The 72,089-nt window shown below is 42.9% G+C and overlaps 2 protein-coding genes across 3 annotated transcripts in view; one reads left to right on the top strand and one right to left on the bottom strand.

Moving 5' to 3' along the window:
• The first annotated feature begins 2,167 nt into the window (after positions 1-2,167).
• LOC129811581 (interferon alpha-inducible protein 27-like protein 2A) lies at positions 2,168-35,965 on the top strand. Of its 2 annotated transcripts, none has more exons than XM_055863008.1 (4): positions 2,168-2,431; positions 2,582-2,623; positions 14,022-14,168; positions 35,382-35,965. In XM_055863008.1, the coding sequence occupies exons 1-4, from the start codon at positions 2,422-2,424 to the stop codon at positions 35,474-35,476; spliced, it is 294 nt and encodes a 97-aa protein (XP_055718983.1). In that variant the 5' UTR covers positions 2,168-2,421; the 3' UTR covers positions 35,477-35,965. The 2 variants fall into 2 exon arrangements, with proteins under 2 accessions (XP_055718983.1, XP_055718982.1); XM_055863007.1 differs by lacking the exon at positions 35,382-35,965 and adding an exon at positions 14,510-15,361 and having other exon boundaries at positions 2,170-2,431.
• A 34,950-nt stretch (positions 35,966-70,915) lies between these two features.
• LOC129812092 (cytosolic 5'-nucleotidase 1A-like) overlaps positions 70,916-72,089 on the bottom strand; it is a 6,836-nt gene continuing 5,662 nt past the window's right edge. Inside the window, exon 6 of the mRNA XM_055864041.1 lies at positions 70,916-72,089. This exon is cut by the window's right edge and continues 809 nt beyond it. The gene's annotated coding sequence lies outside the window, so the exon portion shown is untranslated.

Below are 72,089 nucleotides of genomic sequence, written 5' to 3' on the forward strand. Positions count from 1 at the left end.
ATACTACTGCTGCTGCAGTCAGCCAACAATGATTTGCAATTTGCTGAAATTGCTGCTGGCCTGCAGTGTTGCCAACTAACTCCTCAGTAAGGAAAGTAGCTATTGGCTGTCCTAAAAGTCGCTAGAAGTCGCTAAATGATGCCATCACCTAATTTGCATAATTGGCCATGTGCATATAATTGTGATGGACACTGTAGGAGAGGAATAACGTTGTGGGAGAGACAGAAAGTGAGTAAAAAACACCCTAAATATGTTTAGAACTCCAACTGAGCAAGCTGCAGAGAGTGGCACACACAGCGAGTAAGAACCAGATATTTGAGGCCATACTCCTCCTTCAGCACTTTATGGACCCCATTGTTAATCCATCATAACAGAGACATTGTCAGTCCCTATCCCCAGAAGTTTCTCTTTTTTAAGACAACACTTCTCGAGGAAAGCCACAACAGCACAGGCTATAGATTTGGCATCTCCTCCCTCCAACTCAACAAGCCCCAGAAATGTTGATACAATTGTCTGCTTGGTGTCACTAAAGTACCTTATCACAACCCCCAGGTACTTAGAAACACTTACATCCGTGGACTCATCGAGGAGGCTGAAACGCTAGTCACCCACATCTGCGACCAACTTTTTCAGAAAGTATGGTGCTAGAACACCATTAATAATTTTTGTGCACTCTGTCCTGTGCATTTTGAAGTGGGTAGCAGCAGTGGAGTCTGAGAAAGCAGCTCTACATGCTTCTCCAATGTGATCACATGCCAGCATGGAACATTGTTCAGCGATAGCTAATGCCATGGTGGCCTCAGCCTTTTTTGCAGTCATTTTTTTTCCCTTAAATGGCAGCTTGTTTTAGGTGGAACTGTTATAAGGTTTTGCCTTTTGAGTGTGTTTTTGAGTTGTCATGTGTTTTTTTACATCACTAAGTTTGGCGTAGAAATCAGCCTTACAATACAGGCAGTATGCCCTTTGAATTCAGGGTTTGATTCCCACTCCTTTCTGTATTTTTGAGTGTACAGTTTAGACTGAGACATGATGAGCTAGCCAGCTAGATGTTTAGCTTATGTCACAGAGAGGCACACACACAGTGGACATTGTGAGTAAGTGACTGAGGCTGTGTGAGTCAAATGCAGTGATTTATTTTTGTGCAGTGATTTATTTTAGACAAAGAACATTTTACATTTACATCCTTGTTCGGGTGGTGTTCGGCAGTCGACGTCACCGGTCTTCTAGCCATCATCAATCTATTTTTCATGTTCCATTTGTTTTGTATGGTTGTCGCACTCACCTGGTTTCAATTCCATAATTACATGTTGTATATGTTCCCTCTGTTTCCCTCATGTCCTTGTCGGGAATTGTTTATTGTCAGTATGTGTGCTTTATGTTACTGGTGCGATACAGGTTTTTGTCCCCATGTGTTCTGTTACGTTTGTATGCTGGTAGTTATGTACATTAAATGACTCTGGCTATTTGCCCAGTTCTGCTCTCCTGCGTTTGACTTCCATGCCACCAATTACGCACCCCTTGACAGATTAATTTGCAGTCTGGATCTCCTGCTCTGACTGCAGCGCGAGGGCTGGGCCGCCTGTGAGTGCTTTGGGATGGGGGTGGCCCATGGCAGCACCCGCTGCTCGTTGAGAAGAGTAAGAACGATACGTGCTTTCACGTCAGAGTCTCCAATAACACCAGAAAAAGTCGCTACATTTGTCGCTAGTCGATTTCTTAAAAATGTGTCGCTAGAGGGGTCTGAATACTCGCTAAATATAGCGACTAAGTCGCTAAATTGGCAACACTGGCTGCAAAAGTGCGTTGTGAGTGACGTCAGCAGCAGGCGCGCAGCTCATGCACAGTCAGCCAGTGTTGCCAATTTAGCGACTTTTTCCAAGTGTGTTATGACTAAGTGTGTGACAGAGAAAATATTTTGGGGGGGTCATTTAGAGGGAAATGCGTGCATTTTACCGTTTGAGTCAATTTTCAAAAGTTGCTAAAAGTTCCAAATACATTTTTAAAAGTAGATAGATTTGTTGCTAGGTGCTGTTTGAAAAAGAAGTTGCCAGGGTAGTCTGAAAAGTAGCTAAATCTAGCAACAAAATTGCTGAGTTGGCATCACGTGTCGTGATGGCCTAGTTATCGAAGATCCTTATCTAATTTCCTTTTCACAGGAACAAGAAACGGTTGACTTTCGTTTCTGTTTGCCTGCTCGACGACAATGGACAATGTTCCGGCAGGTCGTGACAACCAACACCCTGTCAATCAAGTTTCCAATACGGAATGCTTGAAATGTCCAATATGCGCACCGAGATGGGTACAGACACACCCTAAATTGGCGCACTTAAGTTTCGTTTCCCAAAAAATTCTAGGCACTGCATTATATAACCCTGACCCAGTCTTTTCCCCTGCAGTCACTGATACAGTCCCTGAGGAACCATGGATCCTTGTGAGTAACCTAAACCCCTAATGTATCTGACTTAATCTAAATTGTGTGAAGTAGGCTAGGCTACAGTAACAATAACCAATGCATAAATGTGGCATACAATTTTCATGTAATTATATTTGCTCATTGTACATCCTTGCTTCTTTTTAACAGTTACCATTATTGCGGTCACAACAGGAGCAGCAGCAGCAGCAGGTGAGACATTTGCCATGCTTTTTAAAAATCGACTCCGTGACAATTAAAACGGTAATATATTATCAATTACCCTGTGTCAATTTCATTTCAAACTAAAAACTGATGATAAGACAATATGGAATTTCATAGAAATACCAATATTGTGGATAGTGTCGTGGAAAATCATCTCAGAAATATAACGCTTTATCAGAACTTGTAAATTCAATCATGCTCTTTATTACAATTGTACAGCCATCTGGAATGTCCGCGGAACCCCCACCGCGGAACCCCCCCCTCAGAAGTCCAGTCCTTTATATTTATACCCACATAGTATTGTCCGTCCCCTATGACGTCATTCCCCACCATCTGCCTTCAATCAGTTTATAATGGTGGCCGGACCCTCCCTTTACCACTAAATCAATGCACTCTTTGTGCCCCCCCCCCCTCTCTAGGGCATCCAATTGCTTATAGGCGTCTATGTGTCTGGTCAGTTTCACTCAAATGGAATCAGCAGACTATGTGTTTCTTGTTCATTAGTGTCCAGCCATCTCAGGCATATTTCTCTGGTATGTATGCTTTTCTAGTGGAATGAGTAGACTATATTTCTAGTGGGTCTAAGTGCCCTAAACACATATTTCTCTGACATGTGTATCTCTTTAAAGAATCAGCAGACTGTGTGTCTAGTGTCCAATTTCTTTAAGCGCCTATCTGTCTGACAGCATAATGGAGAATCTACAAGGGTCAGAGGGTCAGAACGTCCCTTAGTAGATTTCCATTACCACGGTCTCATGATCTATGTTACCATGTGGTTTGTTACTTTAATGTTCAGCTATCTTTAATATTTATATGTTATCCATGTATTTTATGTTACTACTACATCATCTGCTAATCTTTGGTTTCCTGTATTTACCAGAATGGCAAACACACTCACATCTGCCTTCTTATACTATTTACCTATCTATTGTTTAATAGTGTGATATCTACCTACATATGTCACTTACTCCTACATAATCCCTCCTCTTGAGGGTAAATAACCTCAAAAACCATATTAAAAATGACATATAGAGAGTAGATATCAATACCAACAATTGACTAAAACATTATCAAAATAAAGCTTACAAATCACTTGTACCAAACATCTCCAATACATAAACACAGACAGGAAGAAAAGATCCAATTGAAACATAATATTCTTACAAAACCCAACTAGACCAAACATCTCCAATTAATAACATAAAATAGGAATGAAAGATCTAGTTAAAATAAAAAATACTAATAATCAACCATTATATTTTGATGAAGCAATGAGCATGTAGTATGAATCCCTGCCTGAGGTTACAAAGAACACAAAGCATTAGGCAAAATAGATATGCTAAAACCCCTTTACATAAGACCACAGTCCTCATCCTTACATATAAGACAATCTCTTCTTTGACACTTTGACAGAAAAAAGGTTCTAGGTGATGATAATGACCATCCTCATGAATTTTTGTACACCACTTGAAATTGTGACGCAAATTACACTTTTTGTGGACATGTATGAGTAAACATTAATCTGAACTGGGTAATTTAACATATACATGGAAACCATGACACGCATGACCACCCCTCTCTCCTTACAGACATCTGTTTAACTGTTGTCTAAACCACAATTGACTTTAGCAGGGGTATAACACAACAAAATACAATACCCAGAGCCAATAACCCTCCTCCCAAAATGATGGCCATCCTAGCAAACATGGCTCCCCACTTTCCTAACACTAGGTCCAACCAATCCCAAACATGAGAGTCCAAACCAGAATTAGCCTTTACTTCTGCTCATAATCCTTTGAGTTTGGCCATAGCATTATTGGGAATAAAGGTGCAACAGTCATCCCCAAACATGACACAAACTCCACCCTTCTCCACTAAGAGCCAATTAAGTATAGTTAATGAATCCCTGTTGGTTATAGCATATATAATTAATCCACTCTAAGTTCTTATTTGGTGTTATCCACAAAAATATAGATTCAAATCCTGATTTAACCTCATCTCTGGCCTTGAAATCCCTAGGTAGACCTCTAAGCAGTCCAATTGCATTAAGGTATACCTCAGGATCCTTATCATAAACCACTTTAACTCTAGGTTTAACATAGTCATCATGGAGTGATTCAATAATAGTAACCTATTTAATTGCTCTAACTAAGGCACAAGGACCAATCCATCCATCAGACAATACATTCAACAGTTAGTGTTTTCCACACATCCATAAACTATCAGCAATAACTCTGTCTTGATTTTTCAACATAGTAAGAGATGGCGTAACCTGAGTTATGTAACTACACAACCCTTTTCTATTCATAATCAACCCTTTATCATTACTTTTACAAACTCCCACATTCTCCAACACCCAAATAGTATCACTTCTACAGTGGTGTTTCCTACATCAATTCCTTCGGTGTGATGTCTGTAAAAACATTCATATTTTAATTTAACCACGGTACCTCTATCTAATTAAGGTACATTTAATTCAGTTCTAATGTTATAGGCAGCACAATCATTGTCTCCCAGCATGGTCTCATTCAACATAATTTTTCCCCTAGTCCTTACCCAGAGCAATCCTACATTTTATGTCACACAAGGGAATAGAATACTTTCTATTGGTACAATAGTCATTTTTCCCAACTTACACAGTTTTTACATGATGCTGGTTCAGAGACTATTAAAAGATCAGACAAAGGTGATTTTCTTCACAAAATACAATTATCCATTCTGTGTCTGTTTGCCATATACTTAGCCCATTCGTATCACTCCTTCTTCACTACTTCTTCTCATGTGGTGTCCTTGAGTGGTTCTGATTCTGATATATCTAATTCTGTTGCTTTTTCAATGTTCTTATCTTGAAGTAGATCATTAGAGTTTATCAGAAAGTTCCAATTGTCAGTAAAAAACTCTCCTGACTCAGATGTCTCAGGTTGCTTTGTGGCACGGTGGTCTGCTTGGTAAGGGCAGTCGATGTCATCTAGTGATAGCTACTGTGGTCGTCACAGCAGCCGCCACCCTTGTTGTTGTCACAGGTTCTTCCTGTTCATGTGCAGGGGTAGAATCAACCTTAATGACAGTGGTGCTACTCCCTTCGGTCACTGTTGTTCTTGTTATTTCAACTATTAATTCTTCACCTTCAACTGGTTCAATCTGATTCATGATGAGCACCCTCTCGTCTTTTTCTTTGATTAATGTCAGGTCACATCCTTTCGGATCCCAAATGACTTGTCCCTTTGTTTGGTGATATGTCCATCCACAGAGTACAATCTCCGATAAGGGTTTGATCCTTATGATTGAGATAAACTTCAGTTCTCCTACTTCTGTTATAAATTGAGGTGGAACATAGATTCTAACCTTGTCAGTCTTTTTGGATTGTTTGGCTGATTCCATTCTTCTCTTCCTGCTCCCACAATACATCTTGATTGTGCATTAGTCTGTTGTTTCTATACTAGCATTCACTGTTACTTCTGTTATGTCAATGTCATTATTCTTTTGTTGTTCTAACATCAATTGTCTGTAAAGGAGGCCATTCAAAAGTTTAAAAGTCAATTGTGGGTAATCCCCATTTTCTTCAGCTTGCCGGACTTTTCCTCCTCTTTCTTCACCTGAGGCTCCCTCCTCAGGCCGGACTTAGCTTCCATCTGGAAGGCTTTCAATTTTAGGAAAGAAACGTTCTTATTCTGTTCCTTGTGAGGCCTCTTCTCCTCTTCTGGGTGCATTAGTCGGTGCACGTGTCATATTTTGGCTTTCACTTGATTTACTGTTTTCTTGGCTCCTCCCTGGCGTCTCAATCGTTTCCGCTGCTCCTGCTCCCTCCAGGCTCCCTCCTGGTGAATCAGCATCCTTTGTGTCCTCATCTCTATGTGGTTGTATCCTTCTCTCTGTTGGGACTCAGCTGCAGCGGTTCAGATGGTACCACATCTGGCTTCTTTTCACTTGGACGGCCGTTCTTGTTGCTTTGGCCACCTCATAGGGTCCATCTCTCCTCGGTTGATCCCACTTCCTCCGGATCCCTCCAACGTGGACTAGATCTCCTGGTATCACTGGGAGAGGTCCTTCTGGTCCCCTTGGATCATCAGACGCAGAACCTCTCATCCTGGTTCAGGTTTCTGCCTACTTTCTGTGAAGCATTCATACTTAGAGACTTATGGCCTCTGTTCTATGATTGCACCATACATCCTCTTACTTCCATCACTCATCACACAACAAACAGACATTCCAGCTGAAGCTGGCGAACCCCTCTCCTTCTGGTTTCCTAAACATAAGACTTGGAAAACAACAGACAAAACATAACAGCATTGACAATGTTATGTGTTATGCATAAATATATTCATGCAAACTGAAATCTGAGACCATGAAAATTCCCACTCTCTCTTTACCTGACTCTATGCCTCCAGGATACTTTTCTGCTGGACTCCACAAAAATAAAAGCCCTAAAAAGCTTCCTCATGCTTCCACCCAGTCTTCCCCTTTCGGCCCCAGGTTCTGAGAGGTGTTCCCAAATCATGTCATTTTTACTTAGTTTCCCATCTACTCCATTTCAACTGATAATCATGTGCATAACCTACAATTAACATTCTCTCTTCTTGAATTAATTCAACACTGTATATGCTTTCATATCAATCCCTTTAACATGTTTGTTTAGAGTATAATATCCTATCATCCATTCTCTTTCCCATGATGTATTATAAATAAAACAAGTAGCCTCCAAACTCAACCCAGTATGTCTATAGTGGAATCTAGTCTCTCTCTCTCTGATTCCACATCCTCTGTCATGGTGTTTTCAAGCTCACCCATTATTCAGCTGGACCTTACTTCTCGTGAGACTTATGCACCCACCAAAGAGAGACATGAAGATCTTTACCACTGTAGTGTTGTAAGAAGTATACCACCAGCCTGGTGTATCTTGATGTACACTCAGTCTCCAGAATGCAGCCCAAGCCCTTCCATTTCTGGCTGTTTTTTCCTGAGGACATACACACTTACACATGGGTTATTTCCTGACAACATTAGCAAGATCACTAAATCTTAATTTTTAATAACAGCCCTATGTAACCATTCTGCCTCAAATACCTGGCCTCCTGCCACAGAAATATTCATAATGATAGTTAAATGATGGTCCCTACGGCAACTGCTGTAAAATAACATGTACTCAGTCAAGTGTCTTCCAGTTGGAAGAATATCCAATCCTCACAAAACTAAGTCATAAGTTTCTTAAACTTTTGCTCTAGTGTTCAAAATGCCACCACTTATTCTTTTTACCATATCTTTAGATATGTGAATTGTTCTATTTACTTTAGAATTTTCCCTATATTTTACACAGTCAGCTGTCTTTCCTTTTCTGTGAATTATCTCTATTATTATACATAGTTTCTACAAATAACACCCCTTCACTACCATTACCTTCATTTATGAGTCCCCTAACCCATAGCAGCCATTGTTTAATACATCCTTAAGTCAATTTATATATCATTTATATCAATCAGTCCCTCCTCAGGAACATATACACAACCTTATGTTCCTCAAAACAAAAATAAATTGACCAAACGAGAAAAAGAGAACAAAAAAAAAAAAAAAAAATTTTTTTTTAATAATAATTACACATTTGCAATAAATTTCCACTATTCGTAATGTAATTAAACCTGGAGAAAAACGTCCATCTGTTTCATTCTATGCCCATGTTATTATTGGTCTCTTTCTTCTTCATTCTTGGGTATCATCGCACAACATACTATCTTTTTATTCAATTAAACATTAGATTTTATCATTCCAATTCCAATGACATTATAAAACAAAAAATAAAAAACCTTTAATCTAATATTCTGTAAGTTTTGTCAACCACCTTGTCTCAGGATTAGTTTCCAGAGCTTCCCTAGGCCTATTAAATTTAAACAGTTCTATATCTAAATAACTAAACAGTTATTTCTTAAATACATTTTCCAACCCAATATTCAGGATAACAGTCCTTAGTGTTTACTTTAACTCAAATTTGACCTTATCTATTCAATACACAACATCCCTTTAATAATGAACATTTATACTAAACACTTTAAATACCAGTATTATCTATTTTCCAATAGCCCTTTTGTCTCAGTTTCTCTCATGAATGGCCTGATAATAAAAAATCAGTACCCCAATAACTTTAAGTCATTATTCTCCCAACAAATATAATGTCATTTCAGCATGTCTTTTTTAGATACAGTTCACAGGTCATCAGACACAGTTGTCCCTCACTGTTCAGTCGGTTAGGGTGGGTTTGATCTCCACACCCACTTGTGGTGATATTCTCTCCCATGCCTTAAAGCATTCTGACGTCACCTTCTTATGATAACTCCCTTATTCCACCAGTGTTCTCTCAGATGAATTACAGATGATGTATTTATCAACAAAAACCCTCACAAACCCACACTCCAATAAACCCGTTGGAATAACTTTCAACACTTTTTATATGCATAATGAACAAAACACATTTGTGTATTTCCCCAAAGACCATAACCCCAAGGAACTGATAGTTTTACCCATGAACCCATGTTATATCAAAAATTAAAATTAAAATAAACCTATTCGAATAACTTATTCAATTTAAGGGTACAACTCTTCATAATTTTCCCAGAGACATAATAGATTTTTCAAAGTAATTATACAGTTTGAATAGAGTCTGGTGTCTTAAACATTTTATAAGTAAATCCCACCTGTTCCAACAATTTCTAGTAAAAGGTGATCAGTCTTTCACAGGAAATTCCTAGGATTCAGGGCATTTTGACACCATTAATATGTTTCCACTCCCCCTTTCTTTAGGAGCAACTTAAATACATTTTTCAAAAACATGTTCATCCTTTTGCATACCCAATTTGAAACTGAATTGGAAAAAACCCTTCCAATATATCTACTAATGCATATTCATTCCCAGTACATGGTGTACTCACTAGTGAACCATAAGCTAATAATAGCAAACGAACTGGACTCACTCATCCAGAACTCCATGTTTTAGCCTTATCCAGATATTTTTATTTTTAAAGCGGCTGACTTTAATTACTGTGGAAAGCAGTTAATTAGTCTCCAATGACATTGTTGACCAGAGAAGATTGAAAACCCTTTTTTTCCCTTATTCTTTCTGGAAAAGAAAGTGTACATATCGTTAATATTCACAATGTTACCTTTTAGTCAGCAAACCAATAATTTTACTTATCCATAGATTTTATTCTAAAGCGTCTTTAACAGTTCCAGAGAATTGTGGTATAGAATGTCTAACAATTAAAATTCCGTCGTTACTCTACTAGATGTCAAGTCAAACGTGATCTAATACTTCTTCTTGACCACATATAAACTGCAATCTCTATGAAACACTCATTGTTCCCTCAGAGACTACACACCGCCAAGTAAAAATTCCATTCTCACTAACCTCAAACCAATTAGTTGTCTGTTATTTTGACAAGGATATAAACTCTTGTATAACGGCATTTCCTGCTACCGCACTAAGTTCTAATGTCACATTACACTAATTTTCCCATAACCGATATACCTATATCCAGAACAGAGAGCTATTTTCTTATTGGTTCTTAGATCTTGTCAATAGTTCTGCCAATCACCCGCACGTCTGCGAGGACTAGAGGAACCACACACACAACCCCATCGCAATGTATTTTCTGATGATAGAATGTTGACATCAGAACGCCTGCAAATCGAGCTTCACATTTTGGTCCCATGTGACTGTTTAATTCCCTTGTCCTATTTATCCTGTTCATCAGGTAATAGTGTCCTTCTCTCCCTATTCTATGGAAACAGTAATTTTGTTGTCATGCCACTAATTATTGTATTTTTCCTAAATACTCCCATGTATTATACACCTTTTATTTACTATTTTTCCAAGGTAGAGCGAATCCCCTTTCCAATTAAAAATGCATTTGTCACATCACTTAATTTCTCTTCTCAAACCAAGCTCTATATAGTACAGACATTATTTCTGAATACTACAGATGACTTAATGTCTTATTCTAATACAATACTTCAAATATCACTGTGTTTTTCCCATTACAGATATTATTATTTATTCATTTTATAATTCTAATCAATTTTATGATTACATTTACATTACATTTAAGTCATTTAGCAAATGCTCTTATCCAGAGCGACTTACAAATTGGAAAGTTCATACATATTCATCCTGGTCCCCCATGGGAATTTAACCCTCAACCCTGGCGTTGCAAGCACCATGCTCTACCAACTGAGTCACACCAGTCCACTGCCCGCTCCGTTAAGATCTCTATCTAACGTCTTACTTTTACCTTTATTAAATTTATTTTGTCTATACTTTCTTACCTCTTATCTATATTCTTATTGTTTCATTGTCTTTTATCCCATTTTACTGTTTAATTCCCGATTCACGGTTTTAGTGAAACAAACCTCTCATATTCTGGTCTCTGTCCTTCAGGCTATTTTTAGACCGCAGTCTCTGTGGGTACAGAGTGATCGACGGCCTCTTTTTTCCTCTTCCTTTGTTACACCGTTCGTGAATCCTTAATCTGTCCTGAATTTCACTATTTATCACTATTTATCTTAACTAACCTAAATTCGTTTTTAACTTTATAGTACAATTTCAATTTATCGACGATTCTACTTTCTGTCTTGTTACACACTATTTGGTTTAATCCTCTTTTATTATCTTTATGGTTATTTATTTTAACACCTTTTTTAGTATTCTACTATGGTCGCTTATTACTTTATCACATCAGTGTTTTTATCCTTGATTATAACTTATTTTACTTCGATGTTCCTTAATTTCATTCCATCTGCCTAATAGCAGTTAACTGCACTCTCCTTCTCAAATTACACTCAGTTAACTATCAGAGAGGCTTGCGCATGCCTCTTCCTACCAGCAGTTGGTCACAGACACACACACACACACACAACCCAACCTGTCCTTTCTTTCTTCCTAATGTTCTATCTCTACACAGATCTACTCATTTCTTACAACATTATCATTCATCCTTTGTTTTTACCTCAAAACAACTCAGTTCTTTCTTTATTGACTTAATCCCTTTGTTCAACATAAGCCTAGGCTAATAGGATTTCTACGATATGACGAGAGACTACTGTCTAATCGGATCAGCTTGTCTTCATATCCTACCCACCCCCCAATACTGATATTTTCTTCTTTTATTAGAGTAGTATTATGGCGTGACCTACTGAATTACAAAACCCTGTTAGCTAGACAGAGCGGTTTTTTATTCGCAGGATTTCTTTTGCATTTGAGCGCCGCACAATCGGGCAAACGTCCTAAATATTCATCCGTACAGTCCTCCTTTCAGAGCGTTAACCATGAAATATTTATTTAACTACTGATTTATGTTTCGACCGTATTAACTACTTTTGCAGTTGAACGCCGCACAATCGGGCAAACGTTTTTTCTACAACCTAATATTTATAAGCTACTTTTGCAGTTGAACGCCGCACAATCGGGCTAACGTTTTCCTACAACCTAATATTTATAAGCTACTTTTGCAGTTGAACGCCGCACAATCGGGCTAACGTTTTCCTACAACCTAATATTTATAAGCTACTTTTGCAGTTGAACGCCGCACAATCGGGCTAACGTTTTTCCTGCCTTCTAAATATTCATCCGTACAGTCCCCCGTTCTGAGGCGGTATCCATGAAGTATTTATTTACTAAATATCCACCCAATCAGACCTCTTTAAAAATGTTCCTTTTTTAACGAGCGGTATCGTGGCTTTCTAACTACTTATTCATGCAGTTCTCTGTTATCTTTAGAGCCGTTATTCATAAGTAACCTGTCCAAGCATTCCTTCTACTAATTTTATTGAAGAGGTATCACAGGATTTTATACCTACATTATCTGTTTTTACCGTATGGGCTGTCCCACATTATAGCCAGCCATCTCAGCCAGATGGCACAAACAAGCACATCATTTAAGCTACACATTCGAACGGTCTAATCAGAACGAGCGCATGCTCCACTAAACACCTAACACAAGCAAAGTTCACATCGCCTATTCACTCATTCTCTATACATGCACATGCATTTATATTTAATATAATTCCCCAAATTACACATACATGCAAATTTATTTGAATTCAAAAGTTCTTTCGTTTTTACTGGTTTCTTTTTAGGAAATTTGAAAGAGAGACTTACATGGCGCTCCTCTCGCTGAGACAGTATCTCTGAAGCAATCTTACACAAACATTTCAACCATTGTAAGAACTTGCTTACCGTCTAGTTGGGCGGCCACCCTTGTTTGTTAGATTGTCCAAAGAACCCATCATCAGCCAAGAACGTCCCAGTCCCTATCAGCTCCTGGCTAGCTCGCCAAAATATGTCGTGGAAAATCATCTCAGAAATATAACGCTTTATCAGAACTTGTAAATTCAATCATGCTCTTTATTACAATTGTACAGCCATCTGGAATGTCCGCGGAACCCCCACCGCGGAACCCCCCCCTCAGAAGTCCAGTCCTTTATATTTATACCCACATAGTATTGTCCGTCCCCTATGACGTCATTCCCCACCATCTGCCTTCAATCAGTTTATAATGGTGGCCGGACCCTCCCTTTACCACTAAATCAATGCACTCTTTGTGCCCCCCCCCCCTCTCTAGGGCATCCAATTGCTTATAGGCGTCTATGTGTCTGGTCAGTTTCACTCAAATGGAATCAGCAGACTATGTGTTTCTTGTTCATTAGTGTCCAGCCATCTCAGGCATATTTCTCTGGTATGTATGCTTTTCTAGTGGAATGAGTAGACTATATTTCTAGTGGGTCTAAGTGCCCTAAACACATATTTCTCTGACATGTGTATCTCTTTAAAGAATCAGCAGACTGTGTGTCTAGTGTCCAATTTCTTTAAGCGCCTATCTGTCTGACAGCATAATGGAGAATCTACAAGGGTCAGAGGGTCAGAACGTCCCTTAGTAGATTTCCATTACCACGGTCTCATGATCTATGTTACCATGTGGTTTGTTACTTTAATGTTCAGCTATCTTTAATATTTATATGTTATCCATGTATTTTATGTTACTACTACATCATCTGCTAATCTTTGGTTTCCTGTATTTACCAGAATGGCAAACACACTCACATCTGCCTTCTTATACTATTTACCTATCTATTGTTTAATAGTGTGATATCTACCTACATATGTCACTTACTCCTACAATAGCCTAGTTTAAGTAGGCTAAGCTACCAGCAAAATGCCAATTTAACCCATGGTTACAGGTGCATAATAAAAAGCATAGCTAGCTACACATGTTAAATCATTTGCCGTTTTCACATCTAATTTTGAGAGATTCCATTTTTTGTTAACATTTTACCCAATAACTTCAATATGCTACTTAGCCAACTGTAGTAAGCTACAATTTAAATGTTTATTTTTACTTTTAAGTGGGAGCGGTGGTCTTGGCTCCAGTTGCCCTAGGAGCTGTAGGGTTTACCGCCGCTGGCATCGCCGCAAACTCTATTGCAGCCGGCATGGCTGCAAGCGGCGGTGGTGTGTTGGCTGGAAGCACCATTGCCGCTCTGCAGACGGCAGGTATTGACAGTCACATTTTCATGTGTTTAAATAACATATTTAAAAATCAGTTTACATAATTGTGTTGTGTCCAATACAGTGGCAACCTTACAGAGAACCATATTGTCAATGAATTGCTATTAGAGTCACAGAATCAATAGGAATATGATCTTGTGATAATCCCCAACTATACTTAGATCATCTCTCTTTATGATCTATTTCTTCCACCTTTATTTTGCACATTAGATCATTGAAGACCTCTTATTTTTAGACAAGACTATGATACCCTGGTGCCTGAGGTACATTCTGTTTTGAATGCCACAGTGACCGATGTATGTTGTGTTGTTTCCCACTTGGTGCAGCAGGGTTAGCTGGGTCTACAACCGCAGTGCTGGCTGGTGTTGGAGGAGCAGTGGGATGGCTCACCGCTACAGCAGCTGCACTCAACGCTACAGCAGCTGCACTCATCTGATGATCCAAATATTGATGATTGATAGCGGTCTTGGGACAGCTCTCTTGTCAAAGACAATTTTAATCACAAAGATCACCTCTTTAAATATATATATTTTTTAATCCTTTATTTAGGGATACATATAAACACTAGATAAGACGGTGAAGGAATGCTTTGTGTTTAAGAAATTGTTATATTGAAGTTCATATCTGCAATATTGTGTGCAATGAAGGCAAATTATGACTGACTTGTTCTGTTTGGACATCATGCTCAGCTGCACTTTCAAGCCCAGGGCTTTTTTTTTACCTTACTTTCTACTTTTTTATATTTCAGTTTAATACCTTCTTTATCTCAATCAAAGGTCAGGTGTTGCCAGATATAATGTAAACATTTGTCTGGTGTCTTTGTCTCCACATACACTATGTGTCAGCTAGGGATGGAATGAGGGTGTTAGTACTGTAACGACCCGGTATTGTGTTCTGTGTTTGTGGGTGTGTTATGGTTCTCATGGCTACTAGCAGGGGTTAAATATGTCAGGACAGATGGAAAGGTTGGGGGGGTATGATGGGTAATCCCGCGGGATTTGGAAATGCATAAAGAGGGATGAGTGTCTCATATCTCTCTCTTCTGTTCGGGCCTTGATCTGTTCCTATTAGAGTGACCTTAACTCGACATGTATAATTGTGTACGTTCGGCATTAGCGGCGTGGGCTGTGGCCTGAACAATAGCCCAGTTTAGGAATAAACCTGTGTTCTGACCTGTACACCTGGAGTCCGTCTCTTTTCTCTTTAATGACCCAGCCGGGTCATTACAGTACATATGTAGCAGAGTTGAAGAAACTGTCTGAACATTGCCAGTTTGGAGAGAACCTAAATGACACTGTGGACTGAAACATGAACACATTCAAAAACGTTTGCTCACAGAATCAGATATCACGTTTGCAAAGGCTGTTGAAATTGCTGGGACTATGGAAATCGCGACGAAAGATGCATTTGAGTTGCAAAGTAAAAGAAATACTGACCTATCACAAACTTCCCTGCACAAGTTTTCACGCAGCCGACAGCGCCCCCGCGTGGCCGAAAAATGCAACAGGTGTGACAGATGGTCACAGAGCAGAGGACTGCCGTTTCATTTACAGAACTCCAGGAGGATGCTTGAGGTAAACAACTGACAAATCAATGACTGCCAAGGTACTGTGCTTATGAGCTGAGTCACAGCATGTCGGTATATCACATCACACTTGGCTGAACGTTCTCTTCTCACTTTAAATTCTTTTGACTTAAACACTCATAACTAGAGCAGACTACACTTTCAATCATTACAGCAGTATGACTTTACAGCTTTATAACAAAAGCTGTATGTGAAGGAAAGCTTGGCAAAAATGTTGTGATGTTTCACTAATTGCCACCAATCATTTTCATATTTGACTTTTTGTTCAAGTACGTGTCACAGTACTTAACAAGGACTGAGCCTAAACCTCCAAAGAGCAACCGTGGCAACCGGTGAGGTAGAAACCTATGCTGAAGATTGGTGTTTTTTCTATACGAAGTAGCCGTGGTTGGAAATTAGGAGAGAATCTCAATTGGTTTTGCTCGCCTATTTTTAAGGTCAAAGGTAATAGAAGCAGCGAAGAGAGAACATATGCTTCTATGAAATGACTCCTCCAGTCAGCGTCATCAGACAAATTGTGTTTGCAGGGGTGGAATCACGAAATGTGACAATCAAATGTAGCTAGTTGTGCAATACATTTTCTAGATAAAAGTTGAAGTAGCATATTTGTAAATGTGTGCATGCTTTTCCCCTTTGATAAAACACCTGATTGAAGAGGTGTGGTGGATTTTAAAACATGAGGATACTCTTGTGCCTCCTGCCAAAGTAGGCAAGTGAGGGGCGCATACTCTGTTTGCCTACTAACAAATTGACTCCTTGACCACTTATTGTTTTCTGGGTAACGGAGGCAAGGTGGACGGGCTTTTGTTCAATTGACAATCTCCCTAGGTTGTGAGAATTGTGTGGAAGACTGGGTGATCTGGGGTGTATTCATTACTGCACACCAACGAAAACAAGACTTTCTATTGTACAAATTCAGGTAGGTCCCTCAGTGAATGGATGGGTATAACAATATGATAGAAGCTCAAACTTGCCCTCTCATAGGTGTCAATTTTACCAAACTGCTTAGAAATATCCAAGTATAATCTTCAAAAAGAGGAAAAGCACATGCATGAATAAAGAAACAGCATTTATATTTTGTGGAAGAATTCAGCACAAAAACCCAATGATTCCATGTTCTTCCTATTTGTGACAGGTGGTGACCCCTATAAACTCTCAGTTGATTAAAGGAGGACTGAAGGTCTTTCAGAGACACAGTTCTACCACAAGGTGCAAGTTTTAAGAAAGATGGCAGTACGTGTAAACCCAATATCTCAGCGATGATATGGCAGAAAATTCGGGTGATAACCCGACTGGAATCTGGGTCCCTGCATCTGACAGTCTTAAGACCTTAGCAATTACACTCAAAAGAGATCCAAACCTCGACGGAGTTGCACTACTAGATGCTACATATTCAAATATACGGTGCATTCGAAAAGTATTTTGTTACGTAGCAGCCTTATTCTAAAATTGATTCAATTCTTTCCCCACCCTCGTCAATCTACACAATATCCCACAATGAAAAAGTAAAAACAGGTTTTTAGAAATGTTGGCAAATGTATTAAAAACAAAAAGCTTTTTCAATACATTACATAAGTATTCAGACCCTTTACTCAGTACTTTGTTGAAGCACCTTTGGCAGCAATTACAGCCTCAAGTCAACTTGGGTATGACACACAGCTTGGCACACCTGTATTTGGGGAGTTTTTCCTTTTTTTCTCTGCAGATCCTCTCAAGCTGCGTCAGGTTGGATAGGAGCGTCGCTGCACAGCTATTTTTAGGTCTCCAGAAATGTTCGATTGGGTTCAAGTCCAGGCTCTGGCTGGGCCACTCAAGGACATTCAGAGACTTGTCCCGAAGTCACTCCTGCGTTGTCTTGGCTCTGTGCTTAGGGTCGTTGTCCTGCTGAAAGATGAACCTTCAACCCACTGAAGTCCTGAGCGCTCTGGAGCAGGTTTTCATCAAGGTTTTCTCTGTACTTTGCTGTGTTTTGCTTTCCCTCAATCCTGACTAGTCTTCCAGTCGCTGAAATACATCCCCACAGCATGATGCTGCCACGACCACGCTTCACTGTAGGGATGGTGCCAGGTTTCCTCCAGATGTGATGCTTGGCATTCAGGCCAAAGAGTTCAATTTTGGTTTCATCAGACCAGAGAATCTTGTTTCTCATGGTCAGAGTCCTTTATGTGCCTTTTGGCAAACTCCAAGCGGGCTGTCATGGGCTTTTTCCTGAGGGGTGGCTGCTGTCTCGCCACTCTACCATAAAGGCCTGATTGGTGGAGTGCTGCGGAGATGGTTGTCCTTCTGGAAGGTTCTCCCATCTCCACAGAGGAACTCTGGAGCTCTGTCAGAGTGGCCATCGGGTTCTTGGTCACCTCCCTGACCAAGGCCCTTCTCCCCCGATTGCTCAGTTGGCCGGGCGGTTCCAAACTTCTTCCATTTAAGAATGGAGGCCACTGTGTTCTTGGGGACCTTCAATGCTGCAGAAATGTTTTGGTACCTTTCCCCCAGATCTGTGCCTCGACACAATCCTGTCTCGGCGCTCTACGGACAATTCTGTCGACCTCATGGCTTGGTTTTTGCTCTGACATGCACTGTCAACTGTGGGACCTTATATAGACAGGTGTGTGCCTTTCCAAATCATTTCCAATCAATTGAATTTAACACAGGTGGACTCCATTCAAGTTGTATAAAATCTTAAGGATGATCAATGGAAACAGGATGCACCTGAGCTCATTTTGAGTCTCAAAGCAAAGGGTCTGAATACTTATGTAGATAAGGTATTTCTGTTTTTATTTTTAATACATTTTCAAAAATCTCTAAAAAACTGTTTTCGCTATGTTATTATGGGGTATTGTGTGTAGATTGAAGGGAAAAAAATATTGTATACATTTTAGAATGAGACTGTAATGTAACAAAATGTGGGAAAAGGGGTGTGAATACTTTTTAATGCACTGTATACAGTGAGCTACAAAAGTATTGGGACAGTGACACATTTCTTTGTTGTTTTGGCTCTGTACTCCAGCACTTCAGATTTGAAATTATACAATGGCTGATGTTAAAGGTATTTTCCTCCATATCGGGTGATCCGCTTGCCAATCCAGCAGCATACCACCCTGCATACCACTGCTGGCTTGCTTCTGAAGCTAGGCAGGGTTGGTCCTGGTCAGTCCCTGGATGGGAGACCAGATGCTGCTGGAAGTGGTGTTGGAGGGCCAGTAGGAGGCACTCTTTCCTCTGGTCTAAAAAATATCCCAATGCCCCAGGGCAGTGATTGGGGACACTGCCCTGTGTAGGGTGGCGTCTTTCGGATGGGACGTTAAACGGGTGTCCTTTTATTTATTTATTTATTTATTTATTTAACCTTTATTTAACCAGGTAGGCAAATTGAGAACACGTTCTCATTTACAATTGCGACCTGGCCAATATAAAGCAAAGCAGTTCAACACATACAACAACACATAGTTACACATGGAGTAAAACAAACATATAGTCAATGATACAGTGAAAAAAAAAAATAAGTCTATATACAATGTGAGCAAGTGAGGTGAGATAAGGGAGGTGAAGGCAAACAAATATATGTATAAATAAATAAAAATATAATAAGGCCATGGTGGCGAAGTAAATACAACACAGCAAGTAAAATAAAAACTAAAAACACTGGAATGGTTGGTTTGCAGTGGAAGAAAGCGCAAAGTAGAGACAGAAATAATGGGGTGCAAAGGAGCAAAATAAATAAATAAATACAGTAGGTAAAGAGGTAGTTGTTTGGGCTAAATTATAGATGGGCTATGTACAGGTGCAGTAATCTATGAGCTGCTCTGACAGCTGGTGCTTAAAGCTAGTGAGGGAGATAAGTGTTTCCAGTTTCAGAGATTTTTGTAGTTCGTTCCAGTCATTGGCAGCAGAGAACTGGAAGGAGAGGCGGCCAAAGGAAGAATTGGTTTTGGGGGTGACCAGAGAGATAAACCTGCTGGAGCGCGTGCTACAGGTAGGTGTTGCTATGGTGACCAGCGAGCTGAGATAAGGGGGGACTTTACCTAGCAGGGTCTTGTAGATGACCTGGAACCAGTGGGTTTGGCGACGAGTATGAAGCGAGGGCCAGCCAACGAGAGTGTACAGGTCGCAGTGGTGGGTAGTATATGGGGCTTTGGTGACAAAACGGATGGCACTGTGATAGACTGCATCCAATTTATTGAGTAGGGTTTTGGAGGCTATTTTGTAAATGACATCACCGAAGTCGAGGATTGGTAGGATGGTCAGTTTTACAAGGGTATGTTTGGCAGCATGAGTGAAGGATGCTTTGTTGCGGAATAGGAAGCCAATTCTAGATTTAACTTTGGATTGGAGGTGTTTGATGTGAGTCTGGAAGGAGAGTTTACAGTCTAACCAGACACCTAGGTATTTGTAGTTGTCCACATATTCTAAGTCAGAGCCGTCCAGAGTAGTGATGTTGGACAGGCGGGCAGGTGCAGGCAGCGATCGGTTGAAGAGCATGCATTTAGTTTTACTTGTATTTAAGAGCAATTGGAGGCCACGGAAGGAGAGTTGTATGGCATTGAAGCTCGCCTGGAGGGTTGTTAACACAGTGTCAAAAGAAGGGCCAGAAGTATACAGAATAGTGTCGTCTGCGTAGAGGTGGATCAGAGAATCACCAGCAGCAAGAGCGACATCATTGATGTATACCGTCCTGACTCTCTGAGGTCATTAAAGATCCCATGGCACTTATCGTAAGAGTAGGGGTGTTAACCCCGGTGTCCTGGCTAAATTCCCAATCTGGCCCTCAAACCATCATGGTCACCTAATAATCCCCAGTTTACAATTGGCTCATTCATCCCCCTCCTCTCCCCTGTAACTATTCCCCAGGTCGTTGCTGCAAATGAGAACGTGTTCTCAGTCAACTTACCTGGTAAAATAACGATAAAATAAATAAATAAATAAAGCACTTTTTGTACATAGTGCTACCTTGATTTAAGATAGTCCTGAATGAATCGTGAATAATGAGTGAGAAAGTTAGACACACAAATATCATACCCCCAAGACATACTAACCTCTCACCATTAAAATAACAGGGGAGGTTAGCAATTTTGGGGGGAGGGGGGGTGATATTTGTGCATCTGTAACCCACTAATTGTTATTCACAATTCATTCAGGACTATCCGTAATCATGGTAGCATCCACATATATGCAGAAGGATTCATATTCTACTCTTATTTACAATAAAAGTGATTCCAAAATGATTCAATACATGATTTACCATTCATTTCTAAAGGGCCGAAAATGATCTGAAACATAAAATGTGAAGCACAACAAAACAAACAGCAAACGCATCCAACAAGCTTGTAGAGTCCCAAGATTGATGGAATCAAAGCATGCTAGGAATATGGGACCAAATACTATCTCAAATGAGTGCAGGAAATGCAGAAATTGATGGAAATGCAGGAAATTAGGTTTAAGTTGAATTGAACAGTATAAAACAATTAGAATGGGGAAAGACCCATTGAAATAATTTAGAATATATACAGTGGGGAGAACAAGTATTTGATACACTGACGATTTTGCAGGTTTTCCTATTTACAAAGCATGTAGAGGTCTGTAATTTTTATCAAAGGTACACTTCAACTGACGGAGACGGAATCTAAGAGACGGAGAGACGGAATCTAAAACAAAAATTCAGAAAATCACATTGTATGATTTTTAAGTAATTCATTTGCATTTTATTGCATGACATAAGTATTTGATCACCTACCAACCAGTAAGAATTCCGGCTCTCACAGGCCTGTTCGTTTTTCTTTAAGAAGCCCTCCTGTTCTCCACTCATTAACTGTATTAACTGCACCTGTTTGAACAACCTGTATAAAAGACACCTGTCCACACACTCAATCAAACAGACTCCAACCTCTCCACAATGGCCAAGACCAGAGAGCTGTGTAAGGACATCAGGGTTAAAATTGTAGACCTGCACAAGGCTGGGATGGGCTACAGGACAATAGGCAAGCAGCTTGGTGAGAAGGCAACAACTGTTGGCGCAACTATTAGAAAATGGAACAAGTTCAAGATGACGGTCAATCACCCACGGTCTGGGGCTCCATGCAAGATCTCACCTCGTGGGGCATCAATGATCATGAGAAAGGTGAGGGATCAGCCCAGAACTACACGGCAGGACCTGGTCAATGACCTGAAGAGAGCTGGGACCACAGTCTCAAAGAAACCCATTAGGAACACACTACGCCGTCATCGATTAAAATCATGCAGCGCACGCAAGGTCCCCCTGCTCAAGCCAGCGCATGTCCAGGCCCGTCTGAAGTTTGCCAATGACCATCTGGATGATCCAGAGGAGGAATGGGAGAAGGTCATGTGGTCTGATGAGACAAAAATAGAGCTTTTTGGTCTAAACTCCACTTGCCGTGTTTGGAGGAAGAAGGATGAGTACAACCGCAAGAACACCATCCCAACCGTGAAGCATGGAGGTGGAAACATCATTCTTTGGGGATGCTTTTCTGCAAAGGGGACAGGACGACTGCACCGTATTGAGGGGAGGATGGATGGGGCCATGTATCGCGAGATCTTGGCCAACAACCTCCTTCCCTCAGTAAGAGCATTGAAGATGGGTTGTGGCTGGGTCTTCCAGCATCACAATGACCCGAAACACACAGCCAGGACAACTAAGGAGTGGCTCCGTAAGAAGCATCTCAAGGTCCTGGAGTGGCCTAGCCAGTCTCCAGACCTGAACCCAATAGATAATCTTTGGAGGGAGCTTAAAGTCCATATTGCCCAGCGACAGCCCCGAAACCTGAAGGATCTGGAGAAGGTCTGTATGGAGGAGTGGGCCAAAATCCCTGCTGCAGTGTGTGCAAACCTGGTCAAGAACTACAGGAAACGTATGATCTCTGTAATTGCAAACAAAGGTTTCTGTACCAAATATTATGTTCTGCTTTTCTGATGTATCAAATACTTATGTCATGCAATAAAATGCTAATTAATTACTTAAAAATCATACAATGTGATTTTCTGGATTTTTGTTATAGATTCCGTCTCCGTCAGTTGAAGTGTACCTATGATACAAATTACAGACCTCTACATGCTTTGTAAGTAGCAAAACCTGCAAAATCGGCAGTGTATCAAATACTTGTTCTCCCCACTGTATGTGTTGCCACCCTAGGGTCACGCACTACTCATAAAGCAAATGTAGAACTTTTATTAATCAAAAACAAAATACCGTTATACTGTCAAAAATTGTAAAAATACCATGATATGATATTTTGGCCATATCGCCTAGCCAGATATAATGTAAATATTTGTCTTGGGTCTTTGTCTCCACATACAGTATGTGTTAGCTAGGGATGGAAATTAGTTTAGTCTTTGCAACATGATGTTTTCCAATTGAGTTGATTAGGCCGTTGTCTTCAAATCTGTACCTCACTGGTCTGTTGTGCAGTAATGTAAAGTACTTAAGTAAAAATACTTAAAAGTACTACTTAAGGCCTCCCGGGTGGCGCAGTGGTCTAGGGCACTGCATCGCAGTGCTAACTGCGCCACCAGAGTCTCTGGGTTCGCGCCCAGGCTCTGTCGCAGCCGGCCGCGACCGGGAGGTCCGTGGGGCGACGCACAATTGGCATAGCGTCGTCCGGGGTAGGGAGGGTTTGGCCGGTAGGGATATCCTTGTCTCATCACGCTCCAGCGACTCCTGTGGCGGGCTGGGCGCAGTGCGGGCCAACCAAGGGGGCCAGGTACACGGTGTTTCCTCCGACACATTGGTGCGGCTGGCTTCCGGTTTGGAGGCGCGCTGTGTTAAGAAGCAGTACGGCTGGTTGGGTTCTGCTTCGGAGGACGCATGGCTTTCGACCTTCGTCTCTCCCGAGCCCGTACGGGAGTTGTAGCGATGAGACAAGGTAGTAATTACTAGCGATTGGATACCACGAAAAATTGGGGTGAAAATGGGATAAAAAAAAGTGCTACTTAATACATTTTTGGGGGTATCTGTACTTTACTATTTACATTTTTGCCAACTTCAACTTTTACTTCACTACATTCCTAAAGAAAATAATGTACTTTTTACTCCTTACATTTTCCCTGACACCCAAAAGTACTCGTTACATTTTGACAGGAAAATGGTCCAATTCACACACTTATCAAGAGAACCTCCCTGGTCATCCCTACTGCCTCTGATCTGGCAGACTCACTAAACACAAATGCTTAGTCAGTAAATTATGTCTGAGTGTTGGAGTGTGCATCTGGCTATCAGTCAATGAAAAACAAAATAATAAATTGTACTGTCTGGTTTGCTTAATATAAAGAATTTGAAATGGTTTGTACTTTTACCTTTGATACTTAATTAAGTATATTTTAGCAATTCAATTTACTTTTGATACTTAATTATATTTAAAACCAAATACTTTTATACTTTTAATCAAGTAGTATTTTACTTGTTGAATTTCACTTGAGTCATTTTCTATTAAGGTATCTTTACTTTTACTCAAGTATGACAATTGAGTACTTTTCCCAGCACTGGTACAGTGTCTATGGTTGCATTGGTTTGTCCTTCTTTAGGTTTTAATGACAGACTACACCAATTGCCATATTGCAGTCACCTACTGTACAATCCATTGTACTTTGTGATACAATAATACAAAATTGAGGAAAAGGAAATTTACCCTGCCAACTATTAGCCCTCACTAAAAAAAACACCACACCTTTCCACCATTTAACCCCATCTAAACCTACCCCAGGCCAGCTGTCTGGGGGGACAGAACACTTACACTCAACACCCCCTGGTATTTGTGCATCTGTAACTTTGTCACTAATCATTATTCACAATTCATTCAGGACTATCCGTAATCATGGTAGCATCCACATTAATGTAGAAGTGTTTAGAAACATATTATATTCTTATTTACAATAAAAGTGACTCCAAAATGACACAATACATGATTTACCATTCATTTCTAAAGGGCACAAAATAATGTGAAACACAACCAAATTCAAACAGCAAATACATCCAACAAGTTTGTAGAGTCACAAGATTGATGTAATCATTGCGATCTAGGAATATGAGACCAAATACCAAACTTTTGACTACTTTATTACACATATCAGGGAATTTTCCTCAATTCTTTTGGTCCCCTAGAATGGGACTATGTACAAAAGTACTGTGATTTCTAAACGGTTCCCCTGATATGTATGAAAATACATTCAAATTAAAGCTGACAGTCTGCACGTTAACCTCATAGTCATTGAATCAAGTGCTGGAGTACAGCAACAAAAAATGTATCACTGTCCCAATACTTTTGTAGCTAACTGTATACTTTCAAAGAGTCACTCAAATGGGTTCCTGTAAATGTTTTTCTGGTCAATTTGTTCCTTTGCTCTGCAAAATCCCATGTCCTGGTTACAGTTAGTTTACCAAAACAAACATTTGTTGCAGTGCTCTCATTTGAAAGTGGTGCTTTGTATTATAATGCCCTTACTGAAGAGAAGATCGTTTTTGTTTTACAGTAATAAAGGTTAAAGAAACCACAATGCCACCTGCACAAGAACTGTTCACTCACAGTTGTATTTGCAGTATTGTCAAATGCAAGCCTTTGGGCGCCACCTAGTGTCAAGGGATGGGCCAAAACAATCATAATACTGTCATGTCACTTACAGTATTTACTGTAAAGCCACATAGAAGAATATTACTTGAAGTGTCATATAAGCTTAGTACAACTGTCCAAGGCCAAAATATATGTTTGTTTTACTCACTGTTTGTAAACAATGTCTTCGTGGACAAACATTACTTCAAAACTATCATTTTAATATCACGGCAGTCATTGCATTGCAACGCACTACAGCTGCGTTTTGCATCTGTAGATCCATCTATGAATTCGGAAGTGGTTACATTTCTCTAACCCCATCCCTCAGTTTTATAAAAAGCCAAGCGGCGGGGATTCCGTTCAGCTGGAAAACGAATAAAGGATTGTGCCTTTCTTTACTACCTTTGAACATAACCAAAAGCCTATTCGCCTACACCATTGGATCTATTGTCCTGTTTCATGTTCCTTTCCTTAGTTTAGATTTGTTTTTTTATTATCACATATTTTTATTTGCAAAAGTAATATAAACACAACACATTTTTTATGATCAGATATTTTAATTTTTAAACACAACACATTGAATTATTGAACATTTACACATTACACATTATTGAACAATTACATTTTATTTATTTTCTTTTTAACTAATAAACCTACACATTCTGAACAATTATAGTTTGAAGCAGTGTATTGGTAGTTAATTAACATGCTACCTAACTGATCAACAATTATAGGTACAAGCTAATAACAAGGTATATATGCTATCTTATTGAACAAGCAACTTAACTGAAATAATGAGGCATCTCTCTCCAGCTCTCTCAAGGTTGTTGTGCTGCTTGGCTGGCTAGCTGCTCAATAGTTTCCTCTAGATATTGCCACTGTTCTCACTGACACTGCAGTGCACACTGTCACCATCAGCTGTGTGTCTACGCAAGTTCCAGAAAGTCCACTCCTTGCATGCGTACGGTAAATATGATGAATCACAGATTGGCAAGGAAATCCTCTTCATCTTCACTGTCCAACTGCATTGTCACGGAGCTGGAACCAGCAGAAGAGGATGGAGCGACCTTAAAGCTGTATGCTGCTGTGGTGCCAAACTGCTGCAGAACTTCACTTGGTAGATTATGCTGGTGACAGGCATCACCAGCGAGCTTCAGTCCATACCACACCAGGAGAATGGAGTTGAGATTGTGCAGTGACATTCTATTTCTTAACTTTGACTTGACCACACTCATTTGGCTGAACAGCCGTTCAACCTCCGCATTTGAGTGTGGCAAGGAGAGGGCAGCGAGCGCAGCTTTGCACAGTTCTTCAAATGGATTTGACCCGGAAGAGTCCGTGTTGTCATTCACTTCACTCCAAAACTCGACTGTATTTTCAGTGGAGTCCCACCTTATTAACAGATGGATGTTTCTCCATTGGGAAACAATGTTATCAATTGTTTGGGGCTTATACCCCAGTAGCTCAGCTATTTTAATAATTTCAGTGGTGCCTTTATTGTGCTTTAGCGTTTCCTTAACACCTGAACAGGGCCATGTTTCGCAAGGCTTCTAGGTTGTCTGGTAGCCTTGCTTGCAGCTCCTTGCTTAAAGCAACAATGTAGTTACACTGTCTATGAATGACCTTTTCGTACTCTGGAGCAAGACTGAGTTGGTACACCATGCTCTCGAAAAGGTACACAAGGTATGGTGATGGACTGAGATGTCCATCAATTTCATCCTTCAGGACATCAATTTTTGCCATAGGGTTGACTACTCTGCTGCAAATCAATGTTAAGAGGTGTACAAGATTGTCCAAAAGCTTGATAGGATCTGTTTGCTCTCCCTCAAATGACTTCACTGCAACTTGTAAGTCGGACAGGGTTGATTTCAAGAATGTCAGGTAGACATAGTTGGTCTTGTCCATGTACATGGCGTGGAGCACATCCGCCATGTATCAATGCTCACTGGCCTTTGTCAACTCAAAGTGGAGCTTCAGTTCTTCCCACTGGCTCAATATACGAGTTACCGCAGGCTCAATCGATAGCCAACGTGTGGCACACACTTTGGTGATCTGCAGGAGTTTCTGGCCACAATTAATGGTGGCATACATTGCTTGGTACACCTCGTACCGTTTTGGAGAAATCCAAAACCAGTTGTAGGTTTCCCTGATTAAGTACTCAACACTCCTAGGGATGGTTTCTTTGGATGCTGCACTGACAGCCAATTGTAAAGAATGGCACACACAGCGGATGAGCACCAAATTGGGCAATGCACATTCTTCCTTTAAAATCGTGTGCACCCGTTGTGCACCCCAGTCATCACGGACGCATTATCAGTGCCAATACCCTGAAGATTCTCTTTTTTAAGGTTACACTTCTCAAGAAACTCAACTACCGCCTTTGCTATTGATCTGGCATTGCCCCCCTCCAATTCAACCAGCCCAAGAAATGTGGACACAATGGTAATTGTTTTAGCACTGAAATACCGAATCACCACACCCGGGTATTTCGAGACACTGACATCAATGAACTCATCCAAAAGGAGACTGAACTTCTCATCCCCCACATCTGATGTTACCATTTTGATAAATTAAGGAGCCAGTATTCCCATAATCATTTCTGTGCACTTGGTGCATTTGGAAGTTTGTTGCTGCCACAGAATCTGAAAAGGCAGCTTTGCAAGCCATACTTTAAATGGTTGCATGCTAGCAGCAAACAATGATCTGCAATGGCCATTGCCATAGTAGCTTCTGCGCTTTTGCAGTTATCCACTTTCTTAACCAACTGTGGTAATGTAGACTGTGTTGCAGGGTTGTATGGTTTTGATTTATTTATATGCTTTGCTGTAGCACAATGTTTTTTGATGTCATACATTTTTGCAAGCATATCTGATTTGCAATACACACAGTATGCCCGACAATCATCCCCAATTACTGTGTCACACCCTGGCCTTAGTTATCTTTGTTTTCATTATTATTTTAGGTAGTTCAGGGTGTGACATGGGGAAGTTTGTGTGTTTTTGTATGGTTTAGGGGGTTAAGTAGAGTAGATGGGTTAGTGTTTAGTATAGATGTCTAGGAAAGTCTATGGTTGCCTGAATTGGTTCTCAATCAGAGACAGCTGGTTATTGTTGTCTCTGATTGGGAGCCATATTTAAGGCAGCCATGGGCTTTAGCTGTTTTGTGGGTAATTGTCTATGTGTAGTGTTTGTGTCAGCACTATCTGTCTTTATAGCTTCACGGTCGTCAGTTTTGTTGTTTTGTTAGTTCGTGTATAGTTGTTTGTTTTCTCTCTTCTTAAATAAAATATGTATTTTGCACACGCTGCGCCTTGGTCCAATCTCTCACAGCAAGACGATCGTGACAGAATTACCCACCAATCTAGGACCAAGCGGCGTGTCAAGCGGCAACAGGACCCACCTACACAGGATTCATGGACATGGGAGGAGATACTGGATGGTAAGGGACCTTGGGCACAACCGGGAGAATATCGCCTCCCTCGTGAAGAGCTGGAGGCAGCTAAAGCCGAGAGGAGGCGATATGAGGAGGCAGCACGGAAGCAAGGCTGGAAGCCCGTGAGTACAATCCAAAAATTTCTTGGGGGGGGGCTTAAAGGGAGTGTGGCGAAGTCAGGTAAGAGACCTGCGCCTACTCCCTGTACTTACCGTGGAGAGCGAGAGTACGGGCAGACACCGTGTTACGCAGTAGAGCGCATGGTGTCTCCTGTACGCGTGCATAGCCCGGTTCGGTACATTCCAGCTCCACATATCGGCCGGGCTAGATTGAGCGTTGAGCCGGATGTCATGAAGCCGGCCCAACGCATCTGGTCACCAGTGCGTCTCCTCGGGCCGGCTTACATGGCACCAGCCTTACGCATGGTGTCCCCGGTTCGCCTACATAGCCCGGGGCGGGTTATTCCACCTCCCCGTACTGGTTGGGCGACGGGGAGCATACAACCAGGTAAGGTTGGGCAGGCTCAGTGCTCAAGGGAGCCAGTACGCCTGCACGGTCCGGTATTTCCGGCGCCACCTCCCCGCCCCAACCCAGTACCACCAGTGCCTCCTCCACGCACTAGCCCTATGGTGCGTGTCTCCAGCCCTTTACCACCGGTGCCTACACCACGCACCAAGCCTCCTGTGTGTCCCCAGAGTCCTGTGCGTCCTGTTGCTGCTCCCCGCACTAGCCCTGAGATGCGTGTCCCCAGTCCGGTACCACCAGTCCCGGCACCACGCACTAGGCCTAATGTGCGCTCCCAGGGTCCAGCATGCCCTGTGCCTTCTCCCCGCACTAGCCTGAAGGTGCGTGTCTTTAGCCCGGTACCTCCAGTTTCGGCACCACGCACCAGGCCTACAGTGCGTCTCAGCCGGCCAGAGTCTGCCGTCTGCCCAACGGCGCCTGAACTGCCCGTCTGCCCAACGGCGCCTGAACTTCCCGTCTGCCCAACGCTGTCTGAACTGTCCGTCTGCCAAGTGCCGAATGAACTGCCCGTCTGTACTGAGTCTTCAAAGCCGCCCGTCTGTATTGAGCCTGCAAAGCCGCCCGTCTGCCATGAGCCTTCAGAGCCGCCCGCCAGACAGGAGCCGCCAGAGCCTTCCGCCAGACAGGAGCCGCCAGAGCCTTCCGCCAGACAGGAGCCGCCAGAGCCTTCCGCCAGACAGGAGCCGCCAGAGCCTTCCGCCAGACAGGAGCCGCCAGAGCCTTCCGCCAGACAGGAGCCGCCAGAGCCTTCCGCCAGACAGGATCAGCCAGAGCCTTCCGCCAGACAGGATCAGCCAGAGCCTTCCGCCAGACAGGATCAGCCAGAGCCTTCCGCCAGACAGGATCAGCCAGAGCCTTCCGCCAGACAGGATCAGCCAGAGCCTTCTGCCAGACAGGATCAGCCAGAGCCTTCCGCCAGACAGGATCAGCCAGAGCCTTCCGCCAGACAGGATCAGCCAGAGCCTTCCGCCAGACAGGATCAGCCAGAGCCTTCCGCCAGACAGGATCAGCCAGAGCCTTCCGCCAGACAGGATCAGCCAGAGCCTTCCGCCAGACAGGATCAGCCAGAGCCTTCCGCCAGACAGGATCAGCCAGAGCCTTCCGCCAGCCATGAGCAGCCAGAGCCTTCCGCCAGCCATGAGCAGCCAGATCCGTCAGCCAGCCATGAGCAGCCAGATCCGTCAGCCAGCCATGAGCAGCCAGATCCGTCAGCCAGCCATGAGCAGCCAGATCCTTCAGCCAGCCATGAGCAGCCAGATCCGTCAGCCAGCCATGAGCAGCCAGATCCGTCAGCCAGCCATGAGCAGCCAGATCCGTCAGCCAGCCATGAGCAGCCCAGCCAGGATCCGCCAGAGCCGTCATCCAGCCAGGATCCGCCAGAGCCGTCATCCAGCCAGGATCCGCCAGAGCCGTCATCCAGCAAGGATCCGCCAGAGCCGTCATCCAGCCAGGATCCGCCAGAGCCGTCATCCAGCCAGGATCCGCCAGAGCCGTCATCCAGCCAGGATCCGCCAGAGCCAGCCAGCCAGGATCCGCCAGCCAGGATCCACCAGAGCCAGCCAGCCAGGATCCGCCATCCAGCCAGGATCCGTCCCTCAGTCCGGAGCTGCCGTCCCTCAGTCCGGAGCTGCCGTCCCTCAGTCCGGAGCTGCCGTCCCTCAGTCCAGAGCTGCCCCTTATCCTGGTGCTGCCCCTTATCCTGGTGCTGCCCCTTAGTCTGGTGCTGCCCCTTAGTCCGGTGCTGCCCCTTAGTCCGGTGCTGCCCCTTAGTCCGGTGCTGCCCCTTAGTCCGGTGCTGCCCCTTAGTCCGGTGCTGCCCCTTAGTCCGGTGCTGCCCCTTAATCCAGTGGGGTTCATGTGGAGGGTGGCCATTGGAGGAGGCTACGAAAGCGGGTAGTGACTATGGTGGGGTGGGGACCACGACCAGTGCCAGAGCCGCCACCGTGGACAGACGCCCACCCAGACCCTCCCCTAGACTTTATGCTGGTGCGCCCGGAGTTCGCACCTTAAGGGGGGGGTTATGTCACACCCTGGCCTTAGTTATCTTTGTTTTCATTATTATTTTAGGTAGGTCAGGGTGTGACATGGGGAAGTTTGTGTGTTTTTGTATTGTCTAGGGTGCTGTGTGGTTTAGGGGGTTAAGTAGAGTAGATGGGTTAGTGTTTAGTATAGATGTCTAGGAAAGTCTATGGTTGCCTGAATTGGTTCTCAATCAGAGACAGCTGGTTATTGTTGTCTCTGATTGGGAGCCATATTTAAGGCAGCCATGGGCTTTAGCTGTTTTGTGGGTAATTGTCTATGTGTAGTGTTTGGGTCAGCACTATCTGTCTTTATAGCTTCACGGTCGTCAGTTTTGTTATTTTGTTAGTCCGTGTATAGTTGTTTGTTTCTTGTTTGTTTTCTCTCCTTAAATAAAAGATGTATTTTGCACACGCTGCGCCTTGGTCCAATCTCTCACAGCAAGACGATCGTGACATACTGGCTTCAGCCACAATTTAAATTCAGGTACAGACTCCCACTCTTTTCTGTACTTCTGACTGTACAATTTTGATTGAGACATGTTAATTGATGTTGTAAGTTCTGTTCAAGATAAAACATTTGTGACCAACTATATTAATTGAGTTTGTCTCGTCGAACGCATACTACTGCTGCTGCAGTCAGCCAACAATGATTTGCAATTTGCTGAAATTGCTGCTGGCCTGCAGTGTTGCCAACTAACTCCTCAGTAAGGAAAGTAGCTATTGGCTGTCCTAAAAGTCGCTAGAAGTCGCTAAATGACGCCATCACCTAATTTGCATAATTGGCCATGTGCATGTAATTGTGATGGACACTGTAGGAGAGGAATAATGTTGTGGGAGAGACAGAAAGTGAGTAAAAAACACCCTAAATATGTTTAGAACTACAACTGAGCAAGCTGCAGAGAGTGGCACACACAGCGAGTAAGAACCAGATATCAGCACTTTATGGACCCCATTGTTAATCCATCATAACAGAGACATTGTCAGTCCCTATCCCCAGAAGTTTCTCTTTTTTAAGACAACACTTCTCGAGGAAAGCCACAACAGCACAGGCTATAGATTTGGCATCTCCTCCCTCCAACTCAACAAGCCCCAGAAATGTTGATACAATTGTCTGCTTGGTGTCACTAAAGTACCTTATCACAACCCCCAGGTACTTAGAAACACTTACATCCGTGGACTCATCGAGGAGGAGGCTGAAACGCTGGTCACCCACATCTGCGACCAACTTTTTCAGAAAGTATGGTGCTAGAACACCATTAATAATTTTTGTGCACTCTGTCCTGTGCATTTTGAAGTGGGTAGCAGCAGTGGAGTCTGAGAAAGCAGCTCTACATGCTTCTCCAATGTGATCATGTAACATAACTTTAAACCGTCCCCTCGCCCCGACACGGGCGCGAACCAGGGACCTTCTGCACACATCAACAATTGTCGCCCACGAAGCATCGTTACCCATCGCGCCACAAAAGCCGTGGCCCTTGCAGAGCAAAGTGCAACACTACTTCTAGGTTTCAGAGCAAGTGACGTAACTGATTGAAACGCTAGTAGCGCGTACCCGCTAACTAGCTAGCCATTTCACATCCGTTACAATCACATGCCAGCATGGAACATTGTTCAGCGATCGCTAATGCCATGGTGGCCTCAGCCTTTTTTGCAGTCAATTTTTTTTTCCTTAAATGGCAGCTTGTTTTAGGTGGAACTGTTATAAGGTTTTGCCTTTTGAGTGTTTTTGAGTTGTCATGTGTTTTTTTACAACACTAAGTTTGGCGTAGAAATCAGCCTTACAATACAGGCAGTATGACCGTGTATCATCACCAATAAACGGCTTCAACCAGCCTTTGAATTCAGGGTTTGATTCCCACTCCTTTCTGTATTTTTGAGTGTACAGTTTAGACAGACATGATGAGCTAGCCAGCTAGATGTTTAGCTTATGTCACAGAGGCACACACACAGTGGACAAGGTGAATAAGTGACTGAGGCTGTGTGAGTCAAATGCAGTGATTTATTTTTGTGCAGTGATTTATTTTAGACAAAGAACATTTTACATTTACATCCCGTCCTGAATGTAAGCCAGGGCGGAATAAGCAAGTGGCGGCTTCCCGCATGCGCGATTCTGTCACAACTTCTGCCGAAGTCGGTTCCTCTCCTTGTTCAGGCGGTGCTCGGCAGTCCACGTCACCAGTCTTCTAGCCATCATCGATCTATTTTTCATGTTCCATTTGTTTTGTCTGGTTGTCGCACTCACCTGGTTTCAATTCCATAATTACATGTTGTATATGTTCCCTCTGTTTCCCTCATGTCCTTGTCGGGAATTGTTTATTGTCAGTATGTGTGCTTTATGTTACTGGTGCGATACAGGTTTTTGTGCCCATGTGTTTTGTTACGTTTGTATGCCGGTAGTTATGTACATTAAATGGCTCTGGCTATTTGCCAAGTTCTGCTCTCCTGCGTTTGACTTCCATGCCACCAATTAAGCACCCCTTGACAGATTAATTTGCAGTCTGGATCTCCTGATCTGACTGCAGCGCGAGGGCTGGGCCGCCTGTGAGTGTTTTGGGGTGGGATGTTCCCCATCCCCATTTAACAAAGTTCCAAATACATTTTTAAAAGTAGCTAAATTTGTTGCTAGGTGCTGTTTGAAAAAGAAGTCGCCAGGGTAGTCTGAAAAGTAGCTAAATCTAGCAACAAAATTGCTGAGTTGGCATCACGTGACGTGATGGCCTAGTTATCGAAGATCCTTATCTAATTTCTTTTTCACAGGAACAAGAAACGGTTGACTTTCGTTTCTGTTTGCCTGCTCTACGACAATGGACATGGATCTTGTTCCGGCAGGTCGTGACAACCAACACCCTGTCAATCAAGTTTCCAATGCGGAATGCTTGAAATGTCCAATATGCACACCGAGATGTATACAGACACACCCTAAATTGGCGCGCTTAAGTTTCGTTTCCCAAAATTTCTAGGCACTGCATTATTTAACCCTGACCCAGTCTTTTCCCCTGCAGTCACTGATACAGTCCCTGAGGAACCATGGATCTTTGAGTAACCTAAACCCCTAATGTATCTGACTAAATCTAAATTGTGTGAAGTAGGCTAGGCTAGGCTACAGTAACAATAACCAATGCATACATGTGGCATGCAATTTTCATGTAAATATATTTGCTCATTGTACATCCTTGCTTTTTTTAAACAGTTACCATTATTGCGGTCACAGCAGCAGCAGGTGAGACGTTTGCCATGCTATTTAAAAATCGACTCTGACATAGTTAAAAAGGTAATATATTATCAATTACCCTGTGTCAATTTCATTTCAAACCAAAAACTGATGAGAAGACAATATGAAATTTCATAGAAATACCAATATTGTGGATAGCCTAGTTTAATTTAAGTAGGCTAAGCTACCAGCAAAATGCCAATTCAACCCATGGTTACAGGTGCATAATAAAAAGCATAGCTAGCTACACATGTTATATCATTTGCCGTTTTCACATCTAATTTTGAGAGATTCCATTTTTTGTTAACATTTTACCCAATGACTTCAATATGCTACTTAGCCAACTGTAGTAAGCTACAATTTAAATATTTATTTTCACTTTTAAGGGGGAGCGGTGGTCTTGGCTCCAGTTGCCCTAGGATTTGTAGGGTTTACCGCCGCTGGCATCGCCGCAAACTCTGTTGCGGCATGATGGCATCGGCAGCCACTGCAAGCGGAGGTGGTGTGTTGGCTGGAAGCACCGTTGCTGTTCTGCAGTCGGCAGGTAATGAGTCACATTCTCATGTGTTTAAATATCATATTTAAAAATCAGTTTACATAATTGTGTTGTGTCCAATACAGTGGCAACCTTACAGAACCATGTTGTCAATTAATTGCTATTAGTCACAGAATCAATAGGAATAAGATCTTGTGATAATCTCCAACTATACTTTGATCATCTCTCTTTATGATCTATTTCTTCCACCTTTATTTTGCACATTAGATCATTGAAGACCTCTTATTTTTAGACAAGACTATGATACCCTGGTGCCTGAGGTACATTCTGTTTTGAATGCCACAGTGACCGATGTATGTTGTGTTGTTTCCCACTAGGTGCAGCAGGGTTAGCTGGGTCTACAACCGCAGTGGTGGCTGGTGTTGGAGGAGCAGTGGGATGGCTCACCGCTACAGCAGCTGCACTCATCTGATGATCCAAATATTGATGATTGATAGCGGTCTCTCTTGTCAAAGACAATTTTAATCACAAAGATCACCTCTTTAAATATATATATCTTTTAATCCTTTATTTAGGGATACATATAAACACTAGATAAGACGGTGAAGGAATGCTTTGTGTTTAAAAAAATGTTATATTGAAGTTCATATCTGCAATATTGTGTGCAATGAAGGCAAATTATGACTGACTTGTTCTGTTTGGACATCTTGCTCAGCTGCACTTTCAAGCCCAGTGCTTTTTATACCTTACTTTTTTATATTTCAGTTTAATACCTTTATCTCAATCAAAGGTCAGGTGTTGCCAGATATAATGTAAACATTTGTCTGGTGTCTTTGTCTCTATATACACTATGTGTCAGCTAGGGATGGAAATTAGTTTAGTCTTTGCAACATGATGTTTTCCAATTGAGTTGAGTAGGCGGCTTTCTTAAAATCTGTACCTCACTGGTCTGTTGTACAGTGCAGTGATGTAAAGTAAAAATACTTGAAATACTACTTAAGAACTTTTTTGGAGTATCTGTAATTTACTATTTATATTTTTGCCAACTTGTACTTTTACTTCACTACATTCCTAAAGAAAATAATGTACTTTTTACATTTTCCCTGATACCAAAAGTACTTGTTACATTTTGACAGGAAAATAGCCCAATTCACACACTTATCAAGAGAACCGCCCTGGTCATCCCTACTGCCTCTGATCTGGCGGACTCACTAAACACAAATGCTTAATTTAATATATGGAATTTGAAATGGTTTGTACTCTTACTTTTGATACTTAAGTACATTTTAGCAATTACATTTACTTTTGATACTTAATTATATTTAAAACCAAATACTTTTATTCAAGTAGTATTTTACTTGTTGACTTTCACTTGAGTCATTTTCTATTAAGGTATCTTTACTTTTACTCAAGTATGACAATTGAGTACTTTTCCACCACTGGTACAGTGTCTATGGTTGCATTGGTTTGTCCTTCTTTAGGTTTTAATGGCAGACTACACCAATTGCCGTATTGCAGTCACCAACTGTACAATCCATTGTACTTTGTGATACGGTAATACAAAATTGGGGAAAAGGAAATTTACCCTGCCAACTATTAGCCCTCAATAAAAAACCCACCACCCCTTTCCACCATTTAACCCCATCTAATCCTACAGCAGACCAACTGTCTAGGGGGACAGAACACTTACACTCGAACACCCCCTGCTATTTTTCTACAGTAAAACCTCGCAATCCCAAGTACTTCTCTGCCTGGATTTTTAATTTAAAGACCCTTTCTCCCTTCAGTCTCAACGTAGACATTGCTCTGAAGCCATTCTTGGGATTATTGTGTTTTTGCTATCCATTGTAGATGTTTCTTGGCCTATGTAGCCAAATTGTATCTATGATCGAATATTATCCATTCATGCTTTTTTATATGTTCTATTTATGTCTGTAAATCAACCAATGAAATCAAGCTTGGTTCAAATCAAGCCACCATGATTACAGACACCTCTGTGTCTCCTTTCAAAGGCTATAAATTAGTGGCCTGCAGTGTTTGTCATTATACCCTGATGAATACAGCTCGTCTGTCGCACATTGGTTATAAAATGATCGCATCTGACCTAGAGTGTGAGTTGATCCTTTTCAAGTGTTCTACTCCGCTAGCCATCAACTTGCGTAAACAGGTGTTGTTTATTTTGCCTCCAGTAGGGTGAACAGGCCATAGTTTGGGTGGCTGAGGTCCTTGATGATCTTCTTGGCCTTCCTGATGATTTGGGCTGACCACACTACCCTGTGGAGAACCCTGCGCTTGTGGACGGTGTAATTGACGTACCAGGCGATGATACAGCCCGACATGATGCTCTCAATGGTGCATCTGTAGAAGTTTGTGAGGGTCTTAGAGGCCAAGCCAAATTTCTTCCGCCTCCTGAGGTTGAAGAGGCGCTGTTGCGCCTTCTTCACCACATTGTCCAGTAGCTACAGCGCATTTGGAAAGTATTCAGACCCCTTCCCTTTTTCCAAAATGTTTTACGTTACAGCCTTATTCTAAAATCGATGAAATACATATTTTTCCTCAACCTACACACAATACCAGATAATAACAAAGCGAAAAGAGGTTTAGAAAATGTTGCCAATTTATTACAAATTAAATTAAAAATACCTTATTTACATAAGTATTCAGACGCTTTGCTATGATACTCGAAAGTGAGCTCAGGTGCATCCTGTTTCCATTGATCTTCCTTGAGATGTTTTGACAACTTGATTGGAGTCCACCTGTGGTAAATTCAATTGATTGGAAATTATTTGGAAAGGGACACACCTGTCTATATAAGGTCCCACAGTTGACAGTATATGTGAGAGCAAAAGCCAAGCCATGAGGTCAAAGGAATTGTCCATAGACCTCAGAGACAGGATTGTGTCGAGGCACAGATAAACCCTTTTTTTTGCTGCCTAAACAATGACTGTGCTGTGTACAGCGGCACTTGAGGGGAGTCAATTTGTAAAAAATAAAAAACAATGCTATATCTGTGCGCTGACTAGGCTTACTAATGTCCTATTCAGTTTGAGAGGGAGAGCGTGAAGATGAGGAGGACCAGAGGTATTTACATTTTTTTTTTATTCCACATTAGCTGCTGCCAAGGCAGCAGTTAATCCTCCTGGGGTCCAAAGCTTGCTACTGATTTAATAGATTTTAATTCAAATTAAATGGACATGATTATATAAAACCACGCTTTAGTCCGCAATGCTTTATAATAGAAACAAGCTGGCATGACTAAGATGTGACTCCGATGCATTTGCAATATCTTTGGTTTGTCTCTATGACATTCAGAGGCTGCGCTACAACCTTCTATAGCCGAAGAGCAGTGGGTTTACTGCCATTTTTTTAGGTGAGGGAGCACAAAATCTACAGACAGATTGAATATCATCAGTGGCGCAGCGGTCTAAGGCACTGCATCTCAGTGCTAGAGGTGTCACTTCTGGTTCGATTCCAGGCTGCATCACAACCTGCTGTGATTAGGTGCACAATTTTCCGGGTTTGGCTGGTGTAGGCCGTCATTGTAAATAAGAATTTGTTCTTAACTGACTTGCCTAGTTAAATGAAGGTAAAATAATGTTATTATTAATACCCTCAAACACCAAGTTAGGCATACCTCATTTCAAAGCAGGCCATTACCACTGTCTATCGTGAATGATAATTATTCAGGTTTTACCGGTGACATTTCCAATCTGCATGTCATTTGATCTCAAATCAGTTTCATGGGAATATGCATTCAGATCTGGTTGAATAACTGTTTTGCAAGCGAATTAAGGCAGATGGAGATGACTATTAGCATTTCCTGTATTCTTATTTTGTTTCAATCAAATGTTACGTTCCCCAGCAAGAAAACCCAAAAATGTCACTCAAACAGAAGGGGGAATTAACAAAGAGTCACTGACAACAACCAAAACTAAACAGGTGGGGTTTTAGGAGGGGTTCTGAAAGACACTCATGGGGGTGTCCACTTAAAGTTACATAGCAACAACTGGGACGTAAAAGACACCCACCATGAGCGCCCACTGAGAGGCAAACAAAAGAAAAACCCACAGCAAACTTAAAGACAGGAAGTAAACCAAAAAGATTTGCAAAACAAAAACAGGGAAAATTAGACAAAGGAATCTTTTTCTCGAAATCAAATAGGGAGAGACAATTAAAGGTGTTCACCCTCCACATCTCTCAAAACTGGAGCACTGGGCCAGCCATTCTTAAATATCACCTGGGCCAGCACAGGTGAAACACCTTCTGACTAACGAGGTGACACCAAGCCGTGCGCCATACATGCTAACGTGCTAAAAGTCCAACCTCAAAACATAAAGGGTAAAACCAAAACCTGTAACACAAAGCATAGTCTGCGTTGTTGAGTTTTGGCTGCATGAGGCAAAATATTTGACTATGCAGCTTCAGATAAGAAATGACTGAGAATGTGTTTTTGGTGTAACATATTATAGGCCTACTATATTACAGTAGGCTTAGGTCTACATGCTATTACATCCGGATCTGCTATGTAAAATACTAATTAATCATTGTGTGATCTTGCAGGACATTGATTCAGCTTTTTCTTGCAAGACATTGATTAAGCTTTTACTTTACTAAACCAGCATCATTGTGAGAAGTGATAATCTTCTATTTGTAATAATAATAATAAGTGATGAGTAGGACTATTAGATCTAGAATTCATTGAGGATCAGCTATTTCAGTTGTAACTGGTTCTGTTACGCTACATTTTTTCAGTTGATAAACAATTTTAGCACTGTCTCAAACTTAGACAATCAAATCTAATTTTATTAGTCACATGGGCCGAATACAACAGGTGTAGACCTTACAGTGAAATGCTTACTTACGAGCCCCTAACCAGCAGCACAGTTTAAAAAATACGAATAAGAATAAAAGAGCAGCAGTAAAAAATGAAATAACAATATATACAGGGGGGTGCCGGTACAGAGTCAATGTGCGGGGGCACCGGTTAGTTGAGGTAGTATGTACATGTAGGTAGAGTTAATTAAAGTGACTATGGATAGATGACAACAGAGTGGCAGTGGTGTGGAGAGGAGGGGGGGGGGGGGGGGGGGGGGCTTCCTCTGACACCGGCTGGTATAGAGGTCCTGGATGGCAGGAAGTTTGGCCCCAGTGATGTACTGGGCCGTTCGCACTACCCTCTGTAGTGCCTTGCGGTCAGAGGCTGAGAAGTTGCCATACCAGGCAGTGATGCAACAAGTCAGGATGCTCTCGATGGTGCCGCTATAGAACCTTTTGAGAATCTCAGGACCCATTCCTATTCCCTGAGGGGGAATAGGTTTTGTTGTGCCCGCTTCACTACTGTCATGGTGTGCTTGGACCATGTTAGTTTGTTGGTGATGTGGACACCAAGGAACTTGATGCTCTCAACCTGCTCCACTGCAGCCCCGTCGATGAGAATGGGGCCGTGCTCGGTCCTCTTTTTCCTGTAGTCCACAATCATCTCCTTTGTCTTGATCACATTGAGGGAGAGGTTGTTGTCCTGGTACCACACAGCCAGGTCTCTGACCTTCTCCCTATAGGCTGTCTCGTTGTTGTTGGTGATCAGGCCTACCACTGTTGTGTCACCGGCAAATTTAATGATGGTGTTGGAGTCGTGCCTGGCCGTGCAGTCATGAGTGAACAGGGAGTACAGGAGGGGGCTGAGCACGCACCCCTGAGGGGGCCCTATGTTGAGGATCAGCGTGGCGGATGTGTTGTTACGTACCCTTACCACCTGGGGGCGGCCCGTCAGGAAGTCCAGGATCCAGTTGCAGAAGGTGTTTAGTCCCAGGGTCCTTAGCTTATTGATGAGCTTTGAGGGCACTATGGTGTGGAACGCTGAGCTGTAGTCAATGAATAGCATTCTCACATCGGTGTTCCTTTTTTCCAGGTGGGAAAGGGCAGTGTGGAGTGCAATAGAGATTGCATCATCTGTGGATCTGTTGGGGCGGTATGCAAATTGGAGTGGGTCTAGGGTTTCTGGGATGATGATGTTGATGTGAGCCATGACCAGCCTTTCAAAGCACTTCATGGCTACAGACGTGAGTGCTATGGGTCAGTAGTCATTCAGGCAGGTTACCTTAGTGTTCTTGGGCACAAACACTATGGTGGTCAGCTTAAAACATGTTGATATTACAGACTCAGACAGGGATAGGTTGAAAATGTCAGTGAAGACACTTGCTAGTTGGTCAGCGCATGCTCGCAGTACACGTCCTGGTAATCCGTCTGGCCCTGCGAATGTTGACCGGTCTTCCGGTACAGCTGGTGCTCTCATGATTGTTTCAGTGTTATTTGCCTCGAAACGAGCATAGAAGTAGTTTCGCTCGTCCGGTAGGCTCGTGTCACTGGGCAGCTCTCGGCTGTGCTTCCCTTTGTAGTCTGTAATGGTTTGCAGGCCCTGCCACATCCGACGAGCGTCAGAGCCGGTGTAATACGACTCGATCTTAGTCCTGTATTGAGGCTTTGCCTGTTTCATGGTTTGTCGGAGGGCATAGCGGTATTTCTTATAAGCTTCCAGGTTTGAGTCCCGCTCCTTGAAAGCAGCAGCTCTAGCCTTTAGCTCAGTGAGGATGCTGCCTGTAATCCATGGTTTCTGGTTGGGATATGTACGTCATCGATGCACTTATTGATGAAGCCAATGACAGATGTGGTGTACTCCTCAATGCCATTGGAGGAATCCCGGAACATATTCCAGTCTGTGCTAGCAAAACTGTTCTGTAGCTTAGCATCTGCTTCATTTGACCACTTTTTTATTGATCTAGTCACTGGTGCTTCCTGCTTTAATTTTATATCCTCTTTTTTAACAATAGCCTGTATAGGAATCAAAACCTCTCCGGTGCTGCAGCATGCTCTCATTCATTGTCATGCTCTGTTGAGCTTCTTTTTATATTCTGTTTGTCTCCAGTCATGTAAAATGACATAGAATTGCATGAAATGTGTTTATAAAAGGCAATTTTTTCTCGGACTGAAAATAAGATGATTGATTCATGCAGTGCTTTTATTATAATGGATATATTTTCACCCCCCACTTGTCTGCCGGTGGTCTGCGAATCCACAACCTTCTGGCTACTTTGCCATGAAATGCTTACAAAATGAAGAACAGTTTCTAAAACTGCATATTTATTATGGCTCTGGTCTTTCCTTGGAGTGAGGGTAAACGGTAGGCATGTTCTCTGCTATTCACTTTGTTTTAGTTATTATTTTGGGTATAGGGAAGGGTCACTTTTTTTTCAAGTGTTCAGGGTAGGTCGGGTAAAAATATATACACTGCTCAAAAAAATAAAGGGAACACTTAAACACAATGTAACTCCAAGTCAATCACACTTCTGTGAAATCAAACTGTCCACTTAGGAAGCAACACTGATTGACAATAAATTTCACATGCTGTTGTGCAAATGGAATAGACAAAAGGTGGAAATTATAGTCAATTAGCAAGACACCCCCAATAAAGGAGTGGTTCTGCAAGGTGGTGACCACACACCACTTCTCAGTTCCTATGCTTCCTGGCTGATGTTTTGGTCACTTTTGAATGCTGGCGGTGCTTTCACTCTAGTGGTAGCATGAGACGGAGTCTACAACCCACACAAGTGGCTCAGGTAGTGCAGCTCATCCAGGATGGCACATCAAAGCGAGCTGTGGCAAAAAGGTTTGTTGTGTCTGTCAGTGTAGTGTCCAGAGCATGGAGGCGCTACCAGGAGACAGGCCAGTACATCAGGAGATGTGGAGGAGGCCGTAGGAGGGCAACAACCCAGCAGCAGGACTGCTACCTCCGCCTTTGTGCAAGGAGGTGCACTGCCAGAGCCCTGCAAAATGACCTCCAGCAGGCCACAAATGGTTTTTGCTCTGACATGCACTGTCAACTGTGGGACCTTATATAGACAGGTGTGTGCCTTTCTGAATCATGTCCAATCAATTGAATTTACCACAGGTGGATGATCAATGGGAACAGCATGGACCCGAGTTCAATTTTCAGGCTCATAGCAAAGGGTCTGAATAGTTATGTAAATAAGGAATGTTTTTTGTTTTTTTATATAAATGTGCGAAACCTGTTTTCACTTAATCATTATGGGGTATGGTGTGTAGATTGAGGATTTTTTTATGTAATCAATTTTAGAATACGGCTGTAAAGTAACAAAATGTGGAAAAACGGGAAGGGGTCTGAATACTTTCTGAATGCAATGTACGTTTGCTCCCGTTTGTGGCTTGAAGCAATGAGTGACGTATTTAAAGGGTGAATGTGTTCCCCAACCCACAACCCAACCCCTCCCTCGTTCAGTACAAACCATTCCGCAACATAGCAAACGTTCAAGCGAACTGAACGCACCTCAGGATCAAATCCTGTTTTTTATACAGTATGACTTTACTCGCATAAAAACTGTTGGACACATGGTTATTATGCCAAATACTTACTAATATTATGCAGAGTTAATGATCAATAAAGCTCACCCATTTTGATGTTGTCCATTGACGTTCTTGAAACTGAAGGATATCCGGTCAAACACACAAACCCAGCAATGTGATGTCAGACGTTACACTTCCCTGTATATATATGTCTATTGCTGCGTTCATAACCATGTGGGAAGGGAGAATTTACCACACGACTGGGAAAAATCCACTTGAACGGCCGCTCCAACAGTTCATTAATAGTGGGAAACTTGTCTATCATCCCGAGCTCTGACTCCTCCCACATGGTAACCTCTGATGTTACCAGTCACCTATTAAGGAAATGACCTCGATAACAGTTTTATTGTTGCAGTTAAATGCAACAAAAAAATCTAAAGTGGTTTTTGAACACAATAATTTGTTTACAAGCATGATAGCTGTACTTTTCATTTCTCAACGAGTTCAAAGCACATGAATGCATCCAACTAGTATTTACAACTTCACAACTGTTAACTTTACACCTCCCACTTGGTTTTGAACGCAGCATATGGTTCCTTCACAAGCAGCCTGTTTCCTGACGCATCCCAACAGGGCTGGGTTTCCCAAAAGCATCGTAGCACAAAGATCATCTTCATTCCATTAAAACTAAATGGACGATCTTTAGTGCTACGATACTTTGGGGAAACTGGAGATCATTTATGATGTTGAAAAATACAACACAATTTTAAATTGTTTGTTTATGATGGATAATTCATGATATTAAAAGATACAACACAGACGTCAACCATTCTAAAAGTAACCTATAACAGACTGAGAACAGCCTCATTCCTTGTTCGATTTTAGTGAAGTCCTCTCCGAGAGACGAGAGGTTTTCCAATCTCTCCCAAAATTTCTCTAGGTGTGTGTTTTTCTTCCCAGTGGGCATACGACGTGGGGACTGAGGAGTATATCTGTCTGTAATAAATCCCTTTTTTGGGGAAAAACTCATGGGTGGGGGAGCCAGGCCCAGCCAATTGTAATGGTTCTCGTGTCTTATATCCAATGAGTGTATGGCCCACAAATCCTATGTACATGTTTATATACACCGAACAAAAATATAAATACAACATGCAACAATTCCAAAGATTTTACTGAGTTACAGTTCATATAAGGAAGTCAGTCAACTGAAATGAATTCATTAGGCCCTAATCTAAGGATTTCTAAGGACATGACTGGGCAAGGGTACAGCCAAGGGTGCAGCCACCCTTGGCCAGTCATGTGAAATCCATAGAATAGAGCCTAATTTATTTATTTCAGTTGACTGTTCACTGACAGATTTGCTGTGTGTTCCCGATTGTATGCATGCCTCGTCATTAAGCAGTTCCAAGATGGCGTAGCAGTCAGATGTCTTTGTCCTGTCCCTTGTATGTCTTTATACATATTTTTCTGCGCATATCTTAAAATATTTTCCTAAACAGCAACTTCTAAATACTCTCCTGCAACCCGCCTCACCCAATGTGACGTGGATCTGCTTTTTTTTCTAAAGTATTTCTATTTACTTCGGATCTGGAATCCCTCAACTGAAGATAGCTGGTCGGTAGTTAGCTGGCTATCAGTTAGCAAACCATTGCTAGCGGTTATCAGCTTACCTTTAGCTCGGAAAGCTCTCTCCAGTTCGAACAACGTGACTCAAACCAGAGCATAACGGACCTATTTCTCTCCATATCCCCGGATTCCTACCGCAAACTCTGAACATTTTCATCTGGATCTTCGCAACTAGCTAACCGCAATCCCGGGTGACCACTCCTGGCTAGCGTTTCCATCCCGGAGCAAGCGCCAATTAGCCTGAAGCTAGCCTGGACAGGGCCTCCTGTGCTACCACCGAAGCCCACTCCTGGGCTACAATATCCGGACCCCTTCTACTGTCGGTACGGGGCACGGAACCCCGCCGATCCTCTACGACTGGAATACCGACATAATCTACCCGAGGACTCCAACAGGCCCCTCAGGTGCGACGCCCGCTGAAGGCCCATTCTGCTAACCTGCTAGGCCTGCTAGCTACCTGGAACCCTACTAATTCCACGACTGGTCTATCGACGTCACCGCACGAAGAGGCGAAAACAGACTTACCCCATCGCGACGTCCCCCAAAGGCTAACTTGCTAGCCCCGGTCTGCTAACTGCTAGCTTGCCGGCCCCGGTCTGCTAACTGCTAGCTTGCCTGCCCCGGTTTGCTAACTGCTAGCTTGCCTTCCCCGGTCTGCTAACCGATAGCCCCTGCTAACGGCTTGCTTGCTAACCCGGTCTGCTTACTGCTAGCTTGTTTAGCCCCGGTCTGCTAACTGCTAGCTTGTTTAGCCCCGGCCTACTAACTGTTAGCTTGTTAGCCGTGTCCCCAGTCAACCCAACCACTCACTGGACCCATATGTTCACTTGGCTACGCATGCCTCTAATATCAATATGCCTCGTCCATTACGGTCCTGGTTAGTGATTACTGCCTTATTTCACTGTAGAGCCTCTAGCCCTGCTCAATATGCCTTAACCAACCATGTTGTTCCACCTCCTACATATGCGATGACATCACCTGGTTTAAATGTCTCGAGACTATATCTCTCTCATCATTACTCAATGCCTAGGTTTACCTCCAATGTACTCGCATCCTACCTTACCTTTGTCTGTACACTATGCCTTGAATCTATGCTATCGAGCCCAGAAACCTGCTCCTTTTACTCTCTGTTCCGAACGTGCTAGACGGCCAGTTCGTATAGCATTTAGCCGTACCCTTATCCTAACTCTCCTCTGTTCCTCTGGTGATGTAGAGGTTAATCCAGGTCCTGCAGTGCCTAGCCCCACTCCCACTCCCCAGGTGCTCTCATTTGTTGACTTCTGTAACCGTAAAAGCCTTGGTTTCATGCATGTTAACATTAGAAGCCTACTCCCTAGGTTTGTTTTACTCACTGCTTTAGCACACTCTGCCAACCCGGATGTCTTAGCCGTGTCTGAATCCTGGTTTAGGAAAACCACCAAAACCCTGAAATCTCCATCGCAAACTATAACATTTCCCCCCAAGATAGAACTGCCAAAGGGGGCAGTGTTGCAATCTATTGCAGAGTTCTGTATTACTATCCAAGTCTGTACCCAAACAACTCGAGCTTCTACTTCTAAAAATTCACCTTCCCAGAAACAAGTCTCTCACTGTTGCCGCTTGCTATAGACCTCCCTCTGCCCCAAGCTGTGCCCTCGATACCATATGTGAATTGATTGCCCCCCATCTATCTTCTGAGCTCATGCAACTAGGTGACCTAAACTGGGACATGCTTAACACCCCGGCCATCCTACAATCTAAGTTTGATGCCCTCAATCTCACACAAATTATCAATAAACCTACCAGGTACAACTCCAAATCCGTAAACACGGGCACCCTCATAGATGTCATCCTAACTAACCCGCCCTCCAAATACACCTCTGCTGTTTTCAATCAAGATCTCAGCGATCACTGCCTAATTGCCTGCATCCGTAATGGGTCTGCGACCAAACGACCACGCCTCATCACTGTCAAACGCTCCCTAAAACACTTCTGCAAGCATATCCTGGAATGACATTGACCTCATCCTGTCAAATCAAATTTTATTTGTCACATACACATGGTTAGCAGATGTTAATGCGAGTGTAGCGAAATGCTTGTGCTTCTAGTTCCGACAATGCAGTAATAACCAACAAGTAATCTAACCTAACAATTCCACAACTACTACCTTTTACACACAAGTGTAAAGGGATAAAGAATATGTACATAAAGATATATGAATGAATGATGGTACAGAACGGCATAGGCAAGATGCAGTAGATGGTATAGTGTACAGTCTATACATATGAGATGGGTAATGTAGGGTATGTAAACATAAAGTGGCATAGTTTAAAGTGGCTAGTGATACATGTATTACATAAAGATGGCAAGATGCAGTAGATGATATCGAGTACACTATATACATATACATATGAGATGAGTAATGTAGGGTATGTAAACATTATATTAAGTGGCATTGTTTAAAGTGGCTAGTGATACATTTTTACATAATTTCCATCAATTCCCATTATTAAAGTGGCTGGAGTTGAGTCAGTATGTTGGCAGCGGCCACTAAATGTTAGTGGTGGCTGTTTAACAGTCTGATGGCCTTGAGATAGAAGCTGTTTTTCAGTCTCTCGGTCCCTGCTTTGATGCACCTGTACTGACCTCGCCTTCTGGATGATAGCGGGGTGAACAGGCAGTGGCTCGGGTGGTTGTTGTCCTTGATGATCTTTATGGCCTTCCTGTGACATCGGGTGGTGTAGGTGTCCTGGAGGGCAGGTAGTTTGCCCCCGGTGATGCGTTGTGCAGACCTCACTACCCTCTGGAGAGCCTTACGGTTGTGGGCGGAGCAGTTGCTGTACCAGGCGGTGATACAGCCCGACAGGATGCTCTCGATTGTGCATCTGTAGAAGTTTGTGAGTGCTTTTGGTGACAAGCCGAATTTCTTCAGCCTCCTGAGGTTGGCGCTGCTGCGCCTTCTTCACAACGCTGTCTTTGTGGGTGGACCAATTCAGTTTGTCCGTGATGTGTACATCGAGGAACTTAAAACTTTCCACCTTCTCCACTACTGTCCCGTCGATGTGGATAGGGGGGTGCTCCCTCTGCTGTTTCCTGAAGTCCACAATCATCTCCTTTGTTTTGTTGACATTGAGTTGGAGGTTATTTTCCTGACACCACACTCCGAGGGCCCTCACCTCCTCCCTGTAGGCGTCTCGTCGTTGTTGGTAATCAAGCCTACCACTGTAGTGTCGTCCGCAAACTTGATGATTGAGTTGGAGGCGTGCATGGCCACGCAGTCGTGGGTGAACAGGGAGTACAGGAGAGGGCTCAGAACGCACCCTTGTGGGGCCCCAGTGTTGAGGATCAGCGGGGTGGAGATGTTGTTACCTACCCTCACCACCTGGGGGCGGCCCGTCAGGAAGTCCAGGGCCCAGTTGCACAGGGCAGGGTCGAGACCCAGGGTCTCGAGCTTGATGACGAGTTTGGAGGGTACTATGGTGTTAAATGCTGAGCTGTAGTCGATGAACAGCATTCTCACATAGGTATTCCTCTAGTCCAGATGGGTTAGGGCAGTGTGCAGTGTGGTTGCGATTGCGTCGTCTGTGGACCTATTGGGGCGGTAAGCAAATTGGAGTGGGTCTAGGGTGTCAGGTAGGGTGGAGGTGATATGGTCCTTGACTAGTCTCTCAAAGCACTTCATGATGACGGAAGTGAGTGCTACGGGGCGGTAGTCGTTTAGCTCAGTTACCTTAGCTTTCTTGGGAACAGGAACAATGGTGGCCCTCTCGAAGCATGTGGGAACAGCAGACTGGGATAAGGATTGATTGAATATGTCCTTAAACACACCAGCCAGCTGGTCTGCGCATGCTCTGAGGACGCGGCTGGGAATGCCGTCTGGGCCTGCAGCCCTGCGAGGATTAACACGTTTAAATGTTTTACTCACCTCGGCTGCAGTGAAGGAGAGCACGCAGGTTTTGGTAGCGGGCCGTGTCAGTGGCACTGTATTGTCCTCAAAGCGAGCAAAAAAGTGATTTAGTCTGTCTGGGAGCAAGACATCCTGGTCCGCGACGGGGCTGGTTTTCTTTTTGTAATCTGTGATTGACTGTAGACCCTGCCACCTACCTCTTGTGTCTGAGCTGTTGAATTGTGACTCTACTTTGTCTCTATACTGGGACTTAGCTTGTTTGATTGCCTTGCGGAGGGAATAGCTACACTGTTTGTATTCGGTCATGTTTCCGGTCACCTTGCCCTGGTTAAAAGCAGTGGTTCACGCTTTCAGTTTCACGCAAATGCTGCCATCAATCCACGGTTTCTGGTTTGGGAATGTTTTAATCGTTGCTGTAGGTACGACATCGTCAATGCACTTTCTAATGAACTCGCTCACCGAATCAGCGTATTCGTCAATGTTGTTGTTGGACGCAATGCGGAACATATCCCAATCCACGTGATCGAAGCAGTCTTGAAGCGTGGAATCAGATTGGTCGGACCAGCGTTGAACAGACCTCAGCGCAGGAGCTTGCTGTTTAGTTTCTGTTTGTAGGCTGGAAGCAACAAAATGGAGTCGTGTTCAGCTTTTCTGAAAGGAGGGCGGGGGAGGGCCTTATATGCGTTGCGGAAGTCAGTATAACAATGATCCAAGGTTTTACCAGCCCTGGTAGCACAATCGATATGCTGATAGAATATAGGGAGTTTTGCTTTCAGATTAGCCTTGTTAAAATCCCCAGCTACAATGAATGCAGCCTCAGGGTGTGTGGTTTCCAGTTTACAAAGAGTCAGATAAAGTTCGTTCAGGGCCATCGATGTGTCTGCTTGGGGGGGAATATATAAGGCTGTGATTATAATCGAAGAGAATTCCCTTGGTAGATAATGCGGTCGACATTTGATTGTGAGGAATTCTAAATCCGGTGAACAGAATGACTTGAGTTCCTGCATGTTGTTATGATCACACGACGTCTCGTTAATCATAAGGCATACACCCCCGCCCCTCTTCTTACCAGAAAGATGTATGTTTCTGTCAGCGCGATGCGTGAAGAAACCAGCTGGCTGCACCGACTCCGTTAGCGTCTCTCGAGTGAGCCATGTTTCCGTGAAGCAAAGAACGTTACAATCGCTGATGTCTCTCTGGAATGTTACCCTTGCTCGGATTTCATCAACCTTATTTTCAAGGAATGGACATTGGCGAGTAGTATGCTAGGGAGTGGAGCGCGATGTGCCCGTCTCCGAAGCCTGACCAGGAGACCGCTTCGTTTGCCCCTTTTACGGCGTCGTTGTTTAGGGTCGCCGGCTGGGATCAGATCCATTGTATTGGGTGGAAGGCAAAACACAGGATCCGCTTCGGGAGAGTCATATTCCTGGTTGTAACGATGGTGAGTTGACGTTGCTCTTATATTCAGTAGTTCCTCCCGACTATGTAATGAAACCTAAGATTACCTGGGGTACCAATGTAAGGAATAACACGTAAAAAAAACAAAATACTGCATATTTTCCTAGGAACGCGAAGCGGCCATCTCGGTCGGCGTCGGGATGGCCGCCTGTCAGTAGATGATGCCTGGCTATTCTTTAAAAGTGCCTTCCTCACCATCTTAAATAAGCATGCCCCATTCAAAAAATGTAGAACTAGGAATAGATATAGTCCTTGGTTCATTCCAGACCTGTCTGCCCTTGACCAGCACAAAAACATCCTGTGGCGGACTGCATTAGCATCGAATAGCCCCTGTGATATGCAACTTTTCAGGGAAGTTAGGAACAAATATACACAGGCAGTTAGGAAAGCTAAGGATAGCTTTTTCAAACATACATTTGCATCCTGTAGTACTAACTCAAAAAAGTTCTGGGACACTGTAAAGTCCATGGAGAATAAGAGCACCTCCTCCCAGCTGCCCACTGCTCTGAGGCTAGGAAACACTGTCACCACCGATAAATCCACTATAATTGAGAATTTCAATAAGCATTTCTCTACGGCTGGCCATGCTTTCCACCAGGCTACCCCTACCCCGGTCAACTGCCCGGCACTCTCCACAGCAACCCGCCAAAGCCCCCACTTCTACTTCACCCAAATCCAGATAGCTGATGTTCTGAAAGAGCTGCAAAATCTGGACCCCTACAAATCTGGACCCCCTCTTTATAAAATTATCTGCCGAAATTGTTGCAACCCCTATTACTAGCCTGTTCAACCTCTCTTTCGTATCGTCTGAGATTCCCAAAGATTGGAAAGCTGCCGCGGTCATCCCCCTCTTCAAAGGGGGAGACACTCTAGACCCAAACTGATATAGACCTATATCTATCCTACCCTGTCTTTCTAAGGTCTTCGAAATCCAACAAACAGATTACCGACCATTTCGAATCCCACCGTACCTTCTCCGCTATGCAATCTGGTTTCAGAGCTGGTCATGGGTGCACCTCAGCCACGCTCAAGGTCCTAAAGGACATCATAACCGCCATCGTTAAGAGACATTACTGCGCAGCCATATTCATCGACCTGGCCAAGGCTTTCGACTTTGTCAATCACCACATTCTTATAGGCAGACTCGACAGCCTTGGTTTCTCAAATGATTGCCTCGCCTGGTTTACCAACTACTTCTCTGATAGAGTTCAGTGTGTCAAATCGGAGGGCCTGTTGTCCAGACCTCTTGCAGTCTCTATGGGGGTGGCACAGGGTTCAATCCTCTGGCCAACTCTCTTCTATGTATACATCAATGATTTGCTTCTTGCTGCTGGTGATTCTCTGATACACCTCTACGCAGACGACACCATTCTGTATACTTCTGGCCCCTCTTTGGACACTGTGTTAACTAACCTCCAGACGAATTTCAATGCCATACAACTCTCCTTCCGTGGCCTCCAACTGCTCTTAAACGCAAGTAAAACTAAATGCATGCTATTCAACCGATCACTGCCCGCACCTGCTCGCCCGTCCAGCATCACTACTCTGGACGGCTCTGACTTAGTATACGTGGACAACTACAAATACCTAGGTGTCTGGTTAGACTGTAAACTCTCCTTCCAGACTCACATTAAGCATCTCCAATCCAAAATTAAATCTAGAATCGGCTTCCTATAATCGCAACAAAGCATCCTTCGCTCATGCTGCCAAACATACCCTCGTAAAACTGACCATCCTACCGATCCTCGACGATGTCATTTACAAAATAGCCCCCAACACTCTACTCAACAAACTGGATGCAGTCTATCACAGTGCCACCCGTTTTGTCAACAAAGCCCCATACACTACCCACCATTGCGACCTGTACGCTCTCGTTGGTTGGCCCTCGCTTCATACTTGGCGCCACACCCACTGACTACAGGTTATCTACAAGTCTCTGCTAGGTAAAGCCCCGCCTTATCTCAGCTCACTGGTCACCATAGCAGCACCCACTCGTAGCACGCGCTCCAGCAGGTATATCTCACTGGTCACCCCCAAAGCAAATTCCTCCTTTTGTCGTCTTTCCTTCCAGTTCTCTGCTGCCAATGACTGGAACGAACTGCAAAAAATCTCTGAAGCTGGAAACACTTATCTCCCTCACTAGCTTTAAGCACCAGCTGTCAGAGCAGCTCACAGATTACTGCACCTGTACATAGCCTACCTCTTCCCCTACTGTATTTATTTATTTTACTCCTTTGCACCCCATTATTTCTATTTTTACTTTGCACATTCTTCCACTGCAAATCTACCATTCCAGTGTTTTACTTGCTATATTGTATTTACCTCACCACCATGGCCTTTTTTTTGCCTTTACCTCCCTTATCTCACCTCATTTGCTCACATTGTATATAGACTTATTTTTCTACTGTATTATTGACTGTATGTTTTGTTTATTCCATGTGTAACTCTGTGTTGTATGTGTCGAATTGCTATGCTTTATCTTGGCCAGGTCGCAGTTGCAAATGAGAACTTGTTCTCAACTAGCCTACCTGGTTAAATAATGGTGAAATTAAATAAATAAATAACAATTTGTCTACACACATTCCACAGCTAGGCTAGTTAAAAAATAAAAAAATAAAAGCCATTTATCCTCTGTGGCAAAATTGTAGACCTACTCCTGGTGTAGTATTCTGAATGATTTCATTTCTTTCTGAACAGACAGCAGTATTTCTATAACATTAGTAAATGTATTTAAATTTACCAGGGGTGCTGTGTCACATCCAACACCCTTCCCTCTGCTATGATTCCATAAGGAAATAAATGAAGAGATGAGAGTTGCAGGCTGATGTCTATCAGAGCAGAGAGGGAGAAAGTGCATCTCTTTAGTCCTTTGAGAGATACAGGCACGCTTCTCTCACACCACAGCAATGTCCACATGTTGGTATATATAAAGTAGGCTACAATTTTGCGCAAACCATAAACTGGCCCAACACAAATCAATTCTTCGAATTTAAGAATTTCCGGGGGCCACCAGGAGAATTAGAGGAGTCAATTTGAATTAACTCTTTTATTAAAATTTGTACATAGCAAACAGTGAAAAAAAAGTGTCATGCTATGAAGTTCCAACAGGATCTGGCTCAAATTGAACACTTGCCATCTTGACTGGGTGATGCACCCAGTCAAGATGCTCTCAATGGTGTAGCTGTAGAACTTTTTGAGGTTCTGAGGGCGCATGACAAATCTTTTTAGCCTCCTGAGGGGTAAGAGGCATTGTCAGTACAGGAAGGGACTGAGCATGCACCCCCGACTGGACCCCAGGTTGAGGGTCAGCGATGCTTGGATGGCACTATGGTGTTTAACCCTGAGCTGTAGTCAATGAACAGCATTCTCACATAGGTGTTCCTTTTGTCCAGTTGGAAAAGGACAGCAATTGTGTCATCTGTGGCGGCAGTATGTGAATTGGAGTGGGTCCAGGGTCTTTGGGATGATGGTGTTGATGTGAGCCATGACCACCCTTTCAAAACATTTCATGGCTACAGATGAGTGCTACGGGGCGGTAGTCATTTAAACAGATTACCTTGGCATTCTTGGGCACAGGGACTATGGTGGTTTGCTCAAAACATGTAGGTATTACAGACTGGGAAAGGGAGAGGTTGAAAATGTCAGTGAAGACACTTGCCAGCTGGTCAGTGCATGCTCTGAGTATTGTAAGAAATTGTATTAGATATTGGTAACTTGTTTTAACAACTTCTCAACATTACCTATAAGTTGACACAACATACACACCCCCTCTTTCTCTTGGACATATGCTGGACACATAGGACATATACACGGCACCCACAATTCCCCTCCCCCATGACAATCACACAGACACACCCAACCCATGGTTGGACCTCAGGACAAAGAACTCTCAGGAACCAATGGAACGTGGACACCAGGCCTGATCAGGACTACCCAAGACCCAGATCGACCAACTGGAAGGCCGGACTCGCAGATCTACCTACTTTGCTTGTTGTCTATATAGTACTGAACATTTCTGGAAACTGCCCTCTTTTCCGGACGATTCACTAGGAGTCAGACTGAAAGAGCCTTGCTGCAAGATTTTACTAAGAAATCTTTACATGTAATTAAACGGCCTTATTATAAAATTATCCACCTCGTCCTATTGTCTCCTCTTGTTCTCCTGTCAACAGTAAACGTTTTACTAACAGACTTGGAAGCAGAGGATGGTCAAAACATATTTGTATTCGGCCCAATAGAAAATCCATCGGACAGGAGACGAGAGGGAGAAATTTATCCAGAGGAGAGGTGACCTTTTCGAGGGAGAATCGCGATTCAACCCACACAGGAAACTGATCAAAGAGCTCGAAACTAAAGAGGTGAGCAGATGCCCGTTTAACCAAAATCTGTATATTGTATTATAGCCAATATCTAAATTCAATGATCAGGAGTACTGTGGTGAGTGAATTGTTGCTAAATTTATGTGGAATTGTTTAGAATTTAAGGCATTGTGTACAGATATCTAAGTATTAATAGGTCAAAGACTTATTCACATAGTCTGGGCACTACGCGGTATGCTGATCGAGTAGGTGTACAGTGAAGAATAAGCTTTATAACGATTCACACAGTCGGGCCATATTTGACAGTCGATCAGGTAGGGGTTACCGTGAAGAATCCATAATTAAAAGATGGGATCCAAATAGCCGGGCAGTAGTTAGATTTGGCAAATCAGCTAGGTGTTACCGTGAAGACCCATAAAAAATAAAAATAAAAATATATAACGATTCACACAGTCGGGCCATATTTGACAGTCGATCAGATAGGGGTACCGTGAAGAATCCATACGTTTTCAAATAGTCGTGCAGTAGCTATACTTAGCTAGGTGTTACGTGAGAAATCTAATGTGAATTCAAATAGTCGTGCAGTAGCTATACTTAGCTAGGTGTTACGTGAGAAATCTAATGTGATATTGCATGTGTAAGTTGTGTTGTAATTGTATGTATAAGTTGTGTTGTCGCAATGTGGGGGATTGAACGTTCCACGAGACCAATTGCTACTAACTAGCCATATGCTAGTTGAGGCTGTGATAAAGTGACCGCCGTGTCGATGTGTATATATTGCTGTGAAGCAACTATTTTCTGCTGATGAGTTGACCGGATTTTTCCCTCTCCTGCTGTTGATAAATCCCTAAGGGTGAGAATCAATTTGAAAATTATTATAGAAGCGCGTGAATTACTAGTATATTGTCCCCAAAGGAAATTTCTGAAATGTTTTGGCAAAGTATTTAATTAATCGGAAAAAGTTCAAATTAAATCGGAAAAGTTAATAGAAATAATATCTTTCAAATTATATATCATATAATTGCCATTCCAATTATATCAGGAGCGCCTGAATTACTAGTATATTGTCCCCAAAGGAAACTTCTGAAATATTTTGCCAAAGTATTTAATTAATTAAATTAGCGAAAAGCAATAATGTTTTTTATTAAAAGTACCTAAAACTGTCATTCCAATTATAACAGGAGCGCGTGAATATATTCGTATATTGTTTCAAAGAGATATAGCTGATATATTGTTGGAAAACTAAAATAATTCATCGAATACACGGCAATAAAATCCTTTGTCCACGCGAGTCGGACACGAGACTGGGGGAAGAGAGGGGAAGAAAAATACATCGCTGGTTTCGATCAGTAACGGGCTAAAGTATACAAAGATAATAATAGACCCAGACATAGCTTAACGACAAAATGACCACGACTATCGTCCCCAAACACAAATTCAACGAATATTTAGATCAGAGAATGAAAGACAGAGCAGGCGGGAAATTACACTACAAACCCGTTAAAAAGATTTGGAGGAAGTGAGGCTGAGATGGACTCAAACAGGTTTCCTTAGTGGAGTCGCCCCATCAAAAGGGCAACTCCTCATTATGGAGAAAGAATTGGAGGAAGCAGTGAAGCAAGGGATAGAATGTGAAGTTGATAAGAATAAGAGTCACTTATTTAAAAAAGAAGGGACAAAGCAAAGGGAAAAGGCACAGGCTGAGATGAGAATAGGTTTATGGGCAATTGAGGAAATTAGGAAAGCTCTCCCTTACCGGAAACCTGATACAATGGGAGTGGTCACTGGAGCACCAACTGACACCAAAGAGGGCAGGCCCAACAATAATGACGCCCCACCTACCACCACAGCAGCCCCATCGGCCCCAACCCATCTCAGGGGCACTGTGGGGTTAATGGCAATTCCCCAGGCTCAGTTCAACTCCCATGTGCATCACCACATTACCCAATACAATAAGGATAAGGGAGGGGCTGAAACACAAATCCAGTCCCTACAGGTACAACTTTTGAAACTACAATTGAAAGAGGCCCAGAAAGGAGAGAAACCCAAGAAACAGATGGTGGCTGAAGACCAACAAGAAATCTCACAAATCATTGAAAAAACTGTTTCCCGAATGATACAGCAACAACAACTACCCATCTTCACCCAGCAGGGACCACCTATACACCCACCCCAGGAGCAGCCATTCCAACTGCCGTATGCCTACCCGCTTCAGCCATACCCTTCGTCGGAACCACCACTACAACCCTACTACCCACTACCACAATCAAACTATTCACCCACATGGGGACAGCCCCAGAGGTACTCTGGATCTTATGGAAGCTGTTATAATTGTAAACAAGCTGGGCATATGGTGCGACAGTGTCCGCACCCAATAACCCCGGCCCAAAGCCAGTTTCTGGCCAAAAGGGGACGAGGATACGCCCCTAGACCAAGGGGGAGTCAGGCCAATGATGTATCAACCACGTGCGGCCCTTCAACCCGCATACAATCACCCCAATCCAGACCCGAATTAGCAATCACCTCCCCCTTTTCAGGGCATGGCTGACGAATATGCCCCATGGCCCTGAAGCTGCTCACCACTAACCTACACTCATCATTGACCTGGACTACTGAAGCATCAAAGGCTTTTGCACTCTTGAAAACAGATCTCTAAGTGGCAGTAGCCCTAACAGCACCTGACTAAAAAAAACAAGTTCCATCTGGATGTTTCTGAAAAAGAAGGATTTACATCATCCATCCTTTTCCAGAACCTAGAGGGGGAGAGAAGAGTGTTGAGGTATCACTCCTCCAAACTGGACTACATTGAAGAAGGACAAACCACATGCTCCAGGTATGTGGCTGCAGTGGCAAAAGCTATTGGGAAAACAGCCCACATGATAATGTGCCATCCATTGGAAATCCACACCCACCATGGGGTTGCAGCATATCTGATGAGCAAAGAATTCACGTTCAGCGCTGAAAGGAAAACGAAAATCCAGAATAAATGCACACAATCACACATCACATTTGTCAACACTGACAAAAACATGGCAGACGCACTCAATGCTGAAGGTCTACCCCACTCCTGTGCAGAAAGAGCTGCACAGGAACTGAAACGGAGACCTGACCTGGGGAATGAACCACTCACCAACACACACAGATATGGGGAAAGACAATGTGACTAATGGAAAAAGGTACCTGTTAGTTATGGTAGACAGGTTCTCTAAATGGGTTGAGGCAATACCAACAGCAGGGGAGGATGCAAAATAGGTCATTAAGTGGCTGCAAACCGAACTCATGTGTGTTGTTTAATGACAAACGCTCCATGTACCAATAGGGTCGGATGTGTAAATGTCAACTGATTAATGTGTATTGTGTAATGACAAACGCTCCATGTACCAATAGGGTCGGATGTGTAAATGTCAACTGATTAATGGATGTTGTTTAATGATGGGGTTAGTGTACAGGCCACAATCTCATAAGTCTCGTGGAACGCGCCAATCAAATGTATGTGCAGGTTTGAAGTTGATTTGGGTTGAAGTCCTGCCCCTGGCGTTGCTGGCCATGAGAGCCTCTCCAGGTGCAGGCACCCATCTCTCTCCTCATGAGACAATGGCTGGAGGAGTCATGCTTGGTCCACCAAGGAAGGGAGGTCATATGCCCGCCCTTGATGTACAACAAATTGTAATGTTGGATAATTGACGGAACTTTCTGCAGCTCTCTCCACACAGATTCACAAGGTCCAACGGGGAAGCAGAAGGGAGATCTGGCACACGGAAGGTAAAAATTGGTGACTGGGTGGGGTTAATGTCCACAAGAGAAAGTGGCTAGAACCCAGGTGGACTGGACAGTACGAAGTGAGGGAGGTTACTTCACACTCAGTCCAGGTCAAAGGTAAATCAGGCGCACCTTGGCACCACCTCACACATTGCACTCAAGCCCCAATCCCTTCTAGAACACTGACAGAAGTCAGAGCTGATTTAAACAGCTTAAATTCGATTCCAAATGAAGACATTTCTGACTCAGGTGATGCAGGATCAAACTCCGCCTCCCCTGATAAAGGAACCTCGCCCAGTTAGAGGGATATTTCTCCCTCCCTGGGCAAGGCTAGGGATATCTGGCCCCTTATTTGTGATATTCCTACTGATATTTGGGGTGTCCCTGGGCACTTTCACATGGTTAATAGAATAACTATAACCGGATCCCCATGGATGTATGTCACGGACACTCTAGTCTAACTAGATAATAATAGATTTTTTAAAAAACTGAAAAAATTAAAAAAATTAAAAATTCGGAAAACAATAGTTAAAATAAGGAACTAACATTGCTCAAATTGAGAAGGTGGAATAAGAGTGGGTGGAGAGCTGTGCAGAGAATGGACAGAAGATGGCAGTATTGCAGCACCCAATGGTCTCCCAGCCGACTGGTTGAATGCTGGTGACATAATTTTGTTTTTTGGAGTAAACATTAAGGTTAAGGGTTTCCGTGTACCCAGAGATAAGATATCTTAAAAGAATACACTCATATGGGAATAGGAGTTTTACTTTCTGAGTTTTATTTAGGCAAGGGACTTTGAGAAGATAAAAGGTTCTTTTGGTATGTTTAGATATGGAACACGAATGTAGGTGTAACATTTTGACCTGTTTTCTGTTTCCATTGCATTTTCCGGCGACTTGATCACTCGCGGGGAAATGTGGTGAGAATAATGAGATTGTGTCATTTGGGATACTAGTTTTGAGGTAAATTGATTATAATAGAGTTTATAACTCTTGACCATAAGGTAAGCATTTGTATTGGCCATTAGAAGATAGAGATAGGTTAATTAAGGTTATGTTAGGACTTTAAAGGTTGACACTATAAGACCTGTGGTTATTTTTAAATCCATGCAGATAAAGTCAAAACAGTGAGACACTTAGTTAATATTGTAAAGGAACACATAGAAAAAGGCAGACAGATGGGTCTACCCCGCACTGTTGAGACCTTGAAGGTTTGAGAGCAGAGTGGGGAGGGTGGACCAGGAAATGAGCAAGGTAGGCTGTGAAATAAGATAGGAGAGAAAGGGGTTAACATATATAAGCAGCACAGATACATTTCAAAGTAGATAAGTCACTTGACAGAGAATTGGAAAAGAATAGATATGAATGTACGCCCAAGGGAGAATTGGATATGCGGGGAATAAAAGGGACGTTCCTAGAATATGATGTACTAAGTTATTATTTAGAGTAGGTAAGGTTGATACCTGGCCAGAGCCAGGTATCAAACGAAGGAGGGTACATTGTGGACTAGGAAAGGATGGGGCCTATTGGATAATAAACGTATTTAAAATTAAAAATTTATAGCTAAAAAATAAATAAATAATTAGGCATAGAAGTTAAATATATAATCAGAAAGAACAAATGAGGAACTGTTTGCTAACCAAACCTGTATGTCCAAGAGTTTATACATTGCAGGTGAATTAAGGGAGAAGGTGAATCACTCGACCTGGGGGCATATCGCACTTGGAGGGTGAGACACACTGACACTGCCGAATGATCACAGAGTTAAGGAGAAGAACTGTTGCTAATAGAGCTCGGGGATCAACTCCTTAATGAAGAATTCCCTGCCCCTGACCTTTCCTCACTGTGTTCGTTCATAGAAGTGAAAGTGTTGCTTGATCTCTGGCTGATGATGTGTTCTCTGGGAGAGGGTGGGGTTTTACAGGACTGCTTGTAGTCCTGAGCTGTCTGATCAGGATACGATGGGGATGATACCATCGCAGTGCTGCCAGAACCACCACCAGTTCCAACGGACCAGGGTTCAGCCGGCCTCCTCCACCACTTCAAGACCAAGTCCCACGCCATCACCTAAGCTCTCCAATCTGGTACAGATAATAAATATAAAAGACATCTCAGATAGTGAACATTTGGGGACTGAAACTGAGTATGAGGAAAGGGAGAATATGTGGTTGACCTACAAAACACTTAATAGAAAGGACTGTGTCGTATGTGGACATGCCAGACCTATTCTGGCTGCTCACCCATTTGTCCTAAGTAATGGGGAAGGTTGGATGTGCATATTGGAAAAGTTCGAGCCAAATTCAACCCTGTGTAAAACTCTGAGTCTTGTGTTCCCAGTGGTCCCTCCCCAGAAGGTACCGTGGGGAGTTAAGGCATATGGGGGATATAACAGCTGTATCCCTGGCACAGGTAGCGGTATGGACTATGGAAGGCTCCCTGCTACTACCTGCATCACTAATACCACTAGGAACTGGAGGTGTTGCTGATGTATGGTGGATGTGTGGACCTGCCAGGCGGTTGACCCCATTTTTGAAAGGAAATTGTCGTTGCTCATGTGTTTTGGCCAGTCTGATACCACCGTTGCCTATTATGATAGCTAATCAACTTCTGGGAAGCTACACAGGACACAGAGGCTTGGGACCAACCCAGGAGACGGCAGAAACGTGACGCTCCTTGGTCCGAGGGTACAGATAACATGCACACCAACCTGTTGGGGGTCCCAATAGGGGTCCCCCACGAATTCCAGACATTAACCAGGAATGATGGCCTGTGGCATCTGATGCCCATCATTGGCCCAGCTATTGTTGATGTTAAAACAAAAGGTCTGGATCAATTATAAACACACCCACACAGGACTTACAGGGATGGCTGAACAATTGGATGCTGCCTCACAAACCAGTAGACACAATAGACTAACACTGGACATAAGTCTGGCCAACCAGGGAGGTGTATGTAAAAAGATTGTAGAACAGTGTTGCACGTTTGTTCCTAACAATACTAGTCCGGATGGGAGCATTTCAAAAGCTCTGAGTGGGTTGGCAAGGTTATCAGTGGAGATGAAGGGTCTTGCAGGTGTGGAGGAGAGTGGACTGTTCCCCTGGCTGGGTGGTTGTTTTGGTAAGTACACTGCAATGATGATTACTGGATTTCTGACACTAGTTGTGGTTTTTCATTTCTGTGTTGCCTGTATCATACCTTGTTTGAAGAAGTTTGTTACAGATGTGTAAGGAGCCTCTAGTATGATGCCGTTGCTTGATGCTCCAGTTGGAGAGGCTGATACGAAAACGAGCTTCCGCAGGAGAGTGGCCTGACAGAGGAGGACCCTTGGTTAGCTGTAGTTGATGTTGAATGAATAAAAAGTGATGTTTGTCCTCCCTGTTGTGAAGGTTTGAAGTTCCCGGGTGGCGACGAGCCCACCTGGTACAGGTTGCATAGAGGGATGGACCTGAGGGTTTAACATATTCTCGTTTTTTGGTTTACTAATGTGTGGTTGGCCACTCCAGGGGTAGTTATTGGAGTGGTCTCCTTTTTGGTCCTTGCTCATTTACGACTCAACTTACATTGATGCTATTGGTGTCCCTAGGGGGTGCCAGATGAATATAAACTGGCGGACCAAGTGACAGCTGGGTTTGAATCATCATTTTGTTGGTGGTGTACAGTTAATAAAAATGTGGACAGAATTAACTACATTCATTTTAATGTCCAGAAACTGGGCAATTGGACTCAACAAGGCTTCGAGGCGGTCCATGGACAATTGGCAGCTACGTCCCTGATGGCATTTCAAAATAGAATCGCGGTTGATATGATATTGGCTGAACGGGGGGGGGTCTGTGCAATGTTTGGTGCACAGTGTTGTACCTTCATTCCCAATAACACAGCTACGGATGGGAGTCTGACTGTAGCATTGGAGGGACTTCGTACCCTTAATGGTAAGATGAAACAGCATTCTGGAGTGGACACTACTATGTGGGACTCATGGATGGATGCCTTTGGTAAATATAAGACGCTGGTTTCCTCTATCCTAGTATCAATTTCTGTTTTTGCGGCCATTCTTGTAATAACTGCAGCCATAGACCCTAATCAGGAAAGGGCCCAAATGTTCCCATTGCTTGAGGATGGGGAAGCTGGACCTGTCTATCTATTTGAGGACTAAGATACTTTTATGTCACGTCTCTTGTGAGACGTGAAGAGAGGGAATTAAAAATTTGTCTTCTGACAAATTTTATCCCTTAGCTTTGTCTTTTTATACTTTTATGTCACGTCTCTTGTGAGACGTGAAGAGAGGGAATCAAAAATTTGTCTTCTGACAAATTTTATCCCTTAGCTTTGTCTTTTTATACTTTTATGTCACGTCTCTTGTGAGACGTGAAGAGAGGGATTTGTAAGAAATTGAAATAGAGACTGGAAACTAGCAATAACTACACTTCAACATAAGCCATATATTATACAAAAACACACATACTCCTCATTTCTCTTGGACATATGCTGGACTTAAGACACCAACTATAGACACACATAATTCCCCTCCCCCATAATAACCACAGACACACCCAACCCATGGTTGGACCTCAGGACAAAGAACTCTCAGGAACCAATGGAACGTGGACACCAGGCCTGATCAGGACTACCCAAGACCCAGATCGACCAACCGGAAGGCCGGACTCGCAGATCTACCTACTTTGCTTGTTGTCTATATAGTACTGAACATTTCTGGAAACTGCCCTCTTTTCCGGACGATTCACTAGGAGTCAGACTGAAAGAGCCTTGCTGCAAGATTTTACTAAGATATCTTTACATGTAATTAAACGGCCTTATTATAAAATTATCCACCTCGTCCTATTGTCTCCTCTTGTTCTCCTGTCAACAGTAAACGTTTTACTAACACTAGCCATTTCACATCCGTTACACTCACCCCCCTTTCAACCTCCTCCTTTTCCGCAGCAACCAGTGATCCGGGTCAACAGCATCAATGTAACAGTATAACTTTACGTCGTCCCCTCGCCCCGACACGGGCGCGAACCAGGGACAACAACGGTCGCCCACGAAGCATCGTTACCCATCGCTCCACAAAGGCCACGGCCCTTGCAGAGCAAGGGGCAACACTACTTAAGTCTCAGAGCAAGTGACGTAACTGATTGAAATGCTACTAGCGCGCACCCGCTAACTAGCTAGCCATTTCACATCCGTTACACTATCTAGTTAGCATAACAAATGACTAGTTAGACATTTTACGACTTCGGGTGTGTTCTTAAATTCAATCTGGAGTGCGTTATCGTCAGATTATTCGTTTGTAAATTCAGAGCGCACACTGGATGCTCCGGCGGAGGAATAGGGTCGATTTGAGCGTACTGACCATACAACAGCAGTCAAGCACCCAAGCTAACGTTGGCTAGCTACTTCCAGACACAAATGAGACCACTCTGACCATTTTACTCACCCTAGCAGAGCTGGCAGGCAGTTTTCATGTTATCTAGAGCGTTGGTGACTAACTGTGCTGCTGGCAACAATTTAATTACGCTTTTTTTTGCTGACGTTTACTGACAAATGCCATATTCAATAGGGGGTGTTGGGGCTCGTAAATTCATTATTCTGCGCTCTTGTACACTCAAGAGGAGTGCTCTGAAATCGGAGTAGATAGCCAGAGCGAATTTACGAAAGCACCCGAATGACCATTGAGAACGCACAACGACTATACTTAGCTAAGAGTGACGGGAATAATCAACTCAATAAACGTTGGTTAGCCTATAGTTAAAATACTGGCAAGTTTGATGTATAAGTAGCCAACTAACATACTGGTACATAACGTTACTGCTGTAATGATATGCTATGTGGTTCGTAAGGACAGCATAGCTAACAAATTGTCAGGCTACATAACGTGTAAGGTAACTTATTTGAAAAGTCATTACTTTATTACATTGTTCAACATTTTCTTAACATTTGTCATAATCAGCAATGCATTTGTATCTGCTCTCGTTGTAGATCGGCTGCATATTTTCCGCCATTTTCTTCAAATCTGAAAACAATGTGAAGCCACGCCCATCTCCTGAATAATTACATTATGCTCCCTAAAGTACGGAAATAGTGTCTTCTGCGTGTATACTTCATATTTTTGCAAATATAGTACGACATCCGGGAACTTTTGGCATACTAACTATATCCATACTATGACCAATAAGCATACTATATTGCGGTTAGTATGAGTATTCGAACACAGCTATTGTCCTTATCCATACCATAGCTGCTGCTATGGATATGCCTTTTACTTGAGAGCTCTGTCATCTTTTCCAGGTCTCCCTTGACAAAATGAGGTTATTTTTGACTTGGTAAAATAATCTAAAGATAGAATTGTGTGGTTTGGTGGCAGATTTTCAAAAGAAAATAGAAATATACAGTATATCATCAGCACATCTCAATCAGATGAGATACACAGCTAACCCAAATTTAATTTCATTCATTCATAAATGTGGACACTAATTATTGTTAATATTCCAATTCTCTAGGCCCTCCATTCCAAAACCTGAAGCCCCCTGTCCTCAGCAGGAAAGACCAGGAAAAAGTGTTGGCTTAAGGTACAACTTCCTATTGAGGAAATGTAAGATAACTCAATGTCATATTTAGAGTTACTGACATAAATAGCATCATATACAAGCAATCTATCAAATGTATTTTATAAAGCCCATTTTACATCAGCAGTTGTCACAAAGTTCTTATACAGATACCCAGCCTAAAATGCCAAAGCGAAGGCAATGCAGTCGTAGAAGCACAGTGGCTAGGAAAAACTCCCTAGAAAGGCAGGAACCTAGAGAGGAACCAGGCTCTGATGGGTGGCCAGAACTCCTCTGGTTGTGCTGGGGAAGATTATAAAAGAGTACAGCCATTTAGACCAGATCGTTCTTCAAGATGTTTAACGTTCATAGATGACCAGCAGTGTCAAATAATAATCACAGTGGTTATAGAGTGTGCAATAGTTCAGCACCTCAGGAGTAAATGCCAGTTGGCTCTTCATAGCTGAGCATTTAGAGGTTGAGGCAGTAGGTCCCGTAGAGAGAGACAGGATCAAACAGCATGTCTGGGACAAGGTAGTACCTTCGGTAAGCCCAGAGCAGGTAAGGGTTCCATAGCTGCAGACAGAAACAGCAGAGACTGGATCAGCAGTACGACCAGGTGGACTGGAGACAGGGAAAGCCAGAAGTTGTCAGGCCAGGTAGTCCTGAGGCATGGTCCTAGAGCTCATGTCCTGCATCCTTTATTTAACTTGAGTGTAGACTAAGCCCTAGAGGTTTGTAGCTTCACATGATTTAGCCTACTTGTCAATCCAGATCTGAATATTTGATATCCTTTTTATTATACACTGTTGATAGTAATTTTTTTCTAAAGCTAATCACTGTATGTCCTACTTCAAGGATGTGGTCAGGTTGACACTTCGAAGTCATAATAACACCGAGTGTTATTGGCGCAGCGGTCTAAGGCACTGCATCTCGGTGCTTGAGGTGTCACTACAGACACCCTGGTTCAATTCTAGGCTGTATCACAACCGGCCGTGATTGGGAGTCCCATAGGGCGGCGCGCAATTGACCCAGCGTTGTCCGGGTTTGGCCGGTGTAGGCCGTCATTGTAAATAAGAATTTGTTCTTAACTGACTTGCTTAGTTTAAATAAAGGTAAAACAATATATAAAAGGAAGTCTGCTGCGTGGTTGTCAGATACACACAAACTTAATACATTTTTTGTATTGTATTTATTATGGATCCCCATTAGCTTACTCTTCCTCGGGTCCAGCTAAATTAAGGCAGTTATACAATTTGAAAAACATTACAATACATTCACAACACATTGTGTGCCCTCAGGCCTCTACTCTACTACCACATATCTACAACACAAAATCCATGTGTACGTGTGTGTACAGTGCATATGTTATCGTGTGTATGCCTGTGTTTCCCTTCACAGTCCCCGCTGTTCCTTAAGGTGTATTTTTATCAGTTTTTTTATCTAATTTTACTGCTTGCATGAGTTACTTGATGTGGAATAGAGTTCCATGTAGTCAAGGCTCTATGTACTACTGTGTGCCTCCCATAGTCTGTTCTGTTTAGGTTAGTGTGTAGTCAAGGCTTTGTCATTAAAATTATATTGTGCCTATTTTTCAGATCTGCCAACCAGGCTCGGTGGGTGACAGGTAACAATGATTCAACCAAGCTGCTCCAGGCCTGGAGTGGCACGCTGGAACTTCCAGAGGCTTGTAGACCTGAAGCAGTGTGATGTGGTCCAGGTAATTATCACACACACGTATACACACTCACTCAATCACTCATTCTGTTTTGTTGTATAATTATTTTAACTTAAGAAAATTGTTACTCTCTCTTTTAGATCTGACATCCCTATTAGCTCAACCACAGTCCTCAAAGCTGAAGTCGTCTGCCCCTGCACCTGCTACATCGGCCACGACAGGTGATGCAGGTAATCATCACATGCATGTATACACCCATGCACACTCTCCCTCACTTGGGACTCTATTCAATCACATCTGCTTTAGCCGACATCCACATAGCGGTTGTTTTGGCAGTGTCTGAGGTGGAACTGTGTTAGAGCTGTCAAATTCACAAGCGTCTCCTGGCATTATACCTAAAGCGGACATTGCCATTGCCTGCATGGAGTCGCATTAATAGAAATCTCATGCAGCCCTGTTTACAAGTTAGAACACTGGAGTTTGAGATGTAATCTACACCTCGATTAGGCTGATAGAAATCCTCTTTATTTAGTTTAATGAATTTGAGCGTCGTTAATTCTATATAACCTACACTTTCTCGTTCTGAACATGTAACGCGAGTAGAATGGTGTAGTTTCATGACAATGATCAAGAGCTGCTGCTTACCGATTTGACAGATCAATACACTTACACCTCAGACACTGCCAAAACATCAGCTATGCAGGTGTCGGCTATCGCCGCTTACTCTTGATCTGATTGAATCTAGGTCTTACACTCATTCAGTCTGTTTAGTTGTATGATTATTGTCAGTTAAGAAAATTGTGCCTCTCTTTTAGATCTGCCGCCCCCAGCAGTTCAGCTGCAGTCCTCTGCTGTGGTATTTCATTTACCGACTGCACCAGTTCCTACTACACTGGCCGTGAAGGGAGAAACTTTTGAGGATTCCCAAATGGATACAGGTAATTCAGAATTATGTTGCATATGCTCACTCACACCAACAGATGTGCACACAGACATGTTGTTGAGCTGTATACAAACTCTCACTTTGTGCATCTCTCTTTCAGATCTGCCATGCACTCCACCCCTGCCTGACAGACTCATCTCTGAGAAAGCAGAGATGGGTGGCTGACATGGAAAAATAAAACACAACACACACTCTCTCTCTCTGTCATACACACTCACACACATTATCCCCAGTGTAAATGAGTTGTAATTACTTGTTTATTTTATGTTTGCTCAATTTTATTTTAGGATTTGAGATATCTACTCCTACATATCCATTCTCAATATCTACATAATTACTCTAACTATCAAATCAAAGTGTTATTGGTATTGTAAAACACTTGCTTAATTTGTACAGTTTGAGGAAATTCTGTGTGCTTTTTAAAAACATGCCTCCCTCTCACACACACACATTAGACCCAATGTAAATACATTGTTTATTTTATGTATTCTCTATTTTGTTTAAGGATTGTCAAATCAAATCAAAGTTTATTTGTCACGTGCGCTGAATACAACAGTGAAATGCTTATTTTCAGGCTCTAACCAATAGTGCAAAAAGGGTATTAGGTGAACAATAGGTAGGTAAAGAAATGAAACAACAGTAAAAAGACAGGCTATATACAGTAGTGAGGCTATAGAAGTAGCGAGGCTACATACAGACACCGGTTAGTTAGGCTAATTGAGGTAGTATGTACATGTAGATATGGTTAAAGTGACTATGCATATATGATGAACAGAGAGTAGCAGTAGCGTAAAAGAGGGGGTGGTGGGTGGGACACAATGCAGATAGCCCGGTTAGCCAATGTGCGGGAGCACTGGTTGGTCGGCCCAATTGAGGTAGTATGTACATGAATGTATAGTTAAAGTGACTATGCATATATGATAAACAGAGAGTAACAGCAGTGTAAAAAGAGGGTTTGGGAGGGCACAAAAGCAAATAGTCCGAGTAGCCATTTGGTTACCTGTTCAGGAGTCTTATGGCTTGGGGGTAAAAACTGTTGAGAAGCATTTTTGTCCTAGACTTGGCACTCTGGTACAGCTTGCCATGTGGTAGAGAGAACAGTTTATGACTGGGGTGGCAGGTGTCTTTGACAATTTTTAGGGCCTTCCTCTGACACCGCCTGGTGTAAAGGTCCTAGATGGCAGGCAGCTTAGTCCCAGTGATGTACTGGGCCGTACGTGTAACAGTATAACTTTAGTACGTGTGACCTGGCCAAGATAAAGCAAAGCAATTCGACACATACAACAACACAGAGTTACACATGGAGTAAAACAAACATAATACAGTAGAAAAATAAGTCTATACAATGTGAGCAAATGAGGTGAGATAAGGGAGGTAAAGGCAAAAAAAAGGCCATGGTGGCGAAGTAAATACAATATAGCAAGTAAAACACTGGAATGGTAGATTTGCAGTGGAAGAATGTGCAAAGTAGAGATAGAAATAATGGGTTGCAAAGGAGCTAGCTAAATAAATACAGTAGGGGAAGAGGTAGTTGTTTGGGCTAAATTATAGATGGGCTATGTACAGGTGCGTTAATCTGTGAGCTGCTCTGACAGCTGGTGCTTAAAGCTAGTGAGGGAGATAAGTGTTTCCAGTTTCAGAGATTTTTGTAGTTCGAGGCCGAGCAGTTGCCATACCAGGCATTGATGCAACCCGTCAGGATGCTCTCGATGGTGCAGCTGTAAAACCTTTTGAGGACCCATGCCAAATCTTTTCAGTCTTCTGAGGGGGAATAGGTTTTGTCGTGCCCTCTTCACAACTGTCTTGGTGTGTTTGGACCATTCTAATTTGTTGTTGATGTGGAAACCAAGGAACTTGAAGCTCTCAACCTGCTCCACTACAGCCCCGTCGATGAAAATGGGGGTGTGCTCGGTCCTCCTTTTCCTGTAGTCCACAATCATCTCCTTTGTCTTGATCACGTTGAGGGAGAGGTTAATGTCCTTGAACACCACGGTCAGGTCTCTGACCTTCTCCCTATAGGCTGTCTCATCGTTGTCAGTGATCAGGCCTACCACTGTTGTGTCATCAGCAAACTTAATGATGATGTTGGAGTCGTACCTGGCCGTGGAGTCATGAGTGAACAGGGAGTACAGGAGGGGACTGAGCACGCACCCCTAAGGGGCCCCTGTGTTGAGGATCAGCGTGGCGGATGTGTTGTTACCTACCCTTACCACATGGGGGCGGCCCGTGAGGAAGTCCAGGATCCAGTTGCAGAGGGAGGTGTTTAGTCCCAGGGTCCTTAGCTTAGTGATGAGCTTTGAGGGCACTATGGTGTTGAACGCTGAGCTGTAGTCAATGAATAGCATTCTCACATAGGTGTTCCTTTCGTCCAGATATGAAAGGGCAGTGTGGAGTGCAATAGAGATTGCATCATTTGTGGAACTGTTGGGGAGGTATGCAAATTGGAGTGGGTCTAGGGTTTCTGGGATAATGGTGTTGATGTGAGCCATGACCAGCCTTTCAAAGCACTTCATGGCTACAGACGTGAGTGCTACGGGTTGGTAGTCATTTAGGCAGGTTACCTTTGTGTTCTTGAGCACAGGAACTATGGTGGTCTGCTTGAAACATGCTGGTATTACAGACTCAGACAGGAGAGGTTGAAAATGTCAGTGAAGACACTTGCCAGTTGGTCAGCGCATGTTCGGAGTACATGTTCTGGTAATACGTCTGGCTCTGCGGCCTTGTGAATGTGGACCTGTTTAAAGGTCTTACTGCGGAGAGCGTGATCACACAGTTGTTCAGAACAGCTGATGCTCTCATGCATGTTTCAGTGTTACTTGCCTCGAAGCGAGCGCAGAAGTTATTTAGCTCGTCTGGTAGGCTCGTGTCACTGGGAAGCTTGTCTGGTAGGCTCGTGTCACTGGGAAGCTTGTCTGGTAGGCTCGTGTCACTGGGAAGCTTGTCTGGTTGGCTCGTGTCACTGGGCAGCTCTCGGCTGTGCTTCCCTTTGTAGGCTGTAATAGTTTGCAAGCCCTGCCACATCCGATGAGCGTCGGAGCCGGTCTTAGTCCTTTATTGACACTTTGCCTGTTTGATGGTTCGTCAGAGGGCAGAGGGCATAGCAGGATTTCTTATAAGCTACTGGGTTAGAGTCCCGCTCCTTGAAATCGGCCGCTCTACCCTTTAGCTCAGTGCGAATGTTGCCTGTAATTCATGGCTTCTGGTTGGGGTATGTACATACGAGCACTGTGGAGATGACGTCCTCGATGCACTTATTGATGAAGCCAGTTACTTGTGTGGTGTACTCCTCAATGCCATCAGAAGAGGCCCGGAGCGTATAGAGTGACCAATAGTTACTGTATTATGATTGTTTAGTGTTTTATTTACTCAACAAGTAGTGCCCGAAAGAGGGATCGAACCATGTCTTAAAAGCAGCCCTACCAGTAGTAGTTCATGGCTACAGACTGTAGATATTCTTGATGTGACTAGATGAAGCTGTACTGATAGCCACAATCGTACAAACCACCAGTATAATAAATGTCAATAAACAAATATAAAAGCCATATAATTTACACAATATGCCATCTCCTCACAGAAGCCATGTTTTTACGGAATGGCTCAGCGCCCATGTTTATAAAGCGAGAGGAGGTTGTCCATTTTTGCACTTTAGGTTAACATTGCATAGGCTGCGTTTAGACAGGGTATCCAGGATTCTTGGGATGTCCCTACACCATTTAAATGTATATTTAGAATGGTTAAGTTTAGGGTTTAGGCTAGGAACATCCAAAGGAGCTAGGTTTGCACTAACCGTTTACACAGGCTGCCCAGTTCTGATCTTTTTTTCACTAATTGGTCTTTTGAACAATCAGATCAGCTCTGAAAAATATCTAATATCTTGGTCAAAAGACCAATTAGTGGAAAATAGATCAGAATTGGGTTGCCTGTGTAAACACAGCACATACAGTAACTTGCATGAGAAGCAAGCAAAAGTACACCAAAGGTACTTCATAAAATATTCCTAGATTAGAAACAAAAGAATAGAACAAACAATGACGTCAATAACATGCAATACATATTCCGTAAACATGTTTTCAACCTAAGATAAATGTGATATGCTGAAATGATACAGGTACAGTCTACTGTAGGTTTATAAACACCCCTCCCCTCAACGTTATAAATACTGTATTGCCAAATATGTGTATAATACAATATAATGCATTTATACATTTTGGGGTTCTGGAGTTTCATCATGATGTTGCTACAATTCACAGATTTGTAAACTCCATAACTATTGTATAGTCTATATTTGGGTTGATTTTTGGATGTAAATGATGGTTTTCGTAACTTTAATGCTATGGTAAAGTTCCAATGGAGCCGTTTCCATCTAAATATTAAATCATTTCTGGGTAACAATTAAGTACCTTACTGTGATTGTATTCAATTAAAATTAAACAAAAATAGCTTCTTAGCAAAGAGACATTTCTCAAACAAGAATTTTGCTTGTACAGGCAGTCTTTTCAAACATTTCCAACACT

The sequence above is a fragment of the Salvelinus fontinalis genome, chromosome 15 (genome assembly GCF_029448725.1).
Source record: "Salvelinus fontinalis isolate EN_2023a chromosome 15, ASM2944872v1, whole genome shotgun sequence".
NCBI classification, from domain to species: domain Eukaryota; kingdom Metazoa; phylum Chordata; class Actinopteri; order Salmoniformes; family Salmonidae; genus Salvelinus; species Salvelinus fontinalis.

Excerpts from the sequence above, each read along its gene's own strand:
- LOC129811581 (XM_055863007.1), top strand. Across the intron at positions 2,624-14,021 it reads AGGAGCAGCAGCAGCAGCAG|TGGGAGCGGTGGTCTTGGCT; the intron begins GTGAGACATTTG and ends TTTACTTTTAAG. Across the intron at positions 14,169-14,509 it reads TGCCGCTCTGCAGACGGCAG|CAGGGTTAGCTGGGTCTACA; the intron begins GTATTGACAGTC and ends CACTTGGTGCAG.